The 72,089-nt window shown below is 37.7% G+C and overlaps 3 non-coding genes across 3 annotated transcripts; all 3 read left to right on the top strand.

The window, feature by feature from the left end:
* Window positions 1–19,033: 19,033 nt before the first annotated feature.
* On the top strand, window positions 19,034–19,141 carry LOC130958724 (small nucleolar RNA R71). The gene has a single exon (XR_009077831.1). It is a non-coding gene; the product is annotated as a small nucleolar RNA R71 (small nucleolar RNA).
* Window positions 19,142–36,653: 17,512 nt separating this feature from the next.
* On the top strand, window positions 36,654–36,761 carry LOC130959142 (small nucleolar RNA R71). The gene has a single exon (XR_009078237.1). It is a non-coding gene; the product is annotated as a small nucleolar RNA R71 (small nucleolar RNA).
* A 23,329-nt stretch (window positions 36,762–60,090) lies between these two features.
* Window positions 60,091–60,198, top strand: LOC130959003 (small nucleolar RNA R71). The gene has a single exon (XR_009078102.1). It is a non-coding gene; the product is annotated as a small nucleolar RNA R71 (small nucleolar RNA).
* Window positions 60,199–72,089: the final 11,891 nt, after the last annotated feature.

Here is a 72,089-nt window from a genome sequence, read left to right as displayed (position 1 = left end):
CACTTGGTGTGTGCTTGGGCTGAGCAATGAAGCATTTTTCGTGTAGAGACTCTTCTTGGAGTTAAACGCCAGCTTTTATGCCAGTTTGGGCGTTTAACTCCCATTTTGGTGCCAGTTCCGGCGTTTAACGCTGGGAATTCTGAGGGTGACTTTGAACGCCGGTTTGGGCCATCAAATCTTGGGCAAAGTATGGACTATCATATATTGCTGGAAAGCCCAGGATGTCTACTTTCCAACGCCGTTGAGAGCGCCCCAATTGGGTCTCTTTAGCTCCAGAAAATCCACTTCGAGTGCAGGGAGATCAGAATCCAACAGCATCTGCAGTCCTTTTCAGTCTCTGAATCAGATTTTTGCTCAGGTCCCTCAATTTCAGCAAGAAAATACCTGAAATCACATTAAAACACACAAACTCATAGTAAAGTCCAGAAAAGTGAATTTTAACTAAAAACTAATAAAAATATACTAAAAACTCAACTCAAACTACTAAAAACATACTAAAAACAATGCCAAAAAGCGTACAAATAATCCGCTCATCAGAGACCGGAAGTAAGTGTGTTTTGTAGTTCCTTTTGGCCTTGGATGATGGTCCGGAGTGTATCATCTTGGTTAGACGGGGCGGATGAATATGTGGGTTGAGGAGCTTGTGGTTGGTTGGGTGGTGGTCTTTGATGTGGTGGTTGGTATGTTTGGTAGTTCCTTTGTTGATTTTGTTGGTTGTATGGTTGATTTTGTTGGTTATAGGGTGTATTTTGTTGGTTGTAGGGTGGCCGGTTTTGTGAGTTGTTGTTCCATCTTTGACCTCCTCCTCCATTGTTGATGGTGTCCCTATTTCCTTGTTGATGATTGTCTCTCCAATTTTGATTTTGATTTCCACTCCCTTGATTGTAGCTTCCTCCTTGGTAAGGGTGCCCTTGGTTAGGATTACCGCCTTGGTAGTATCCTTGATTTGGGCGGTCAAAGAAATCATGGGTAGCCGCCAAAGTGTTATCTTCTTGAAAGCTTGGGCACTCGTCCGTGTAGTGGGAATAGCAAGAACAAATGCCACACACTTTCTGAGGGACCAATTGTTGATTGTATTGTTGAGGGGGTGGAGAGTGTTGTTGGTATGGTTGAGGTTGTTGTGGTTGTTGTTGGCTCAATTGGAGTTGCTTCAATATGGATGTCATTTCACTCAAGGATTTGGTTAGAGCGGTGGTTTCGCTACTAGTTGATACCTCATTCACGGTTCTTGGGCGGTTGACTCTTCGTCTCATATGTTGATTGGATTCGGCTAGGTCAATGATAAGTTGCCATGCCTCCTCCGCTGTTTTATATTTAGACAAAGAACCATTGCTAGAGGTGTCCAAGAGAGTTCTATCTTGTTCTCGCATCCCTTGACATATGTATCCAAGCAACACTTGAGTGTCAAGCATGTGATTAGGGCATGCATCTAGTAGCTTACGAAACCGTTCCCAATACTTGTATAGTGGTTCCGTTTCACCTTGTACAATACATGACATTCCTTCCTTAGCCTATCCATCTTCTCCGGGGGCAAGAATTTATCCAAGAATCCTCTTCTAAGCAAGTCCCAATCGGAGGTGACTTCACTAGATAGAGTGTAGAACCATTCTTTAGCCTTGTCCTCAAGAGAGAAAGGGAAAGCAAACAACCATATAGCAACTTCATCGGATCCTTCCCGTCTACTTGTTGAGCATATACGATGAAAGTCTTTGAGATGTCGAATAGGGTCTTGTGCGGGAAGCCCATGGAATTTGGGTAAGAGATTGATCAAAGCGGTCTTAAGTTCAAAGTTTGCGTTCAAGTTGGGGTGAGTTACATGAAGTGGTTGAAGGACATAATCCGGTGCACCCGCTTCCTTGATAGTAACTCTCGTCGGAGCATCCATGGCGTTGGTACCTAAAACAAAAGAAGAGTTGTTAGTGATATTGATGGGCGAATGATTATTGCCTTCTTTGAGTGACGGTTCAATGTTCACTTGTAGTAAGGTGGTTGAGGTGGTGAAAACCTTTTCACATTTTCCAAACTTTAACCGCTTCCGAGCTTGTCTAATATGAAGCAAAGTTCATTCTATTTCCGGATCAAAGGGGACTAAGCTCGGATTCGGTTGTGAACGCGTCATGCAATGAAGGAGAAGTAAAACTCATGGTAACGATGAGGGGTTAGTCACTTGAACAAAGAATTATAATGAAATGCAACTATGTACATATACACACATTTACTCTAAACAATAACATGGCACACTAAGCAAATTCCCCGGCAACGGCGCCATTTTGATTAACGAGATTTATCATGCCGATATAGAATTCAATAATGGATATAATCGTGAGTATAGTCTAATCGACATTCAAACTTCGCATCAAACAATCCTACAATCTATAACCGAGAGTACTAGTCTCCCGAGTCGTCCTCCCTTAGAATTGCTAGAGAATGCATCTTATTGATTAGGAAGCCTTATTATGATTCTTTGAAGGTTTAGCAAAATAGATGACAAACAATCAATCTTTAGAAAGCTTGGCCTAGGGTTGGCATTAGAAATTCTATCCTTATAGTTCCTTCAATAATGACAACAATTAGGTCTTGCTTCATTTAGTTAACCCCTAGGTATAGAGGAAAGTCAAATGAGAGTAACTAACTTGAGTCACAAGTCCTAGTTTTACCTTAGAGAAATCTAGCTTTAGTGCACTCCAAGTCAATTAGCAATTTCTAATTCCAAATCAACTATTGACATAAACTATTCAACTCTTTCTAATGGTCCAAACCCTATGCCTAGTAAGAAACTTTTACTCCATAACTAGTGTTGGTATTTTATCAAACAATTGATGAGCAAGGATGAAAGGCATAGTAAAAATGAGAAGAAAGTAGAATTGAAAGTGCTTCAACACAAGGAACTAACAACAATTAACAAAGAACAACAATGAAAATGAACTTCTCAAGAAATTGATAAAATCCAAAACTACAAAGTTGAACCTAGGATCTATGAGGATTGAGCAATTACAAGCACTAATTGAGATTGGAGAAGAAGATCTATAACATGAACAAAGTAAATTGAGAATTGCAATGGATCTCACCAAAGAGTGATTGAAAATTCAGAAAAATGGATGAAGATGAACCCTAATGAGAGCTTGGAATCTTCCTCTCTCTCTCCAAGAGTGTAACTAACAATAGCAAAATATCTAGAACAATCTAAAAAATGAGCAAAAGTCCCTTAACCCTTCAACCCCTGGTCTTCTTAAGCTCTTCCCGCCAAGGCACTTCCCCAAAATGAGATCTCCAACTGTCTCCACGCCCAGGTCACGTGACTCTTTAAAAAAAATCATATTCGAGCATCGGCGCGCATGCGCAAAGCACGCGTGCGCGCCACTGGGGCATCTTGCAATGTGAGCGGAGGCGCAACGTACGCGCGCGCGCCCATGGGGATTATGGCCTAGCCGCTACGCATGCCGGCTCGTGGCTTGGCTTCTGGCTTTGACTTCTAGCTGCGCAATCCACGCGGGCGCGCCAAGTATGCGCACGCGCCCTTGCTGAAGTTTCCAAAGCTCAATTTCTCATGCTCCTTTCCTTTGCGCCCATTCTCCTTCTTTCTTCCGGTTCATCCCTGCCTTATATTCTGAAACCACTTAACACACAGGTCACGGCATCGAATGGCACCAAGAGAAGATTAGAAATGTATCTAATTTAGTGCAAAATAAGCATGTTTTCATCCATGAGGCAAAAATTAGGAAAGGAACACAAAGTCTTGTATTTTCATATGAAAAGCGTGTGGAATCATTGATAAAACCCCTGAAATTAATACAAGATAAACCCTCAAAATGGGGTTTATCACCAGGTATCTCAAACATATATTCATTCAATCTCAATTCACATTATCAATTATAACTCATCAACAACAATCTCATTTTGACTTCATTTATCATATTCATTCATTCATTCATTCATTATCAGTTATTGATTATCAATTTTGTCACCATTCATAACATCATCATTTTCGCACACTTCATTTTATCCAAAAATTCATTCACAGAAGATTACAAGCCTAATTCTCTGTCTCTAGACTCAAAACGAAAGTATCCTAGAAATCTGAACCCATTTGAAATAGTTAAATTGAATAAAATAAAAAAGAAAGCCATTTTCTCTTGCAAATATTGGTTTCAAGTTTGAAAGCTCTTGCACTAAGACAACAACCTACCATGTTTTTAGAAAATTCATCAAAAATCATATTTTCACTTGATAAATCTGAAATTTTTCAGAAATAAAATATACTTATAGAGATTTAAACTAGTCAAAGTCCCATAGAAAAATCATTTTTTTGGAGAGAGTTATACTAATTACAAGTTTGCTTTCAAAAAATGATTTCGCTGTCAAAACAGATAAGAGCTCTACTTTTAAAACAAGCACAACTTCTTCAAAACAATTTATGAAAGTATGAAATTTCTACAAAAATAAGAAAATAGTCCTATATCAATTTCATTTTGGTCCCACTCAAAATTAAGGTCAGGATTGGAAGATATAAGCTTGAAAAGTAAAAAACTTCAAAACTTTATATCTCCTAATCCAACCGTTAAACTTTAACCAAATTTTGTAGGATTGATCTACACATCAAGATATTAAAGGAAAATTGATTTCATCCAATTGTGATGGTTAGATCGTTCTCAAAAAGCGTTCGAAGCTGCTGCCAGAAAATAGATTATGCAAAATTTTGCCAAACCTCAACTTTCAATATATTTCAACCCCAACCCCTTTAAAACTTACCAAATCTTACCATAGTGCCTCAAAACCAAACTCAACTACACCACATCATTCCTTAATACACTAATTTACCATCCCCATCAAGCCTTCAATCCAACAACCCATGTTTAACACAACATCTTTAATATATATCATCATGATCATATCCAACAATTCAAGTTCAACATATATAACAATATACATACTCATCAATACCGACATCATCATACACTTCAAATATCATCTTTCCACTATCATCAACTATATTCATGTCACAAAACCAATGAATTTATCATGCCTTAACAAATCAAACATACATTGTCAACTAAAACTACCAATCAAATCTAATATTCTCAATTCAACTTATCCTAGGTCATCTAGCCTAAGTTTTCACAAGACATTACATATTAAATACGAGAAACCTAAACCATACATTGGTCGATTTCTCTCCTAAGCTCAAAACCACCAAAATTCAAGCTTCAAGATTCCTAGTCAATTCCTATGATTTCAGCCACCAAGGGTTATTCCAAGAGCTCTAATTCACCAATTCAAACTCCAATTTAACATAAATTCAATCTAATTCATATAATTCACTAAATTAGCACTAAGGTACACAAAATTGGGCAACGCACAAGGGTTTAAAATTTTCTTACCTTATCCATTGATGATTAGAGTATAATCCAATAATTATCCAATAGCAGATTGCACCTAAACCATCAAAATCATCAACATCACTCAAAACTCAAACCAATTTCGTGGATAAGAGGGGAACAAAAAACTGGGAATGATATACAGAAGGACTTACCACTTATTTTAGATAAAATTAAAGAGGACTCCGAGACGAACACATAATCACAAACGACTCATCAATTAGAGTTCCGGATCAAAAGTTACGAGTGATTGAAAACGGATGTGAATAGTGTTCTTCCCAAACCCTTTTCCCCCTCTTCTCTTCCAACGTTGCATTTCCCTTTTTTTGTGTGATTAATGAGCTGAAGACTCATGAATGGGGCTGATATAGGTTGGGCCTTGGGCCAATATGGATTCGGTTCGGCCGGTTCGACTTATTTGGTCTAATTTTGAATCAAATTCTTTAAAATTAATGTCTAAATTCATATTTTAATTAGTTCTATCTCATTAAATTATAAAATTTTATTTTTTAATTTTTTTATTTAATAATTAATTTATTAACTAATTATTTATTAATTTTGTGAGTTTTACATAAAGCACCCAGGTTTAATTATAGTAGCACTATGATTCAATTATTAAAGATTTCAAGTCACTAAATATTCGAAGAGTACTATTATAAATTATTTTATATTTTTTATCTGTAGAATTATTTATTTATTATTTTATTAGTAACAAACTTAAAGAATAATTATATTTATAAATTTTCTTTTAATATAAATATTATTATTAAAATTTTGAGCTCTCCAAAATTTTGTTTCAAGTTCCGTCACTAAAATAGATTACATTGTATATTTTTTATTATTTAAAATAATTTATTGACATTTTTTATTTTTAAGTTAATTCATTAATTTTGAAGTTAAATCTCAATAAAAAATACATTTATTCAGATTCAAAATAAACAAAAAAAATAAAAAGTAGAATAGAAATTCAAATTTTATGTTTTAGTTTAAATTTTGAAAAATTTGCATCATTATAAATTTAAAACAAAAATGAGTTAATGATTTTTTAAAATTATTAAAAATTATCTTTTAATTCACTGATATCTAAATAATCATTATTGAGATTTTAATGTTAAAAAATAATATAAAATATAGTCATTAAAAGTTATATAAGAGTTTAAACTTGAATTGTTTAAATTTTAAAGTAATAAACATGATCAAAACCTTTGTTATATACTTAATTTTATAAATTAAATGATGATTTGATTAATATAATGCTTTAATTATTTTCAAAATCACATATTGTATAAATTTAAGTGACTTCTTTATATTATTTTGTTATCACTATTTGTTATTTTTAACTATGAAAAAATTTATGTTTTAGTTCTTATACTATCTTAAAGAGATATACTTTAACATTAAAAGTTCTAATAAATTGTTCTGTAGATGCTAATTAATTCAAGAATGATTTTCAATAAATTTTTAAGAAATTATTAATCATATTGTTCTAAATTCAATTCATAAATTTGAAAAAAATACAAATTTTTCAGAATTTCAACTAAAATACATATTTCTATTTTTATTGATTTTGATTTTTTATATTTTATTCAAAATTCAAATGGAGGATATTTCTGTATTAGCATTTGTATTTTAAAGTTAATGAACTAATATCATTAAGTGGTTAAAATAGTATAAACTGTGCAGTATAGCTAATTTGTTCATATCACATTTTCTTTTTCAATTTTGTTGATAGTGATACAATTTTTTCCTCAATTTTGCTGGTAAGACGGTGAAATTGCATTGATTCTTAATTTTGCAGACTCAACCTACAAAATTGAACTAGTTACAAAATTAAAATATAATGCACAAAAATATAATTCCTTCTATTATCACATAAATTGAAAAATATAAATCTTTTTATTAAAAAAAAAGTCCAGTGTATTCTGTGTGAATGATTGAATGGTATCAAAGTCAAACATATGGATTGCCGAAAAATGTATAAAGCCCAATACAATTTTATTTTCTTTTTGTTTTGTTTGTAAAGAAAGATCAATTTGAAAACAGTTACCGGATGCTTTTTTATCTAGAAAAAAGCAAATGAAATAGGTTATTCAGAAATCCAGTAATAAAAGTATAAAAATAATAAATCATCAAAATCATCCTTATTTTTTAATACGTTTACAAAAATGTCTTTTATTTTTTATAATAACAGAATATCATTAAAATATTATAAATCGTGATACAAATAATAAAAAATATATTTTTATATAAATGACAAATAATTTTTCATTGACAAATTATTTATATATTTTATTTAAAATTTTATATGAATATTTAGATAACTATTTAAAAAATAAATAAAAAACTAGATAAAAATTTCAATCTCTAAATAAATTGAATTTTTATATCTAACCATAAATAAAAAGTAGTTTTTTTTTTGTTTTCCACAGTATCCTCCAATTCGACAGTGGGTTTGTCGTTGGCCAATAGGTTGCTGCATGCAAAAGACGGAATTCAAACCCCTAACACTTACTTAAGCAGACGAATGAGCTAATCACTCGACCAACCTAAGTTGGTTACAAAAGATAGTTTTATCTCTTACTAATTGTTTTCTTATTTCTTTGGGCTATGGCCCCTAAGTCACCAAAAAAAAGAGTGTAATGTCTTACTAAATTTGCGGATCACTATCGAAATTTGAGAGAAGAGAAAATTAAAAGTAGTTTGAAGATCAAACACCCCCCCCCCCCCCAAAAAAATAAAAAGACTAATTTAGAGATTAGTTGATATTTTTTCTTATGTCAATTGATAAAAAAAAAATGTTAGTAGTCATCTGAATTCTGTTTTCTGCTGCATATGTTATAATGGAATTTAGATATGTGATGATAGGACTCTTATTATTATATATAATTTAAGACTTTTATATATATTTTTATTGAACAATGTTAGGGGCCAACAACTTTAGTATTTTGTAACCATCAATTGGCTATCAATAGTATTTTTAATAGTATGAGATTACATCTAATAATAAAAAATCACTCACTTTTCTTTTGATGGTTAAATACTGATAAAAAAATATAAAAATTACTGCCCCTAGACTTTTCCATCTTCATTTATCTAAATTACTCAATATATCAGTTCAACTCGATTAATCTTCTCTTTTCTTTTCTACATCTCAACTTTTACTTCTCATTCTTTACTGCATCAGCTACTTCCCCTAATTCATACCTCCTTAGGAAAGTTCACACTCTCCCACGTAAATCTATTTGTTTCAAATATGGAGGTACAACAAGACCCATTATCCCATCAAATATGTAGCGATATTGGACAGAGTGAAACAATGAAGCCACTTTTATTACTTTTAGAACAATCATATTTGCTATATAATAAAATTAACTACTAATATAAAATATATATTAAAATATAAAATATATATTAAAAATAAATTAAACAATAAATATATTTATATATAAATACATAATAATTTATTTTAATAGCTAGTTTTAATATATATACATATTGAGTTTGTAAAATTTATATTTAATTAAAATGATGATCAAACCTTATTAAAATATAAATTAAAAAATTATTAAAATATTATTAAATGTTTAAATTACTTCCAATGGGTTATTTAATGTTTTTGTTAGTGTGCAGAAAAATCAGTTTCCATAATGAATTAAAAAGCTATACAAACTTACTGGGATCAATGAATTAATTTAGTTTTGTGCAAATTAAATTAATCAAGAGGCTGAATATAGCCCATGAACTAATTTTGACAAATCAAAAGAAAAGAAGAAAATAGCCCATAGACTTCAAAGCATGCTTTGCTCCATGTCTTGGTTACTAGAATCCGAATCTCAACTCAATTAACTTCAATCCTTGGTATCCAAAAGTCTTACATGTTACTTTATGTCTTGGGTAATGGAAGTGAAAATTCAATTTGGTTTAATTCCAATTAATGCTTCCACCGAAAGCTTTCTTCCTTCTTTCTTCTCTCTCCTCTGCTTCGGTCACATCAATCTTTCAAGGAAGAAGATAGAAAAAAATTTGTAAAGCCTCAGAAGAAAAGCCTATGAAAAAAGGCTAAGAAAGATCTTTGCTACAGAAGGAAAGATTTGAAGAAAGACTTTAAGATTTTGTTACCAAAAAAGGAAGAGATCGGCTTCAGTTCATGAAGCAAATCTATTTTGGTAAAAAGTTCATTTTTGTTTTTGTGTATCAAATAAGAGCCTTTGAGTCTCAAGTAGATAGAAGCAAAAATGGAATACTTGAAGCTGTCCAGAGTCAGAAGCTCATCAACGATCAGAATCCATTATTGGGGCTAAAGTCAAGATCAATGGCCAAGATTGAAGAAGCTTGAAGAAAAAGGATGAGGGTGATGAGGTAAGCTTGCATACATCAGCCTCGGTTTTCTCAACCCCTTCTGATGAAGCCATTGCTACTCTTTGGTAGGAGAAGAAGTTGCTGGGCTAGGGTTTCAACTTTGGAAGCTTCCCCTTCTATATTAAGGGTGAACGACCAAAGGTTGAGATCAAGGAGAGTAAGTGAAAAGCACATAGTTCTCATAGCTACCCTGAAGCTTCTTGAGTTCTTCTCCTTCAATGATGTTCATTTAGTTTTCTTTTACTTAGTTTTGTGTATCTGAGTCTCATGGTAAAAAGCCAAACAAGGTGAGATTTATAAGAAAAAGTCAGTGAGAGGAAAAAGGTAGTGATCAAAATTAGAGAAAAATTCATAGATGTTTCAGAGTTTCTTTGTACATCTTTCTGTTGTGTTGTGTTTCATGATCCTGTGGGAATTCCCTTGCAAGTTTGGTTAGCACTTTGCTGTTGAAACTTGGTTTGAGTCCAAGTCAAATTCAGATTGGGGTTAGAATATGGATTTGTCCCAAATAGGATCAGGTAGATCCCAGGGAAAGAATTGGTGTTTGTAATCTATTAAAGATAGTGAAATTCTGTCACTATTGTGATGAAGACTAGATGTAGGCTGCATTATACTTAGCAGCTGAACCAGGATACATCTTAGTGTGATTCTTTCATCTCTGCTTCTTTTCTATTTCTGGTTCTCAGAAGATGAAATGAAAAATGTCTTTCAACTTGTTACGAGACAAAAGTGAAATATCTCTTGAAGTTTGTTGAAAAAGTAAAAGTAATACTCTGCGAAAAAGGAAGCTAAGATTCAACCCCCTCTTCTTTTAGCCACTGATTACTATCAATTAGTATCGGAGCTTGGTCTTAAAGAGATCTGTAACACCCTACCACACAGAGTCTTATGCTTAAGTCATAAAGCTGAGGTGGCAAGGTATTACGACCTCTAAAAGTGAATATATATATATATATGTAATAATAGTTGAAAGAAATTTTAACTAGAGGCCTGTGAAAAAGAGTTAAACAAAGCATTAAAAAGAAAATCGCATCACTCGCGTAAACAATAACTATGAGAGAAGAATTCCAAAGATACATATAGCAAAGCTTCCGACTCGGCTCGCTAAGCTAGAACCGGCCAAAGCATATATACATACACACAAATAAACCCAAAAGTTAACCAAAATAGAAAACTGACAACCTGTTTCTCTAAGTCAACCTCTAAGAGGGACAAACATAAAATACAAGGTGGAGATCTTATATACATACATAAATATAAACAAAGATACGACCCTGAGTCTCAAGAGTTCTTTGCTTCATCAGCGTCTCCAGAATACAGAGTGGTGCTTCTCAACCTGCATCTGAAAAACACAATATTGTATGGGATGAGAACCGCGGGTTCTCAGTATGGTTAAGGTGCCAACATATATAATAAATAACGTCCCGAAAAAGCTAGAGGCAATCCTAGAACGTCGACACTCAGATTATAATTCTTAAGAAACTAAAACAGATACCATCAACAGGAGTAGATATCTAAGGTTCTTAAGGTTCTAACTCAATCCTAAAATTATAACCTGGTGCACGAAATTGTGATCATCAATGGCGCCATCAACATGGTATGCTCAATTGCAATCTCAACTCTTTATCACAACTTGGCATAACAAACCAGCAAGTGCACTGGGTCGTCCAAGTAATAAACCTTACGCGAGTAAGGGTCGATCCCACGGAGATTGTTGGTATGAAGCAAGCTATGGTCATCTTGTAAATCTCAGTCAGGCGGATTCAAAATGGTTATGGAGGATTAATGATTAAAAGATATATAAAACATAAAATAAGGATAGAGATACTTATGTAATTCATTGGTGAGAATTTCAGATAAGCGTATGGAGATGCTTTGTCCCTTCCGTCTCTTTGCTTTCCTACTGTCTTCATCCAATCCTTCTTACTCCTTTCCATGGCAAGCTGTATGTTGGGCATCACAGTTGTCAATGGCTACAGTCCCGTCCTCTCAGTGAAAATGTTCAACTCGCTCTGTCATAGCACGGCTAATCATCTGTCGGTTCTCAATCAGGTTGGAATAGAATCCAGTGATTCTTTTGCGTCTGTCACTAACGCCCAGCCTTCAGGAGTTTGAAGCTCGTCACAGTCATTCAATCCTTGAATCCTACTCAGAATACCACAGACAAGGTTTAGACCTTCCGGATTCTCTTGAATGCCGCCATCAATTCTAGCTTATGCCACGAAGATTCTGACTAAGGAATCCAAGAGATAAACATTCAAGCCTTGTTTGCTTGTAGAACGGAAGTGGTTGTCAGGCACGCGTTCATAAGTGAGAATGATGATGAGCGTCACATAATCATCATATTCATCATGTTCTTAGGTACGAATGAATATCTTAGAACAAGAATAAGCTGAATTGAATAGAAGAACAATAGTAATTGCATTAATACTCGAGGTACAGCAGAGCTCCACACCTTAATCTATGGTGTGTAGAAACTCCACCATTGAAAATACATAAGTGATAATAGTGATCATTGGCTTCGGCCCCAGAGAGGGAACCAGAAGAACTAAGATCAGAATACAATAGCAAAAGGTCCTATTTGTAGAGAACTAGTAGCTTAGGGTTTACAAAGATGAGTAAATTACATAAAAATCCACTTCCGGGCCCACTTGGTGTGTGCTTGGGCTGAGCATTGAAGCTTTCATGTGTAGAGACTTTTCTTGGAGTTAAACGCCAGCTTTTGTGCCAGTTTGGGCGTTTAACTCCCATTCTTGTGCCAGTTCTGGCGTTAAACACCAAAATTCTTGAGCTGACTTGGAACGCCTGTTTGGGCCAACAAATCTCGGGCAAAGTATGGACTATTATACATTGCTGGAAATCCCAGGATGTCTACTTTCCAATGCAATTGAGAGCGCGCCAATTGGGCTTCTGTAACTCCAGAAAATCCACTTCGAGTGCAGAGAGGTCAGAATCCAACAGCATCTGCAGTCCTTTTCAGCCTCTGAATCAGATTTTTGCTCAGGTCCCTCAATTTCAGCCAGAAAATACCTGAAATCACAGAAAAACACACAAACTCATAGTAAAGTCCAGAAAAGTGAATTATAACTAAAAACTAATAAAAATATAATAAAAACTAACTAAAACATACTAAAAACATACTAAAAATAATACCAAAAAGCGTATAAATTATCTGCTCATCACAACACCAAACTTAAATTGTTGCTTGTCCCCAAGCAACTGAAAATAAAATAAGATAAAAAGAAGATAATATGCAATGAATTCCAAAAACATCTATGAAGATCAGTATTAATTAGATGAGCGGGGCTTTAAGCTTTTTGCCTCTGAACAGTTTTGGCATCTCACTCTATCCTTTGAAATTCAGAATGATTGGCTTCTATAGGAACTCAGAATCTAGATAGTGTTATTGATTCTCCTAGTTAAGTATGATGATTCTTGAACACAACTACTTTATGAGTCTTGGCCGTGGCCCAAAGCACTCTGTCTTCCAGTATTACCACCGGATAAATACATGCCATAGACACATAACTGGGTGAACCTTTTCAGATTGTGACTCAGCTTTGCTAGAGTCCCCAATTAGAGGTGTCCAGGGTTCTTAAGCACACTCTTTTTGCCCTGGATCACGACTTTATTATATTTTTTTCTTTTTCTTTTTTTTCCTTGTTTTTCATTTTTTTTGTATTCACTGCTTTTTCTTGCTTCACGAATCATTTTTATGATTTTTCAGATCCTCGGTAACATGTTTCCTTTTTCATCATTCTTTCAAGAGCCAACATTCATGAACAACAAATTCAAAAGACATATGCACTGTTCAAGCATACATTCAGAAGTCAAAGTATTGCCACCACATCAAAATAATTAATCTGTTATAAAATTCAAAATTCATGCAATTCTTCTCTTTTTCAATTAAGAACATTTTTCATTTAAGAAAGGTGATGGATTCATAGGACATTCATAACTTTAAGGCATAGACACTAAGACACTAATGATCATGTAATAAGACACAAACATAGATAAACATAAGCATAAAAATTCGAATAACAGGAAAATAAAGAACAAGGAGATTAAAGAATGGGTCCACCTTAGTGATGGCGGCTTGTTCTTCCTCTTGAAGATCTTATGGAGTGCTTGAACTCCTCAATGTCTCTTCCTTGCCTTTGTTGCTCCTCTCTCATGATTCTTTGATCTTCTCTAATTTCATGGAGGAGGATGGAATGTTCTTGGTGCTCCACCCTTAGTTGTCCCATGTTGGAACTCAATTCTCCTAGGGAGGTGTTGATTTGCTCCCAATAGTTTTGTGGAGGAAAGTGCATCCCTTGAGGTATCTCAGGGATTTCATGATGAGTGGGATCTCTTGTTTGCTCCATCCTTTTCTTAGTGATGGGCTTGTCCTCATCAATGAGGATGTCTCCCTCTATGTTAACTCCAACTGAATAACATAGGTGACAAATGAGATGAGGAAAGGCTAACCTTGCCAAGGTAGAGGACTTGTCCGCCACCTTATAAAGTTCTTGGGCTATAACCTCATGGACTTCTACTTCCTCTCCAATCATGATGCTATGAATCATGATGGCTCGGTCTATAGTAACTTCGGACCGGTTGCTAGTGGGAATGATTGAGCGTTGGATAAACTCCAACCATCCCCTAGCCACGGGCTTGAGGTCATGCCTTCTCAGTTGAACCGGCTTTCCTCTTGAATCTCTCTTCCATTGAGCGCCCTCTTCACAAATGTCTATGAGGACTTGGTCCAACCTTTGATCAAAGTTGACCCTTCTAGTGTAAGGGTGTTCATCTCCTTGCGTCATGGGCAAGTTGAATGCCAACCTTACATTTTCCGGACTAAAATCTAAGAATTTTCCCCGAACCATTGTAAGCCAATTCTTTGGGTTCGGGTTCACACTTTGATCATGGTTCTTAGTGATCGATGCATTGGCATAGAACTCTTGAACCATTAAGATTCTGACTTGTTGAATGGGGTTGGTAAGAACTTCCCAACCTCTTCTTTGAATCTCATGTCGGATCTCCGGATATTCACTCTTTTTGAGTTTGAAAGAAACCTCGGGGATCACCTTCTTCATGGCCACAAATTCATAGAAGTGGTCTTGATGCACCCTTGAGATAAATCTCTCCATCTCCCATGATCGGAGGTGGAAGCTTTTGCCTTCCCTTTCCTCTTTCTAGAGGTTTCTCCGGCCTTAGGTGCCATAAATGGTTATGGAAAAACAAAAAGCAATGCTTTTACCACATCAAACTTAGAAGGTTTGCTCGTCCTCGAGCAAAAGAAGAAAGAAGAGAGTAGAAGAAGAAGAAATAGAGGAGATGGATGGGGCTTTGTGTTTCGGCTAAGGGGGAAGAAGTAGTGTTTAGGTTGTGTGGAAATGAAGGGGTGAAGATGGGTTTATATAGGGGTGGAGAGAGGGGTAGGGTTCGGTCATGTATGGGTGGGTTTGGGAGGAAAAGTGGTTTGAATTTGAATGGTAAGGTAGGTGGGGTTTTATGAAGGATGGATGTGAGTGGTGAAGAGAATGTTAGGATTTGATAGGTGAGGGATTTTTTGGGGAAGAGGTGTTGAGGTGATTGGTGAATGGGTGAAGAAGAGAGAGAGTGGTGGGCTAGGTGGGGATCCTGTGGGGTCCACAGATCCTGAGGTGTCAAGGATAATTCATTCCTGCACCAAGTGGCGAGCAAAATTGCTCTTTCTGCCAATCCTGGCGTTAAACGCCGAGCTGGTGCCCATTTCTGGCGTTTAACGCCAGCTTGATGTCCATTTCTGGCGTTAAACGCCAGTCTGGTGCCCCTTTCTAGCATTAAACGCCCAGAATGGTGCCAGACTGGGCGTTTGACGCCCATTTGCTGCCTTTACTGGCGTTTAAACGCCAGCAAGCTTTTCCTCCAGGGTGTGCTGTTTTTCTTTCTGTTTTTCATTCTGTTTTTGTTTTTTCAATAAATTTTGTGACTTCCCATGATTATCAACCTATAGAAAACAGAAAATAACAAAGGGAAATAGATAAATATAACATTGGTTTACCTCCCAACAAGCGCTTCTTTAATGTCAGTAGCTTGGCAGTGGGCTCTCATGGAGCCTCACAGATACTCAGAGCAATGTTGGAACCTCCCAACACCAAACTTAGAGTTTGAATGTGGGGGTTCAACACCAAACTTAGAATTTGGTTGTGGCCTCCCAACACCAAACTTAGAGTTTGACTGTGGAGGCTCTGTTTGGCTCTGTTTTGAGAGAAGCTCTTCATGCTTCTGATGAGCGGATAATTTGTACCCTTTTTGGCATTGTTTTTAGTATGTTTTTAGTATCTTTTAGTTAGTTTTTAGTATATTTTTATTAGTTTTTAGTTAAAATTCACTTTTCTGGACTTTACTATGAGTTTGTGTGTTGTTCTGTGATTTCAGGTATTTTCTGACTGAAATTGAAGGTTTTGAGCAAAAATCTGATTCAGAGACTGAAAAGGACTGCAGATGCTGTTGGATTCTGACCTCCCTGCACTCGAAGTGGATTTTCTGGAGCTACAGAAGCCCAATTGGCGCGCTCTCAACGGCGTTGGAAATTAGACATCCTGGGCTTTCCAGCAATATATGATAGTCCATACTTTGCCCAAGATTTGATGGCCCAAATCGGCGTGGCAAATCAGCCTCAGAATTTCCAGCGTTTAACGCTGGAACTGGCATGAAACTTGGAGTTAAACGCCCAAACTGGCATGAAAGCTGGCGTTTAACTCCAGAAAAGGTCTCTACACGAAAATGCTTCACTGCTCAGCCCAAGCACACACTAAGTGGACCCAGAAGTGGATTTTTACGTCATTTACTCATTTCTGTACACCCTAGGTTACTAGTCTACTATTAATAGGATCTTTTGACATTGTATCGGAACCTCATGACATTTTTACACATTTCATTGTATACCTTCCACGGCATGAGTCTCTAAACCCCATGGTTGGGGGTGAGGAGCTCTGCTGTGTCTTGATGGATTAATGCAATTACTACTGTTTCTTATTCAATCATGCTTGCTTCCATTCTAAGATATCACTTGCTCTTAACCCGGATGAATGTGATGATCCGTGACACTCATCATCATTCTCAACTATGAACATGTGCCTGACAACCACCCCTGTTCTACTTTAGATTGAGTAGATATCTCTTGGATTCCTTAACCAGAATCTTCGTGGTATAAGCTAGAACTGATGGCGGCATTCAAGAGAATCCGGAAGGTCTAAACCTTGTCTGTGGTATTCTGAGTAGGATTCAATGACTGAATGACTGTGACGTGCTTCAAACTCCTAGCAGGCGGGGCGTTAGTGACAGACGCAAAAGAATCAATGGATTCTATTCCGGCCTGACCGAGAACCGACAGATGATTAGCCATGCTGTGACAGAGCATAGGAACGTTTTCACTGAGAGGATGGGAGGTAGCCACTGACAACAGTGAAACCCTACATACAGCTTGCCATGGAAGGAGCCTTGCGTGTTTGATGAAGAAGACAGTAGGAAAGCAGAGATTCAGAAGATGGAGCATCTCCGAAGCCTCAACCTATTCTCCATTACTGCAAAACAAGTACCTATTTCATGTTCTTTTGCTTTTCACAATCAATCCTGATAATTTCTGATATCCTGACTAAGATTTACAAGATAACCATAGCTTGCTTCAAGCCGACAATCTCCGTGGGATCGACCCTTGCTCACGCAAGGTATTACTTGGACGACGCAGTGCACTTGCTGGTTAGTTGTGCGGGATTGCAAAAGTGTGATTGCAATTTCATGCACCAGCTTCCTCTCCATGTTAATAGAGGGATGTCCTTGAGCCTTAAACACAAAGGATTTTTCATTCACTTGAATGATCAATTCTCCTCTGTCAACCTCAATCACAGCCTTTGCTGTGGCTAGGAAGGGTCTGCCAAGGATGATGGATTCATCCATGCACTTCCCAGTCTCTAGGACTATAAAATCAGCAGGGATGTAATAGTCTTCAACCTTTACCAGAACATCCTCTATAAGTCCATAAGCTTGTTTTCTTGAATTGTCTGCCATCTCTAGTGAGATTCTTGTAGCTTGTACCTCAAAGATCCCTAGCTTCTCCATTATAGAGAGAGGCATGAGGTTTATACTTGACCCTAAGTCACACAGAGCCTTTTTAAAGGTCATGGTACCTATGGTACAAGGTATTGAAAACTTCCCAGGGTCCTGTCTCTTTTGAGGTAATCTCTGCCCAGTCAAGTCATCCAGTTCTTTGGTGAGCAAAGGAGGTTCGTTCTCCCAAGTCTCATTACCAAATAACTTGTCATTTAGCTTCATGATTGCTCCAAGGTACTTGGCAACTTGCTCTTCAGTGACATCTTCATCCTCTTCAGAGGAAGAATACTCATCAGAGCTCATGAATGGCAGAAGTAAATCCATGGAATCTCTATGGTCTCAGTGTGAGCCTCAGATTCTCATGGTTCCTCATTAGGGAACTCATTGGAGGTCAGTGGACGTCCATTGAGGTCTTCCTCAGTGGCGATCACTGCCTCTTCCTCCTCTCCAAGTTCGGCCATGTTGATGGCCTTACACTCTCCTTTTGGATTCTCTTCTGTATTGCTTGGAAGTGTGCTAGGAGGGAGTTCAGTAACTTTCTTACTCAACTGACCCACTTGTGCCTCCAAGTTTCTAATGGAGGACCTTGTTTCAGTCATGAAATTTTGAGTGATTTTGATTAGATCAGAGACCATGGTTGCTAAGTCAGAGTGGCTCTGCTTAGAATTCTCTGTCTGTTGCTGAGAAGATGATGGAAAAGGCTTGCCATTGCTAAACCTGTTTCTTCCACCATTATTGTTGTTGAAACCTTGTTGAGGTCTCTGTTGATCCTTCCATGAGAGATTTGGGTGATTTCTCCATGAAGGATTATAGGTATTTCCATAGGGTTCTCCCATGTAATTCACCTCTTCCATTGAAGGGTTCTCAGGATCATAAGCTTCTTCTTCAAATGAAGCGTCCTTAGTAATGTCTGGTGCAGCTTGCATTCCAGACAGACTTTGAGAAATCATATTGACTTGCTGAGTCAATATTTTGTTCTGAGCCAATATGGCATTCAGAGTATCAATCTCAAGAACTCCTTTCTTCTGAATCGTCCCATTGTTCACAGGATTCCTTTCAGAAGTGTACATGAATTGGTTATTTGCAACCATTTCAATGAGTTCTTGAGCTTCTGCAGGCGTCTTCGTCAGATGAAGAGATCCTCCAGCAGAGCTGTCCAATGACATCTTGGACAGTTCAGACAGACCATCATAGAAGATTCCTATGATGCTCCATTCAGAAAGCATGTCAGAAGGACACTTTCTGATCAATTGTTTGTATCTTTCCCAAGCTTCATAGAGGGATTCACCTTCCTTCTGTCTGAAGGTTTGGACTTCCACTCTAAGCTTACTCAATTTTTGAGGTGGAAAGAACTTTGCCAAGAAGGCATTGACTAGCTTTTCCCAAGAGTTCAGGCTTTCTTTAGGTTGTTTGTCCAACCATATCCTAGCTCTGTCTCTTACAGCAAAAGGGAATAACATAAGTTTGTAGACCTCAGGGTCAACCCCATTGGTCTTGACAATGTCACAGATTTGTAAGAATTCAGCTAAAAACTGATGAGGATCTTCCAATGGAAGTCCATGGAACTTGCAATTCTGTTGCATTAGCGAAACTAATTGAGGCTTAAGGTCAAAGTTGTTTGCTCCAATGGCAGGGATAGAGATGCTTCTCCCATAGAAGTCGGGAGTAGGTGCAGTAAAGTCACCCAGCACCTTTTTTGCATTGTTGGCATTGTTGTTATTTTCGGCTGCCATGGGTTCTTCTTCTTTGAAGATTTCTGTTAGGTCCTCTACAGAGAGTTGTGCTTTTGCTTCTCTTAGCTTTCGCTTCAAGGTCCTTTCAGGTTCAGGGTCAGCCTCAACAAGAATGCTTTTGTCTTTGCTCCTGCTCATATGAAAGAGAAGAGAACAAGAAAATATGGAATCCTCTATGTCACAGTATAGAGATTCCTTGAGGTGTCAGAGGAAAAGAAAAATAGAAGGAAGAGGTAGAAGAATTCGAACTTATCAAGAGAGATAGAGTTCGAATTGTGCATTGAGGAGGAGTGTTAGTCCATAAATAGAAGGATGTGAGAAGAGGGGAAGAATTTTCGAAAATTAAAGTAAAAGATTTTAAAAGAATTTTTGAAAATTGATTGATGATTTTCGAAAACTAAGAGTAGGAAAGAAATAAAGGGATTTTGAAAAAGAATTTGAAATTAGAAATAAAAAAGATATGATTGAAAACTATTTTGAAAAAGATGTGATTAAAAAGACATGATTGAAAAGATATAGTTTTAAAAAGATATGATTGAGAAGATATGATTTGAAAAACAATTTAAAAAGACTTGATTTTGAAAATTAATGACTTGGCTAATAAGAAATTTAAAATATATGATTCAGACATTAAGCCTTTCTCAACAGAAAAGGCAACATACCTGAAATGTTGAATTAAATCATTAATTATTAGCAAGTATTTTTGAAAATGGAAAGAAATTGATTTTAAAAATATATGATTGAAAATATATGATTTGAAAAAGATTTGATTTTGAAAAATTTTGAAAACTTGAAAAACAATTTGAGTTAAAAACAAAATCTTATCTCTTGTGCCATCCTGGCGTTAAATGCCCAGAATGGTATACATTCTGGCGTTTAACGCCCAAAACTCACCCCTTTTGGGCGTTTAACGCCCAGCCAGGTACACTGGCTGGCGTTTAAACGCCAGTTTTCCTTCCTCACTGGGCGTTTTGAACGCCCAGCTTTTTCTGTATAATTTTTCTGCTGTATGTTCTGAATCTTTAATTCTCTGTATTATTGACTTGAAAAGACACAAATTAAAAATTTTTTGGATTTTTAATGATGAAGAATAATCAAAATGCCACTAAAATCAAATAAACAATGCATGCAAGACACCAAACTTAGAAGTTTGTATACTATTGACACTAACAAATTGAGAATGCATATGAGAAACAACAAAACACTCAAGACAAGAGAATTTAAAGATCAGAGCAATGAAATCATCAAGAACAACTTGAAGATCAATGAAGAACACAATGCATGCAATTTTTTGAAAATTAGATGAATGCAATTGACACCAAACTTAAAATTAGACACTAGACTCAAACAAGAAACATAAAACATTTTTTTGATTTTAAGATTTTATAAAATTTTTTTGTATTTTTGAAAAATTTTCGAAAAGTAAAAAGCTTAAACATAAAATAAAATTACATAATCTAAGCAACAAGATGAACCGTCAGTTGTCCAAACTCAAACAATCCCCGGCAACGACGCCAAAAACTTGGTGTGGTTGCCGGATCAAAACTTGGCACTGTTATTGCAGGGAACAAATACGAAATTGTAGTTAGGACATTTAATTCCCCGGTAACGGCGCCAAAAACTTGGTGCACGAAATTGTGATCATCAATGGCGCCATCAACATGGTACGCTCAATTGCAATCTCAACTCTTTATCACAACTTCGCACAACTAACCAGCAAGTGCACTGGGTCGTCCAAGTAATAAACCTTACGCGAGTAAGGGTCGATCCCACTGAGATTGTTGGTATGAAGCAAGCTATGGTCATCTTGTAAATCTCAGTCAGGCGGATTCAAATGGTTATGGAGGATTAATGATTAAAAGATGAATAAAACATAAAATAAGGATAGAGATACTTATGTAATTCATTGGTGAAAATTTTAGATAAGCGTATGGAGATGCTTTGTCCCTTCCGTCTCTCTGCTTTCCTACTGTCTTCATCCAATCCTTCTTACTCCTTTCCATGGCAAGCTGTATGTTGGGCATCACCGTTGTCAATGGCTACAGTCCCGTCCTCTCAGTGAAAATGTTCAACGCGCTCTGTCACAGCACGGCTAATCATCTGTCGGTTCTCAATCAGGTTGGAATAGAATCCAGTGATTCTTTTGCGTCTGTCACTAACGCCCAGCCTTCAGGAGTTTGAAGCTCATCACAGTCATTTAATCCTTGAATCCTACTCAGAATACCACAGACAAGGTTTAGACCTTCCAGATTCTCTTGAATGCCGCCATCAATTCTAGCTTATACCACGAAGATTCTGATTAAGAAATCCAAGAGATAAACATTCAAGCCTTGTTTGCTTGTAGAACGGAAGTGGTTGTCAGGCACGCGTTCATAAGTGAGAATGATGATGAGCATCACATAATCATCACATTCTTCATGTTCTTGGGTACGAATGAATATCTTAGAACAAGAATAAGCTGAATTGAATAGAAGAACAATAGTAATTGCATTAATACTCGAGGTACAGCAGAGCTCCACACCTTAATCTATGGTGTGTAAAAAATCCACCGTTGAAAATACATAAGTGATAATAGTGATCATTGGCTTCGGCCCTAGAGAGGGAACCAGAAGAACCAAGATCAGAATACAATAGCAAAAGGTCCTATTTGTAGAGAACTAGTAGCTTAGGGTTTACAAAGATGAGTAAATTACATAAAAATCCACTTTCGGGCCCACTTGGTGTGTGCTTGGGCTGAACATTGAAGCTTTTATGTGTAGAGACTTTTCTTGGAATTAAACGCCAGCTTTTGTGCCAGTTTGGGCGTTTAACTCCCATTCTTGTGCCAGTTCCGGTGTTAAACGCCAGAATTCTTGAGCTGACTTGGAAAGCCTATTTGGGCCATCAAATCTCGGGCAAAGTATGAACTATTATACATTGCTGGAAAGCCCAGGATGTCTACTTTCCAACGCAACTGAGAGCGCTCCAATTGGGCTTCTGTAACTCTAGAAAATTCACTTTGAGTGCAGGGAGGTCAGAATCCAACAGCATCTGCAGTCCTTTTCAGCCTCTGAATCAGATTTTTGCTCAGGTCCCTCAATTTCAGCCAGAAAATACCTGAAATCATAGAAAAACACACAAACTCATAGTAAATTCTAGAAAAGTGAATTTTAACTAAAAACTAATAAAAATATAATAAAAACTAACTAAAACATACTAAAACATACTAAAAACAATGCCAAAAAGCGTATAAATTATCCGCTCATCATAACCCACTCACTGTCTCATTCAACTCTAACCCTTACCACTGACCCAACAAGTCACGGCCTATGGCCCAAATAAAACTAGTTCGGCCTCCAGCCTAAATAAACTCAACCCGGCCTCTGGCCCATTTCAAATCAAATTAAAATTATCACCTGTCCACCGCCAAGGTACTTAAAACAGAAAGGCAATCACAAACACAAGCAAATACAAGGCAAACACATTTAAAGAAAAGTTACAACAAGTATCACAGTTATCAGTTAAACAAAATTTATCAGATAGGCAAACTAGAACAATTATGCAGACCCAAACAAAGCAAACAAATGCAACATGATGCATGCCTGTCCTACTGGCAGTGAGTTCACGTATCGGTTAAATCGCCAGAACCCGACACATCTGGTAGCTAACCCAGACATTTATCTCTAGATTACGCATCTCTAAGAGGATCATAAATGAAGGAGAGTGCCTTTACACATCGAAAGAGTGTGCCTTTTCACCTTCTCCTGGAGGGGATACGAAGGAGAGTGCCTTTCCACATCAAAAGAGCGTGCCTTTCCACATTTTAACCAAAGAAGAATATGGGGAAACAATACAAAGGAGAGTGCCTTTCCACTTTTCCCACACACTCATCACGATAAGAGAGGGAACTTCTGTCCTCAATCTGCCATCCGAATACATTTTTCAAGTTATCGAGCAAGCAGGATCACACCCAAATCTTGTCCTCTCGACCATTCCAGCCATACACATCTCAACCGTTCTGGCCACACACACACCTTGACCATGCCGACCACACATAGTCATCCTCAATCGCATCATTAACATCTCAGTTCAGTTACTCTAGACCTTCCTTTACTTCCAAGTAACATTGCTTTCCATAGCCTAATCTCATCACTTTCAACTTTTACTTTATCTCTAAGTTATCTCTATTTCCTAACTCTATTTTATTACTAAGCTTACTATCTAAATTTAGAACTAATAGTGTGAAAACAGAGATTTAGGAGGTCAAATTGGCTTAAAAACACAAAATAATGATTTGCTAAAAAACATGGGTATGCGTACGCATGCAAGAGGTATGCATACACATAGGTCTCTTTTTGGACCAGGATGCATATGTATGCACCTGTCTACGTATGCATACGCATTGGACAGAATAGAACGCATGAGTATGCCCCCTGTATGCGTACGCATGCAAGGATATTTTGCCAAAAATTTGGCTAAGTCTGAAATTTGCAGAATTTGAATTTTAAACCCTAAATTTTCGACGTGCATAACTTTTTCGTTTTAAATTATTTTTCATCCATTTTTTGAACGGCGTAAACTTCACAGACCTAACTTTCATAAAAAATAAGGTTGAAATCATTTGGGGGTCCGGAAGCCAAGTTATAGCTTGACAAAGTTTGGTCAAAAATAAGTTTTTCTCAACAAATCTAAAACCTCTATTTTTACCAAGTTTCTTTAAAAGAAACCAATAACTCACACCCCAAAACAAAGCTAATCATGTACAAAGTAGTTTTATACCTATTCCATCTCTTCCATCATATGCAAATACCCAATTCCTAGCATTTTTATCATATACAGTTTCACAAACTAATGCAACACGATTCACAAATCTTCTTACTATCTTCATCATCATTCAATATTTCATCAACTATCACAATTCACATTTCTCATTAGTTATTCTCATCAGTCCTCAATCATAATCACCAATCAATAACCCATTACAAGATAACACAACATTTCATTAAGATTACAGTCAACTAGCCTATGTTTTCACAAAACCTTACATATTAAATACGAGAAACCAGAACCCTACCTTGACCGATTTTTCGATAACCCGGAACACCTCAAGCGTTCCCTAACCATAGGGTCCACAACTCCAGCCCCCTTACCAATGATACCCAGCCTCCAAAGCTAATCCTCTAGCTTCCAATTTCTCAAATTAACTCCAACCGATAACCAATTTCAATATAACATCACAATTATCACTATAATCAATATAGAGTTCACTAAATCCACATCTCACAAAGGGAGAGGATTCTTACCTGACCCATAGCTCAAACAAGCTAAACTCGATAATACTCGCAGGTTAATTTGAACCTTAACACCGAAATTACACCAAAAGTTTAACATAATACCCATTGGATTTTCGAAAATTAGGGGAGAAGAAATTGAAACTGGAAAGTGAACCCCTTACCAAATTTTTGAATGGGTTTTGTAGAAAATTTTGAGACGAATGCGTGACCACTGATGGCTCGTCAATCGGAGCTCCGGATCAAAAGTTACAAGAGTTTGAAGTTGAATTGAAATTGGAACCTAGATTTTTCTCCTTCCAATCTATCTTTCAGTGTGTGTATGTGTATAATGAGGGAAGAAGGTGCTGTTGGTGGATTTTATATAATGGGCCTTGGGCGCGGTTTAGGTCTGGTCCAACCGGTTTGGCCTGTTCAGCCTAATTTTGGGCCAAATTTTTTAAAATTAGTGTCAAATTTCTTATTTTAATTTTCTCTATCGTATTAAACTATAAAATTCTATTCTATAATTTTCCTAATTAATAACTAATTTATTCACTAATTATTTACTAATCTCGCAGGTTTTACAAGATCAAGCTTTGCAACTTGGAGAAAAGATCTTGATGGAGAACAACAGTGGTTCTAATATGGTGGCTTATACTTTCATAGAAGGACAATCAAGTAATAGACCTCCATTCTTCAATGGAAAGAACTACAGTTACTTGAAAGAAAGAATAAAGATTTTTGTTCAGTCTGTAGACTACAGACTTTGGAAGATAATCATGGAAGGACCACAATTTCTAACCACAACAAGAGCTGATGCTGTGGTTATTCCCAAAGCAGAGGCAGATTGGAATGATGATAACAGGAAGAAAATAGAGCTCAACGCTAAAGCTGTCAACTTGCTTAACTATGCTGTCAGCTTCGAGGAATACCGATGAGTATCAAGATGCACAACAGCAAAGAAAATCTGGGACAAGCTTCAAGTTACTCATGAAGGCACATCCCAAGTCAAAAGATCCAGAATAGACATGGTAAACAGAGAATACGAAATGTTCTCAATAAAGGAAGAAGAAATAATTGATGAAATGTTTGAAAGATTCAACATTATCATCACTGGCTTGGATGCTTTGGGAATCAAACATTCAGAATCTGTACTTGTAAGGAAAATATTGAGATGTCTCACTAAAGAGTGGGAAACTAAAGCCATTGTAATAGTTGAGAGTAGTGGCATTGATGATATGACCTACAAAAGGAAAAGAGTTGCTCTCAAATCAGTCACTGAATCTTTTGATGAAGAATCCAGCGATGATTTATCTAGCGATGATTTTTTTTTGTTTGCTATGAAATTCAAGAGAATGATGAAGCAAAAGAAACGAAATACAGGAGGCAGTTCAAGAAAACCTAAGTGGAATTTAAGCAAGGTCATTTGCCACAACTGCAGAGAAGCTAGACATTACAAGTTTGACGGTCTAAAACTGAAAAAAAAGACAAGCCGAAAAGGGAAAAGAAGAAGGGACTCATGACATCTTGGAAAGACTTGGAGAACAACTCCGAAGATGAGGAAGAATCAGACAGCAAATCTCAAACATGTCTCATGGCCAATCAAGCTGATGAGGTACATCTCATTGAACCTACTTCTGAAGACCTTCTTATGATAAATCATCTCAATGAAAAAATCATATGCTTCTTAAATGAAAACTATGAACTTAAATCTCAAGTTGCCATTCTAAAAGCAGAAAATAGTTTTCTCAAAGATAAATTAAGAAAAGCCGAAAATGCTGTTGATCTTGTTGAAAAAAATATGCGGTTAAAGGCTAAAATTAAAGGTTGTGAATCCCATCATTCTATGGTTGCACATCTAATTTTTTTTAGGAAAATGAAAGGTTGTATAAAGAGTTAAAAAGCCTAAAAGAAGATCTAGCTAACTTTGCTCAAAGTTCTGAAAATTTGAATCAACTTTTCGCTAGTCAAAAACCTCTCTATGACAAAGCTGGTTTGAGTTTTCATAAAGATTCAAAAACTATTTTTGAAAAATCTTCTTTTGCTAATATGACTTCCACTTCGAATGACATGAGATTTCAAAATCCAACCAATCTGAAAAAACAGCAACCTAAAAAGTTTTGTAGATTATGCAATCGGGATGGTCACTTTCCCATTCAATGCTTCATAAGTGAAAGAATGATTAGTGATAAAATTTATAAAATTATTGGTAACTATAATGGCTTGGGACAAAGAAGATGGTTTGCATAAAAAGATCCAAAAAGATTTGGATATCTAAGGTCACTTAAGCATTTTTGTAGGTTTGCCTAGCATCCAAGAGAAAAGACAACATGTGGTATATGGATAATGGATGTTCTAGGCATATGACCGAAAAGTTAACATTCTTCATCAAACTTGATGAATATGATGGAGGCTTTGTTACTTTCGATGACAACGAAAAAGAAAAAATTGTGGCCATAGGTAAAGTGGGTAAGAACTTCTCTTCTTTCATAAATGATATTTTGCTTGTTGATGGATTAAAACATAATCTTCTAAGCATTAGCCAATTATGTGATCTTGAATATTTGGTTATATTTAGAAAATTGGATTACTTAGTTGTTTGTGAGAAATTCGGTGATATTTTTTTGAAGCAAAAAGATGCAACAATGTATATGGACTTACTTTAGAGGATTTAAAAGATAAAAAAGTAACATGTTTTACATCTATTGAATCTGAAAAATGGCTTTGGCATAAGAAATTGGGACATGCAAGCATGTACCAAATTTCTAAGATTAGAGGAATTCCAAATATCAAATTTGACAAAGATATTACTTGTGAAGCTTGTCAATTAGGCAAACAAGTAAAATCTTCTTTTAAACCCAAAGATAAAATTTCTACTAAAAAGCCATTAAAAATATTGCATATTGATCCTTTTGGTCCCATTAGAACTCAAAGTTTGGGAGGTAAACACTATGATTTGGTAGTGGTTGATGACTATTCAAGATATGGATGGGTTCTTTTCTTGACTCATAAAAATGATACTTTTTATACCTTTTCTTCTCTTTGTAAAAAGATTCAAAATGAAAAGGATTCAAAAATTGCTCACATAAGAAGTGACCATGGAAAAGAATTTGAAAATAAATATTTTGAAAACTTTTGTGATGATTTTGGAATAGCACATAATTTTTCATGCCTAGAACACCTCAACAAAATGGGGTTCTTGAAAGAAGGAACAGAAGCCTTCAAGAAATGACTAGAGAAATGCTTTGTGAAAATGATGTTCCAATATTTTTGTGGGCCGAAGCTATAAATACAGCTTGTTATATCCTATATAGAACAATCATTAGAAAAGGTTTGAAGAAAACCCCATATGAGCTTTGGAAAGGAACTCCCCCTAATGTCAAGTAGTTTTATATTTTTGGATGCAAATATTTTATACTTAATAACAAAGAAAATCATATGAAGGAAGGTTTGTAGGATACTCAACCACTAGCAAAACATTTAGAGTTTAACTTAAAGAACATAGAACTATTGAAGAGTCCATACATGTATCTTTTTGTGATGCTAACTCTATACCCAGCACTATTCTAGATGATGATGCAGGAAGTGAAGCAGGAGCAAGTCCTCAAGTGAATCAAGCAAACTTCAATTCTGTCCTAACTGTTAAAACTGTCAGTCAGAAACTTCTTCTCAGATCAGAGGAGACATTTTCATTTTGTCTCCTGACCAAGTCAGAGAATCCAAAACGGTGAACTCATCTGAAACTTGTCAAGGCAAAGCCTCTTCTCAAAAGCAACGTGAATGGAAGTTTTTAAAGGATTATTCTCATGAATTCATCATTGGTGATCCTTCACAAGGCATAACCACAAGATCCTCAAGCAAGAAGCAAGCGGAAGAAAGCAACGTTGTCTTGTCCCAATTAGAATCTCTCAATGTAAATCAAGCTCTAAAAGATCCCTCATGGGTAAAAGTCATGGAAGATGAGCTGTCCCAATTTGAGAAAAGAAAGGTTTGGACACTTGTACCATACACAAATGGTAAAAAGGTAACCAGTACTAAGTGGATTTTTAAAAATAAATTGGGTGAGGATGAAAGTGTTATTCGTAACAAGGCTAGACTAATGGCCCAAGGTTATGATCAGGAGGAAGGCATTGACTTTGATGAATCATTTGTCCCAGTAGCAAGAATGGAAGCAATTTGATTTCTTTTTGTCTATGCTGCCCATAAGGGTTTTAAAATGTTCCAAATGGATGTTAAATGTGCCTTTTTAAATGGATTTGTTGATAGAGAAGTATTTATAGCTCAACCCCCCGATTTTGAAAACAAAGATTTTTCAAATCATATTTTAAAACTCTTTAAGGCTCTTTATGGCTTTAAGCACGCTCCAAGAGCTTGGTATGAAAGGCTTAGTGCTTTCTTATTAGAAAACATATTACTTTATTTATAAAGGAATCTAATGATGATATATTTCTCGTTCAAGTTTATATGGATGACATAGTGTTTGGTTCGACAAATAAATCCTTGTGTAAAGAGTTTGGAAAACTAATGACTAGTGAGTTTGAAATGAGTTTGATGCGAGAATCAACTTTCTTTCTTGGTCTTCAAATAAAACAAAATCATAGTGGTATTTTTATTCATCAAAGAAAGTATGCCAAAGAATTGATTAAGAAATTTGGTTCAGAAAATTCCAAACTAATGGGAACTCCCATGCATCCAAACACTAAACTTGACAAGGATGAAAATGGTAAAGATATTAATGAAACAAGGTATAGAGGAATGATAGGATCTTTTATGTATCTTACTTCCTCTAGGCCGGACATTATTCAAAGTGTGGGTGTATGTTCTAGATTCCAATCTCACCCAAAAGAGTCACATCTTTCGGACGTTAAGAGAATCATTAGATACATTAAAGGCACATATGATCTTGGTTTATGGTATCCGAAATCTAATGAGTTTTGTGTAGTAGGGTATTATGATAAAGATTATGCAGGAGATAGAGTGGATAGAAGAAGCACTTCCGGAATGTGTTGCTTCTTTGAAAATTCACTAAACATGTGGTCAAGCAAGAAGCAAGCCACTGTTGCTCTATCCACGACTGAAGCTGAATATATATCTGCGGCCGCTTGTTGCTCACAATTAATTGGGTTAAAAACTTAAATAGAGGATTACAAACTGAAAATTGATAGTATACCCTTGTTTTATGACAACATGAGTGTAATAAGCATTTCAAAAAATCCTGTGTTGCACTTTAGAACTAAGCAAATTGAAGTAAGATATCATTTATTCGAGAACATGTTCAAAATGGTACTATTGATATTCAATTTGTAAAGTTGGGAGAACAACTGGCTGACATCTTTACTAAACTATTGTATGAAGATAGTTTTTGTTTGTTGAGAAATAAGCTAGGAATAAGGGATTTCAATTCTGTTGGATAAATAGTAATTTTATGCTTTCTGTGTGTTTTTGTCTTGTAGGCAGTAGGGAGACAAATCTGGGCAAATGATAAACATTTCATAAAAGAGGGAGATGGTGCACGAAATTGTGATCAATACTTTTCACAGCTCAAATAATCCCTAGTAATGGCTCCAAAAACTTGGTGCTCAATACCATGGCATAAACACAACTTCGCACAACTAACCAGCAAGTGCACTGGGTCGTCCAAGTAATAAACCTTACGCGAGTAAGGGTCGATCCCACGGAGATTGTTGGTATGAAGCAAGCTATGGTCACCTTGTAAATCTCAGTCAGGCAGACTCAAATGGGTATAGTGATAAACGAATAAAGCATAAAGATAAAGATAGAGGTACTTATGTATATCATTGATGAGAGCTTCAGATAAGCGTATGAAGATGCCTTCCCTTCCGTCTCTCTGCTTTCCTACTGTCTTCATCCAATCCTTCTTACTCCTTTCCATGGCAAGCTCATGTAGGGTTTCACCGTTGTCAGTGGCTACCTCCCATCCTCTCAGTGAAAATGTTCCCATGCTCTGTCACAGCATATGGCTAATCAGCTGTCGGTTCTCGGTCAGGCCGGAATAAAATCCATCGATCCTTTTGCGTCTGTCACTAACGCCCCGCCTGCTAGGAGTTTGAAGCACGTCACAGTCATTCAATCATTGAATCCTACTTAGAATACCACAGACAAGGTTAGACCTTCCGGATTCTCTTGAATGCCGCCATCAGTTCTCGCCTATACCACGAAGACTCTGATCTCACGGAATGGCTGGCTCGTTTGTCAGGCGAGCACTCGGTTGTCAGGCGATCAACCATGCATCGTGTATCAGGAATCCAAGAGATAAACACTAAAGCCTTGATTGCTTGTAGAACAAGAGTGGTTGTCAGTCACCTTGTTCATGAGTGAGAATGATGATGAGTGTCACGGATCATCACATTCATCAAGTTGAAGAACAAGTGATATCTTGGACAAAGAACAAGTGGAATTGAATAGAAGAACAATAGTAATTGCATTAATACTCGAGGTACAGCAGAGCTCCACACCTTAATCTATGGTGTGTAGAAACTCCACCGTTGAAAATACATAAGAACAAGGTCTAGGCATGGCCGAATGGCCAGCCTCCCAAAGAGGGTTCAATCATAAAAACATGATTAAAAGCTCCTAAGATTGAAAGATCAAAATACAATAGTAAAAGGTCCTACTTATAGGAAACTAGTAGCCTAAGGTGTACAAAGATGAGTAAATGACATAAAAATCCACTTCCGGGCCCACTTGGTGTGTGCTTGGGCTGAGCAATGAAGCATTTTCGTGTAGAGACTCTTTTTGGAGTTAAACGCCAGCTTTTATGCCAGTTTGGGCGTTTAACTCCCATTTTGGTGCCAGTTCCGGCGTTTAACGCTGGAATTCCTGAGGGTGACTTTGAACGCCGGGTTGGGCCATCAAATCTTGGGCAAAGTATAGACTATCATATATTGCTGGAAAGCCCAGGATGTCTACTTTCCAACGCCGTTGAGAGCGCGCCAATTGGGCTTCTGTAGCTCCAGAAAATCCACTTCGAGTGCAGGGAGGTCAGAATCCAACAGCATCTGCAGTCCTTTTCAGTCTCTGGATCAGATTTTTGCTCAGGTCCCTCAATTTCAGCCAGAAAATACCTGAAATCACAGAAAAACACATAAACTCATAGTAAAGTCCAGAAAAGTGAATTTTAACTAAAAACTAATAAAAATATACTAAAAACTAACTAGATCATACTAAAAACATACTAAAAACAATGCCAAAAAGCGTACAAATTATCCGCTCATCACAACACCAAACTTAAATTGTTGCTTGTCCCCAAGCAACTGAAGATCAAATAGGATAAAAAGAAGAGAATATGGAATGAACTCCAAAAACATCTATGAAGATCAGTATTAATTAGATGAGCGGGGCTTTTAGCTTTTTGCCTCTGAATAGTTTTGGCATCTCACTTTATCCTTTGGAACTCAGAATGATTGGCTTCTTTAGGAACTCAGAATCCAGATAGTGTTATTGATTCTCCTAGTTAAGTATGATGATTCTTGAACACAGCTACTTATTGAGTCTTGGCTGTGGCCCAAAGCACTCTGTCTTCCAGTATTACCACCGGATACATACATGCCACAGACACATAATTGGGTGAACCTTTTTAGATTGTGACTCAGCTTTGCTAGAGTCCCCAATTAGAGGTGTCCAGGGTTCTTAAGCACACTCTTATTGCCTTGGATCACAACTTTATTTCTTTTTCTTTCTTTTTTTTTTCTTTCTTCTCTTTTTTCGGTTTTTTTTTTTCGCCTCTTCTTTTTCTTTTTTTTATATATTCACTGCTTTTTCTTGCTTCAAGAATCATTTTTATGATTTTTCAGATCCTCAGTAACATGTCTCCTTTTTCATCATTCTTTCAAGAGCCAACATTCATGAACCACAAATTCAAAAGACATATGCACTGTTCAAGCATACATTCATAGAACAAAAGTGTTGCCACCACATCAAAATAATTAAACTGTTATAAAATTCAAAATTCATGCAATTCTTTTCTTTTTCAATTAAGAACAATTCTTAAGAAAGGTGATGGATTCATAGGACATTCATAACTTTAAGGCATAGACACTAAGACACTAATGATCATAAGACACAAACATGGACAAACATAAAGCACTAAAATTCGAAAAACAGAAAATTAAAGAACAAGGAGATTAAAGAACGGGTCCACCTTATTGATGGCGGCTTGTTCTTCCTCTTGAAGGTCTTATGGAGTGCTTGAGCTCCTCAATGTCTCTTCCTTGTCTTTGTTGCTCCTCTCTCATGATTCTTTGATCTTCTCTAATTTCATGGAGGAGAATGGAGTGTTCTTGGTGCTCCACCCTTAGTTGTCCCATGTTGGAACTCAATTCTCCTAGGGAGGTGTTTAGTTGCTCCCAATAGTCTTGGGGAGGAAAGTGCATCCCTTGAGGTATCTCAGGGATCTCATGATGAGAAGGATCTCTTGTTTGCTCCATCCTTTTCTTGGTGATGGGCTTGTCCTCATCAATGGGGATATCTCCTTCTATGTCAACTCCAACTGAATAACAGAGGTGACAAATGAGATGAGGAAAGGCTAGCCTTGCCAAGGTGGAAGACTTGTCCGCCACCTTGTAGAGTTCTTGAGCTATGACCTCATGAACTTCCACTTCTTCTCCAATCATGATGCTATGAATCATGATGGCCCGGTCTAGAGTAACTTCGGACCGGTTGCTAGTGGGAATGATTGAGCGTTGGATAAACTCCAACCATCCTCTAGCCACGGGTTTGAGGTCATGCCTTCTCAATTGAACCGGCTTCCCTCTTGAATCTTTCTTCCATTGTGCGCCCTCTTCACATATGATTGTGAGGACTTGGTCCAACCTTTGATCAAAGTTAACCCTTCTAGTGTAAGGATGTTCATCTCCTTGCATCATGGGCAAGTTGAATGCTAACCTTACATTTTCCAGACTAAAATCCAAGTATTTCCCCCGAACCATAGTAAGATAATTCTTTGGATCCGGGTTCACACTTTGATCATGGTTCTTGGTGATCCATGCATTGGCATAGAATTCTTGAACCATCAAGATTTCGACTTGTTGAATGGGGTTGGTAAGCACTTCCCAACCTCTTCTTCGGATCTCATGGCGAATCTCCGGATATTCTCCCTTTTTGAGTGAAAAGGGGACCTCGGGGATCACCTTCTTCAAGGCCACAACATCATAGAAGTGGTCTTGATGCACCCTTGAGATGAATCTATCCATCTCCCATGACTCGGAGGTAGAAGCTTTTGCCTTCCCTTTCCTCTTTCTAGAGGTTTCTCCGGCCTTGGATGCCATAAATGGTTATGGAAAAACAAAAAAGCAACGCTTTTACCACACCAAACTTAAAAGGTTTGCTCGTCCTCGAGCAAAAGAAGAAAGAAGAGAGTAGAATAAGAAGAAATGAGGAAAAAGGGAGTGGCTTATGTATTCGGCCAAGGAGTGGGAGAAGTGGTGTTTAGGTTGTGTGAAAATGAAGGGGTGAAGAAGGGTTTATATAGGAGAGGGGGGAGATGGGGTTCGGCCATTGTGGGTGGGTTTGGGAGGGAAAGTGGTTTGAATTTGAAGGGTGAGGTTGGTGGGGTTTTATGAAGGATGGATGTGAGTGGTGAAGAGAAAGATGGGATTTGATAGGTGAGGGGTTTTTGGGGAAGAGGTATTGAGGTGATTGGTGAATGGGTGAAGAAGAGAGAGAGTGTGGTGGGGTTGGTGGGGGTCCTGTGGGGTCCACAGATCCTGTGGTGTCAAGGAAAAGTCATCCCTGCACCAAATGGCACTCAAAATCACGTTTTGAGCCATTTCTGGCGTTAAACGCCGGGCTGGTGCCCATTCCTGGCGTTTAACGCCAGGTTCTTGCCCTTTTCTGGCGTTTAACGCCAGTCTGGTGCCCCTTTCTGGCGTTAAACGCCCAGAATGGTGCCAGACTGGGCGTTAAACGCCCAACTGCTAGCCTCACTGGCGTTTAAACGCCAGTGAATTCTTCCTCCAGGGTGTGCTGTTTTTCTTCCTGTTTTTCATTATGTTTTTGCTTTTTCAATGGATTTTGTGACTTCTTATGATCATCAACCTACAAAAAACATAAAATAACAAAAGAATGTATAAAATATAATCATTGGGTTGCCTCCCAACAAGCGCTTCTTTAATGTCAGTAGCTTGACAGAGGGCTCTCATGGAGCCTCACAGATACTCAGAGCAATGTTGGAACCTCCCAACACCAAACTTAGAGTTTGAATGTGGGGGTTCAACACCAAACTTAGAGTTTGGTTGTGGCCTCCCAACACCAAACTTAGAGTTTGACTGTGGGGGCTCTGTTTGTCTCTGATTGGAGAGAAGCTCTTCATGCTTCCTCTCCATGGTGACAGAGGGATATCCTTGAGCCTTAAACACAAAGGATTCTTCATTCACTTGAATGATCAGTTCACCTCCATCAACATCAATCACAGCCTTTGTTGTGGTTAGGAAGGGTCTGCCAAGGATGATGGATTCATCCATGCACTTCCCAGTCTCTAGGACTATGAAATCAGTAGGGATGTAATGGTCTTCAACCTTTACCAAAACATTCTCTACAAGTCCATGAGCTTGTTTTCTTGAGTTGTCTGCCATCTCTAGTGAGATTCTTGCAGCTTGTACCTTAAAGATCCCTAGCTTCTCCATTACAGAGAGAGGCATGAGGTTTATACTTGACCCTAAGTCACACAGAGCCTTCTTGAAGGTCATGGTGCCTATGGTATAAGGTACTGAAAACTTCCCAGGATCCTGTCTCTTTTGAGGTAATTTCTGCCTAGACAAGTCATCCAGTTCTTTGGTGAGCAAAGGAGGTTCAGTCTCCCAAGTCTCATTTCCAAATAACTTGTCATTTAGCTTCATGATTGCTCCAAGGTATTTAGCAACTTGCTCTTCAGTGACATACTCATCCTCTTCAGAGGAAGAATACTCATCAGAGCTCATGAAAGGCAGAAGTAAGTCCAATGGAATCTCTATGGTCTCATTTTGAGCCTCAGATTCCCATGGTTCCTCACTTGGGAACTCATTGGAGGTCAGTGCACGCCCACTGAGGCCTTCCTCAGTGGCGTCCACTTCCTCTCTTCCCTCTCTAGATTCAGCCATGGTTATGGCTTTGCACTCTCCTTTTGGATTTTCTTCTGTATTGCTTGGAAGAGTACTTGGAGGGAGTTCAGTAATTTTCTTGCTCAGCTGTCCCACTTGTGCCTCCAAATTCCTGATGGAGGACCTTGTTTCAGTCATAAAACTTTGAGTGGTTTTGATTAGATCAGAGACCATGGTTGCTAAGTCAGAGGGGTTCTGTTTAGCATTCTCTGTCTGTTGCTGAGAAGATGATGGAAAAGGCTTGCCATTGCTAAACCTGTTTCTTCCACCATTATTGTTATTGAAACCTTGTTGAGGTCTTTCTTGATTCTTCCATGAGAAATTTGGGTGATTTCTCCATGAAGAATTATAGGTGTTTCCATAGGGTTCTCCTAGGTAATTCACCTCTTCCATTGAGGGATTCTCAGGATCATAAGCTTCTTCCTCAGATGAAGCATCCTTAGTACTGCTTGGTGCATTTTGCATTCCAGACAGACTTTGAGAAATCAAATTGACTTGTTAAGTCAATATTTTGTTCTGAGCCAAAATGGCATTCAGAGCATCAATCTCAAGAACTCCTTTCTTCTGACTTGTCCCATTGTTCACAGGATTTCTTTCAGAAGTGTACATGAATTGGTTATTTGCAACCATTTCAATGAGCTCTTGAGCCTCTGTAGGCGTCTTCTTCAGATGAAGAGATCCTCCAGCAGAGCTATCCAAAGACATCTTGGATAGTTTAGAGAGACCATCATAGAAAATACCTATGATGCTCCATTCAGAAAGCGTGTCTGAGGGACACTTTCTGATTAATTGTTTGTATCTTTCCCAAGCTTCATAGAGGGATTCACCATCCTTCTGTCTGAAGGTTTGGACTTCCACTCTAAGCTTACTCAATTTTTGAGGTGGAAAGAACTTTGCCAAGAAGGCATTGACTAGCTTTTCCCAAGAGTCCAGGCTTTCTTTAGGTTGTGAGTCCAACCATATTCTAGCTCTGTCTCTTACAGCAAAAGGGAATAGCATCAGTCTGTAGACCTCAGGGTCAACCCCATTAGTCTTGACTGTGTCACAGATTTGCAAGAATTCAGCTAGAAACTGATGAGGATCTTCCAATGGAAGTCCATGGAACTTGCAATTCTGTTGCATTAGAGAAACTAATTGAGGCTTAAGCTCAAAGTTGTTTGCTCCAATGGCAGGGATAGAGATGCTTCTCCCATAGAAGTCGGGAGTAGGTGCAGTAAAGTCACCCAGCACCTTCCTTGCATTGTTGGCATTGTTGTTGTTTTCGGCTGCCATGGGTTCTTCTTCTTTGAAGAATTCGGTCAGGTCCTCAACAGAGAGTTGTGCCTTAGCTTCTCTTAGCTTTCGCTTCAAGGTCCTTTCAGGTTCAGGGTCAGCTTCAACAAGAATGCCTTTGTCTTTGTTCCTGCTCATATGAAAGAGAAGAGAACAAGGAAGTATGGAATCCTCTATGTCACAGTATAGAGATTCCTTGAGGTGTCAGAGGAAACGAAAAACAGAAGAAAGAAGAAGGAGAAAAATTCGAACTTTAATTAGAAGGAGTTCGAATTGTGCATTTAGAAGGAGTGATACTCCATAAATAGAAGGATGTGAGAAGGAGGGAAGAGAATTTTCGAAAATTAAGTTAAAAAGTTTGAAAACATTTTGAAAAACACTACTTGATTTTCGAAAATAAGAGTGGGAAAGAAATCAAGTGATTTTTGAAAAAGATTTTGAAATTAGAAATTAAAAAGATTTGATTGAAAACTAATTTGAAAAAGATGTGGTTAAGAAGATATGATTGGTTTTAAAAAAAATTTTGATTGAGAAGATATGATTTGGAAAACATTTTAAAAAGATTTGATTTGAAAACAATTTTAAAAGATACGATTTTAAAAAATTAATGACTTGCCTAACAAGAAAAGATATGATTCAAACATTAAACCTTTCTCAACAGAAAAGGTAACAAACTTGAGATGTTCAATCAAATCATTAATTGTTAGTAAGTATCTTTGAAAAAGGAAAGAAATTGATTTTGAAAACATTTGATTGAAAAGATATGATTTGAAAAAGATTTGATTTTGAAAACTTAAAAAAAATTGATTTGAAAATCAAAATTCTCCCCCTAGTGCCATCCTGGCGTTAAACGCCCAGAATGGTATCCATTCTGGTTTTTAACGCCCAAAATGCTACCTTTTTGGGCGTTAAACGCCCAACCAGGTACCCTGGCTGGCGTTTAAACGCCAGTCTGTCCTTCTTCACTGGGCGTTTTGAACGCCCAGCTTTTTCTGTGTAATTCCTCTGCTGCATGTTCTGAATCTTCAGTTCCCTGTACTATTGACTTGAAAATAGAACCAAGATCAAATAAACAAGGCATGCAAGACACCAAACTTAAGATTAGACACTAGACTCAAACAAGAAACATAAAGTATTTTTGGTTTTTATGATTTTTAAAAATTTTTTTGTTTTTTTTTTCGAAAATTATATGAAAATAGAAAATAAAGGTTTCAGAATTCTCAATTTGGATTCCAGGAATCATTGCAATGTTAGTCTAAGACTCCGGTCCAGGAATTAGACATGGCTTCACAGCCAGCCAAGCTTCCAAAGAAAGCTTCGGTCCAAAACACTAGACATGGCCAATGGCCAGCCAAGCCTTAGCAGATCATTGCTCCAATAGCAAGATTGATAGAGATCAATAAGCTATTGTGATGATAAGTTGAAACCTCGGTCCAATAAGATTAGACATGGCTTCTCAGCCAGCCAGATTTCAACAGATCACCATGAAACGCTAGAATTTATTCTTAAGAACTCTGAAAAAAAAAATACCTAATCTAAGCAACAAGATGAACCGTCAGTTGTCCATACACAAGAACAATCCCCGGCAACGGCGCCAAAAACTTGGTGCACGAAATTGTGATCAATACTTTTCACAGCTCAAATAATCCCTAGTAATGGCTCCAAAAACTTGGTGCTCAATACCATGGCATAAACACAACTTCGCACAACTAACCAGCAAGTGCACTGGGTCGTCCAAGTAATAAACCTTACGCGAGTAAGGGTCGATCCCACGGAGATTGTTGGTATGAAGCAAGCTATGGTCACCTTGTAAATCTCAGTCAGGCAGACTCAAATGGGTATAGTGATAAACGAATAAAGCATAAAGATAAAGATAGAGGTACTTATGTATATCATTGATGAGAGCTTCAGATAAGCGTATGAAGATGCCTTCCCTTCCGTCTCTCTGCTTTCCTACTGTCTTCATCCAATCCTTCTTACTCCTTTCCATGGCAAGCTCATGTAGGGTTTCACCGTTGTCAGTGGCTACCTCCCATCCTCTCAGTGAAAATGTTCCCATGCTCTGTCACAGCATATGGCTAATCAGCTGTCGGTTCTCGGTCAGGCCGGAATAAAATCCATCGATCCTTTTGCGTCTGTCACTAACGCCCCGCCTGCTAGGAGTTTGAAGCACGTCACAGTCATTCAATCATTGAATCCTACTTAGAATACCACAGACAAGGTTAGACCTTCCGGATTCTCTTGAATGCCACCATCAGTTCTCGCCTATACCACGAAGACTCTGATCTCACGGAATGGCTGGCTCGTTTGTCAGGCGAGCACTCGGTTGTCAGGCGATCAACCATGCATCGTGTATCAGGAATCCAAGAGATAAACACTAAAGCCTTGATTGCTTGTAGAACAAGAGTGGTTGTCAGTCACCTTGTTCATGAGTGAGAATGATGATGAGTGTCACGGATCATCACATTCATCAAGTTGAAGAACAAGTGATATCTTGGACAAAGAACAAGCGGAATTGAATAGAAGAACAATAGTAATTGCATTAATACTCGAGGTACAGCAGAGCTCCACACCATAATCTATGGTGTGTAGAAACTCCACCGTTGAAAATACATAAGAACAAGGTCTAGGCATGGCCGAATGGCCAGCCTCCTAAAGAGGGTTCAATCATAAAAACATGATTAAAAGCTCCTAAGATTGAAAGATCAAAATACAATAGTAAAAGGTCCTACTTATAGGAAACTAGTAGCCTAAGGTGTACAAAGATGAGTAAATGACATAAAAATCCATTTCCGGGCCCACTTGGTGTGTGCTTGGGCTGAGCAATGAAGCATTTTCGTGTAGAGACTATTTTTGGAGTTAAACGCCAGCTTTTATGCCAGTTTGGGCGTTTAACTCCCATTTTGGTGCCAGTTCCGGCGTTTAACGCTGGAATTCCTGAGGGTGACTTTGAACGCCGGTTTGGGACATCAAATCTTGGGCAAAGTATGGACTATCATATATTGCTGGAAAGCCCAGGATGTCTACTTTCCAACGCCGTTGAGAGCGCGCCAATTGGGCTTCTGTAGCTCCAGAAAATACACTTCGAGTGCAGGGAGGTCAGAATCCAACAGCATCTGCAGTCCTTTTCAGTCTCTGGATCAGATTTTTGCTCAGGTCCCTCAATTTCAGCCAGAAAATACCTGAAATCACAGAAAAACACACAAACTCATAGTAAAGTCCAGAAAAGTGAATTTTAACTAAAAACTAATAAAAATATACTAAAAACTAACTAGATCATACTAAAAACATAATAAAAACAATGCCAAAAAGCGTACAAATTATCCGCTCATCAGGAGACAAGAAATCGAATACTTTGGACCTAAGCTAGTTCAACCCCCTGGGTCTATTCTATGATATGGGCTCATTATTTTTTGATTTCATATATTTTCTTATTTTTTAATTTTAAACGGGACTTTAACATCATATATTTTAAAAGTCTTGTCAAAATCAACTTCTTCCCTCTTTTTATGGAAGAGTCTTTTCAGTTATTATGATTTAATTTTAAATTCCTTTATTAAAAACTGTTTCATTAAAAGCTATTGCTTTAAAAGAGATTTTATCCACTATGCATTTATGACGGTTTACACCTAATATCTCTCCACCTTCCTTTCTCTTTGCTACTCCCTTCATCTTCTCTATTTCTATTTCTTTTTATTCAAGATGAGAAAGAAATTTCCCACAAGAAGGAGTACCCGAACACTAATCCCTCCAAAAAATCCTCCATCCTCCAAATAGCCACAAACTCACACTCACATTCACATACATTCACATACATTCACACTCCTCCTCTTCATCCACATCACAGTCCTCTGAGTCTATGGCATGCAAGTTTATTCATCCAAAAGGTTAAAAACATCACAGTCCTCTGAGTCTATGGCATGCAAGGTTATTCATCCAAAAGGTTCAACACCACGTAAGGAAGCGGCCTCCTCCCAGAGGGAAGGAACGAAGGGTAAAGAGCCCATGCATGAAGAAGATGATTCACCTCCTCACCATCACTCACCTCCACGGCGTTCCACTCCACACCCTTTTGGACGTTCTGCCCCCTCTTAGCGTCCCTCTCGAGGAATCAGGCACATTATTCTTTAGAATACCCGAGAGCCTCCTAACCTTGACTCTCTGGATTTCAAAAACAAATATGGTAAAAATCATTCTCACTATGATCTCTTTCACTTCATATCTTATGCAGCCTATGAGTTTCACTCTCATGTTTTGGTAAACCGAAAGTTGTGTGCTTCCTTTGTTGTTGATCTTGAAGCCCTTGCTGATAAAGAAATTAATTTCAATCTTGTTTTCATGATTTAAAATGGACTCCCATTTTCAAAATTAGAAAACCAGTTTATCCAAACCTAGTGCGTGAGTTTTATGCCAATCTGATTTTACATGAAGGTGAACTTCACACATATGTCAAAAATACTAATTTCTCTTTAAGTCAAGAAACAATTAGTACTGCACTGGGTTATGAGAACGAAGGGGTTAGGGCTTTCATGACGGGAAAATGGGATAACCATGTTGGTATCTCTCATCAAGAAGCCCTGGCTCGAGTTTGTAAAAGTTTCTCTGCTTTGGATGGAACCAATCTCACATACAAGGCCCTTGGACCTATTAGGACTCTGTTACATCGAATCATTACCCACATTGTAATGCCGCAGAGTGGGTCTTATCAAAGGGTGATTTTCTGTGACATCCTAGTGCTGTATGCCATTCTGAATTCTGTTCCTATTTCTTTTGCCTATCTGATGATCCGGCACATGTGGGATTGTGTTCTAAGTGATAAAAAGATCAATTTGCCTTATGGCATATTTTTAACTTGTGTGTTTAAATATTTTCAAGTTGATCTCAGTAATGAGCCTGTGGAGAATAGGGTCTCTATAATCAAAGGTAGTGGTGTACCCGAATATGCTAAAGGGAAAAAGGCCAAAGGTTCAAAGGCCTCTGTGTTTTCTAAAAGTAAAGATGAAAGTCTTCCCTTTGCCTCTGAAACATCTGAATCATACAAGCATCACTTTTCTGGAATAGTAAAAATGTTCTTTTAGAATTTTCAACCATGTCCAAACTGATGGAGAAATCATACAAAGATGCTAGGAAGCATGCCTTGAAAATGAAAAATCTTGGAAAAAGACTCATGAAAGGATAAATTTGCTCATTAAGCATTTGGATAAGGACATGGATCATTCCAAAAAAGAAGAAGACATTCTGGATTCTAATGCTAATTCCTCTGATGCCTAAAATTTGCTCCCTGATGTTACTGCTACTGAACACACTTTATTTTGCTAACTTTGAACTTGTCTTAGTTGATCTCTTTTTTTTATTTGGATGACTGTACTCAATACTTAACTTTGATACTGCTTATGCTTGAATTATTATGAACTGCATTTGTTTTGGTCTCTTTTACTTGCAGGTGTCCCTCCTTGATGACAAAAAGGGGAGAAAAAGCAAAAAAGAAGGGCTGAATTAAAACTGTTTGTTTCAAAAATTTAGGTGCCCTGTTTTAACATGAGCACTCTATTTCATTTCATATTTGTGCCCTCTGTTATGTGGTTTCATATCTGTGTTCTAATTTGCGTCCGTTTTGAGCACGTGGTCTGTTTTGAGCACTTTGTGGTTGGTTGACTACTGCTTGTGTTGAGTTTGAAAAATTTGTATCAAATTTGATGATCAAACATTATTAAAATATTAATTAGAAAGTTATTAATTTGTTATTTGCTTCCAATTGATTTTTTGATGGATTTGGTTTAGTGTGCAGGAAATAAAAAGTATTGTCCTCATGGCCCATTTGAAATTAAGCCCACTTTGATCATAGTTATAATAATATGATATTAAATTAAGTGATTGAACATATTGGGCCAAGAAATATGTGAATAGCTGATGAGCGGATTATTTATACGCTTTTTGGCATTGTTTTTAGGTAGTTTTTAGTAAGTTCAAGCTACTTTTAAGGATGTTTTCATTAGTTTTTATGTTAAATTCACATTTCTGGACTTTACTATGAGTTTGTGTGTTTTTCTATGATTTCAAGTAATTTCTGGCTGAAATTGAGGGACTTGAGCAAAACTCTGAAAAAGGCTGACAAAAGGACTGCTGATGCTGTTGGAATCTGACCTCCCTGCACTCGAAATGGATTTTCTGGAGCTACAGAACTCCAAATGGCGCGCTCTCAATGGCGTTGGAAAGTAGACATCCAGAGCTTTCCAGTAATATATAATAGTTCATACTTTATTCGGAAATTGACGACGTAACTTGGCGTTGAACGCCAAGTACATGCTGCTATCTGGAGTTAAACGCCAGAAACACGTCATGATCCGGAGTTGAACGCCCAAAACACGTCATAACTTGGAGTTCAACTCCAAGAAAAGCCTCAGCTCGTGGATAGATCAAGCTCAGCCCAAGCATACACCAAGTGGGCCTCGGAAGTGGATTTATGCATCAATTACTTACTCATGTAAACCCTAGTAGCTAGTCTAGTATATATAGGACATTTAACTATTGTATTGGACATCTTTTGACAGTTTAATCTCTTGACTGTTTAGCCTTTGATTATTCGGTCTCTTGATCACTCAGGGGCTGGCCATTCGGCCATGCCTGAACCTTTCACTTATGTATTTTCAACGGTGGAGTTTCTGCACACCATAGATTAAGGGTGTGGAGCTCTGCTGTACCTCAAGTTTCAATACAATTATTATTACTTTCTATTCAATTCTCTTTTATTCTTATTCCAAGATATTCGTTGCACAACACCTTGATGAATGTGATGATCCGTGACACTCATCATCATTCTCACCTATGAACACGCGTGACTGACAACCACTTCCGTTCTACTTTAGGCCGGACGCATATCTCTTAGATTCCCCAATAGAATCTTCGTGGTATAAGTTAGATAGATGGTGGCATTCATGAGGATCCGGAAAGTCTAAACCTTGTCTATGGTATTCCGAGTAGGATTTTGGGATCGAATGACTGTGACGAGCTTCAAACTCCTGAAGGCTGGGCGTGTTGACAAACACAAAAGAATCAAGGGATTCTATTCCAACCTGATTGAGAACCGACAGATGATTAGCCGTGCTGTGACAGAGCATAGGACCGTTTTCACTGAGAGGATGGGATGTAGCCATTGACAACGGTGATGCCCTACATACAGCTTGCCATGGAAAGGAGTAAGGAGGACTAGAAGAGTGAGTAGTGAAGTAGAGTTTCAAGAGGAGCACAGCATCTCCATACGCCTATCTGAAATTCTCACTATTAATTTACATAAGTATTTCTATCTTATTTTATTTAGTAGTTTTATTATTAATTTTCGAAACCTATAACCATTTAATCCGCCTAACTGATATTTACAAGGTGACCATAGCTTGCTTCATACCAACAATCTCTGTGGGATCGACCCTTACTCGCGTAAGGTTTATTACTTGGACGACCCAGTACACTTGCTGGTTAGTTGAACGGAGTTGTGGAAAGAAAGTGCTGAATTAATAAATGCACATACCAAAGAGCCAATATTGTTGATCACAATTTCGTCCACCAAGTTTTTGGCGCCGTTGCTGGGGATTGTTCGAGTATGGACAACTGACGGTTCATCTTGTTGCTCAGATTAGGTAATTTTCTTTTCAAAAATATTTTTCAAAATTTTTCTTTTATTTTTCGTTTTTCCAAACCTTATTTTCGAAAAAAATTAATAAAAATACAAAAAATTAGAAAAACATAAAAAAATCAAAAATATTTTGTGTTTCTTGTTTGAGTCTTGAGTCAACTTTTAAGTTTGGTGTCAATTGCATGCTTTAAAAATTTTTTCTTGCATTTTTCGAAAAATTCATGCATTCATGGTGTTCTTCATGATCTTCAAGTTGTTCTTGACAAGTCCTCTTGTTTGATCTTGATGTCTTCTTATTTTGTGTTGTTTGTTGTTTTTCATATGCATTTTTTGTTTGTTAGAGTCCATGCATTAAAGATTTCTAAGTTTGGGTCTTGCATGTTTTCTTTGCATCAAAAATTTTTCAAAAATATGTTCTTGATGTTCATCATGATCTTCAAGGTGTTCTTGGTGTTCATCTAGACATTCATAGTGTTCTTGCATGCATCATGTGTTTGATCCAAAATTTTCATGTTTTGGGTCATGTTTGTGTTTTTCTCTCTCATAATTAAAAAAATTCAAAAATAAAAAATATCTTTTCCTTATTTCCCTCCAAATTTTCGAAATTTTGGGTTGACTTGGTCAAAAATTTTCAAAATTAGTTGTTTTTCACAAGTCAAGTCAAAATTTCAATTTTAAAAATCTTATCTTTTCAAAATCTTTTTCAAAAAAATCATATTTTTTCCATTTTTTTTATTTTCGAAAATTTTAAAAATTATTTTTCAAAATCTTTTTCTTATCTTTAGATCATATTTTCAAAAATATGCTAACAATTAATGTGATTGATTCAAAAATTTGAAGTTTGTTACTTTCTTGTTAAGAAAGGTTCAATCTTTAAATTCTAGAATCTTATCTTGTAGTTTCTTGTTAGTTAAGTCTTTTTAAAAATTAAATCTTTTTCAAAATATCTTTTTCTTAAAATTTTTATCTTATCTTTTATCATATCTTTTTCAAAAATTTTATCTTTTTTAAAATTTGATTTCAAAATATCTTATCTAAACTTCTTATCTCCTTATTTTTTTAAAATTTGATTTTAATATCTTTTTCAACTAACTATTTGACTTTGTGTTTGTTTCTTATCTTTTTCAAAACCACCTAGCTACTTTTCCCTCTCTAATTTTCGAAAATATCTCATCCCTTTTTCAAAAATTCTTTTTAATTGTTTTAAATTTTAATTTTAATCTTATTTTATATTTAATTTTCGAAATTTACTAACTCCTTTTCAAACTTATTTTCGAAAATTCCCCCTCTCTTTTCTTATTCTATTTAATTATTTAATTACTAACATTTCTCTTCACATCTCTTCATCCAAAAATCCGAATCCATTCTTCTTCATTCTTCTACCCCCTTCTTTTTCTACTAACATAAAGGAATATCTATACTGTGACATAGAGAATTCCTCTTTCTTTTCTTGTTTTCTTCTCTTTCATATGAGCAGGAACAGGGAAAAAGGCACTCTTGTTGAAATAGATCCAGAACCTGAAAGGACTTTGAAGAGGAAATTAAGAGAAGCTAAATTACATTATTCTAAAGGTAACCTTTCAGGAACATTAGAACAAGAGAAGGAGATGGCAGCCGAAAATAATAATAATGCAAGGAGAATGCTTGGTGACTTCACAAAGCCAACGTCCAAATTTGATGGAAGAAGCATCTCCATTCCTGCCATTGGAGCCAATAATTTTGAGCTTAAGCCTCAACTAGTTGCTTTAATGCAACAGAACTGCAAGTTTTATGGACTTCCATCTGAAGATCCTCGCCAGTTTTTAACTGAGTTCTTGCAGATTTGTGAGACTGTTAAGACACATGGAGTTGATCCTGAAGTCTACAGACTCATGCTTTTCCCTTTTGCTGTAAGAGACGGAGCTAGAATATGGTTGGATTCACAACCTAAGGATAGCCTGGACTCATGGGATAAGCTGGTCACTGCCTTCTTGGATAAATTCTTTCCTCCTCAAAAGCTGAGCAAGCTGAGAGTGGATGTTCAAACCTTCAAGCAAAAAGATGGTGAATCCCTCTATGAAGCTTGGGAAAGATATAAGCAGCTGACCAAAAGATGTCCATCTGACATGTTTTCAGAATGGACCAGATTAGATATATTCTATTATGGTCTCTCTGAATTTTCGAAAATGTCATTGGACCATTCTGCAGGTGGATCTATTCACCTGAAGAAAACGCCTGAAGAGGCTCAAGAACTCATTGACATGGTTGCAAACAACCAATTCATGTACACTTCTGAGAGGAATTCCGTGAATAATGGGATACCTCAGAAGAAAGGAGTTCTTGAAATTGATGCTCTGAATGCCATATTGGCTCAGAACAAAGTGTTGACTCAACAGGTCAACATGATCTCTCAAAATCTGAATGGATGGCAACATGCATCCAACAGTACTAGAGAGGCAGCTTCTGAAGAAGCTTATGATCCTGAGAATCCTGCCATGGCAGAGGTTAATTACATGGGTGAACCTTATGGAAACACCTATAACTCATCATTGAGAAACCATCCAAATTTCTCATGGAAGGATCAACAAAAGCCTCAACAAGGCTTTAACAATGGTGGACGCAATAGGCTGAGCAATAGCAAGCCATATCCATCATCTTCTCAGCAACAGACAGAGAATTCTGAACAAAACACTTCTAATTTAGCCAATCTAGTCTCTGATCTGTCAAAGGCCACTTTTAGTTTCATGAGTGAAACAAGATCCTCCATTAGAAATCTAGAGGCACAAGTGGGCCAGCTGAGTAAGAAAGTCATTGAAACTCCTCCCAGTATTCTCCCAAGCAATACAGAAGAGAATCCAAAAGGAGAGTGCAAGGCCATTGATATAATCAATGTAGCCGAATGCACAAGGGAGGAGGAAGACGAAAATCCTAGTGAGGAAGACCTCCTGGGACGTCCCTCAAGCAAGAAGGAGTTTCCTATTAAGGATCCAAAGGAATCTGAGGCTCATATAGAGACCATAGAGATTCCTTTAAATCTTCTTCTGCCATTCATGAGCTCTGAAGACTATTCTTCCTCTGAGGAGGATGAAGATGTGACTGGAGAGCAAGTTGCTCAATACTTAGGAGTTATCATGAAGCTGAATGCCAAGTTATTTGGTAATGAGACTTGGGAAAGTGAACCTCCCTTGCTCATTAGTGAACTGGACACCTGGATTCAGCAAATTTTACCTCAAAAGAAATAAGATCCTGGCAAGTTCTTAATACCTTGTACCATAGGCACCATGACCTTTGAAAAAGCTCTGTGTGATCTGGGGTCAGGGATAAATCTTATGCCACTATCTGTAATGGAGAAGCTGGGGATCATTGAAGTACAACCTGCCTTCTTCTCATTACAATTGGCAGACAAGTCATTGAGACAAGCTTATGGAATAGTAGAGGATGTGCTAGTAAATGTTGAAGGCCTTTACATCCCTGCTAATTTCATAATCTTAGACACTAGGAAGGAAGAGGATGATTGCATCATCCTTGGAAGACCTTTCCTAGCCACAGCAGGAGCCGTGATAGATGTCAACAGAGGTGAATTAGTCCTTCAATTGAATGGGGAATACCTTGTGTTTAAGGCACATGGCCATCCCTCTGTGACAGAAGAGAGTAAGCATGAAGAGCTTCTCTCAGTTCAGAGTCAAGAAGAGCCCCCACAGTCAAACTCTAAGTTTGGTGTTGGGAGGCCACAACCAAACTCTAAGTTTGGTGTTAAGACCCCATATCCAAACTCTAAGTTTGGTGTTGGGACTATACAACATTGACCTGATCACCTTGTGGCTCCATGAGAGCCACTGTCAAGCTATTGACATTAAAGAAGCGCTTGTTGGGAGGCAACCCAATTTTATTTATCTAATTTTTATTTTTTTCTATATTATTGTTATTTTGTGTTTTATTAGGTACTTGAAATTAAGCCCACTTTGATCATAGTTATAATAATATGATATTAAATTAAGTGATTGAACATATTGGGCCAAGAAATATGTAAATAGCTGATGAGCGGATTATTTATACGCTTTTTGGCATTGTTTTTAGGTAGTTTTTAGTAAGTTCAAGCTACTTTTAGGGATGTTTTCATTAGTTTTTATGTTAAATTCACATTTCTGGACTTTACTATGAGTTTGTGTGTTTTTCTGTGATTTCAGGTAATTTCTGGCTGAAATTGAGGGACTTGAGCAAAACTCTGAAAAAGGCTGACAAAAGGACTGCTGATGCTGTTGGAATCTGACCTCCCTGCACTTGAAATAGATTTTCTGGAGCTACAGAACTCCAAATGGCGCGCTCTCAACGCCGTTGGAAAGTAGACATCCAGAGCTTTCCAGAAATATATAATAGTCTATACTTTATTCGGAAATTGACGACGTAACTTGGCATTGAACGCCAAGTACATGCTGCTGTCTGGAGTTAAACGCCAGAAACACGTCATGATCCGGAGTTGAACGCCCAAAACACGTCATAACTTGGAGTTCAACTCCAAGAAAAGCCTCAGCTCGTGGATAGATCAAGCTCAACCCAAGCATACACCAAGTGGGCCCCGGAAGTGGATTTATGCATCAATTACTTACTCATGTAAACCCTAGTAGCTAGTCTAGTATATATAGGACATTTAACTATTGTATTGGACATCTTTTGACAGTTTAATCTCTTGACTGTTTAGCCTTTGATTATTCAGTCTCTTGATCACTCAGGGGGCTGGCCATTCGGCCATGCCTGAACCTTTCACTTATGTATTTTCAACGGTGGAGTTTCTGCACACCATAGATTAAGGGTGTGGAGCTCTGCTGTACCTCAAGTTTCAATACAATTATTATTACTTTCTATTCAATTCTCTTTTATTCTTATTCCAAGATATTCGTTGCACAACACCTTGATAAATGTGATGATCCGTGACACTCATCATCATTCTCACCTATGAACACGCGTGACTGACAACCACTTCCGTTCTACTTTAGGCCGGGCGCATATCTCTTAGATTCCCCAACAGAATCTTCGTGGTATAAGTTAGATAGATGGCGGCATTCATGAGGATCCGGAAAGTCTAAACCTTGTCTATGGTATTCCGAGTAGGATTCTGGGATTGAATGACTGTGACGAGCTTCAAACTCCTGAAGGCTGGGCGTGATGACAAACGCAAAAGAATCAAGGGATTCTATTCCAACCTGATTGAGAACCGACAGATGATTAGCCGTGCTGTGACAGAGCATAGGACCGTTTTCACTGAGAGGATGGGATGTAGCCATTGACAACGGTGATGCCCTACATACAGCTTGCCATGGAAAGGAGTAAGGAGGACTAGAAGAGTGAGTAGTGAAGTAGAGTTTCAAGAGGAGCACAGCATCTCCATACGCCTATCTGAAATTCTCACTATTAATTTACATAAGTATTTCTATCTTATTTTATTTAGTAGTTTTATTATTAATTTTCGAAACCTATAACCATTTAATCCGCCTAACTGATATTTACAAGGTGACCATAGCTTGCTTCATACCAACAATCTCTGTGGGATCGACCCTTACTCGCGTAAGGTTTATTACTTGGACGACCCAGTACACTTGCTGGTTAGTTGAACGGAGTTGTGGAAAGAAAGTGCTAAGTTAATAAATGCACATACCAAAGAGCCAATATTGTTGATCACAATTTCGTCCACCAATAGCCCAAAACAATACCTCCCTTTGATCCAACAATTCTTTGGTTCGAACTGAAAGAAGAAAGAAGGAATTGGAGCATGCACTCTTAGGTTATCCACTCCATTGGTTAATGGAATTCAAATTTTAATTCAATTGAATGCATGCATAGGTAACCAAAACTCAAAATTAAATTGGGTTTAATATTGCATTGAATGCTTTGTCTCTTTTCTCTCCTCTTTCTCTTTGTTTTCGGTCATATCATTTGTCAAAGAAGAAGATAGAAGCAAGAAGAAGTTATCAGAACCTATGAAAAAAAAGGCTATCTACTGAAGACCTCTCTTCAGTGATGAAGATATGAAGAAAACAAAAGAAAGATTTTTGCCATTTAAGGCAAAATTTGAAGAAGAGTTTCAAGATTTTCCATACTAATAAATGAAAGGATCCGCCTCTATCAGAGAGAAAAATCTCAATTGCAAGAGTTCATTTCCATTTTTGTTCATCAGAGAAGGAAGCTAGCTGCGGAGCTACATGTAGGAAGAAGCAAAAATAGAAGGAAAGAAGCACTCTTGGGTCAGAGATTCATCAGGCGTTAGAATTCATTCTTGGGGCCAAAGTCAAGATGAAAGGCTCAGATTGAAGAAGCTTGATGAAAAGGGTTGAGAGAGGTACATGCATGTTGGTTTTTGGTTTTCTTTCTCTCTTCTCTCTGTCCGAATCGAAGCTATTTTTGGGTTGGAGAAGAAGTTTCTTGGTTGAACCGGTTTCAACCTTGGAAGCTTCTCCTTCTTTAATAAGGGTTAATGGCTAAGGGTTGAGATCAAGGAGAGAAAGTGAAAAGCATAGAGTTCTCATAACTAACCAAGCTTCCTGAGTTCTTCTCCTTCTATGTTGTTCATTTTGTTTTCTTTTTCTTAGTATTGCTGTCTATGTCTCATGGTGAAAGGCAAAGATGGTGAGGTTTGTAAGAAAAAGCCAGTAAGAGGAAAAAGGCAGTGATCAATATTAGAGAAAAAGCCATAGATGTCTCAAAATTTCTTTGTACATCTATATATTGTGTTTCATGATCCTATAGGGATTCTCTTACAAGTTGGGTTAGCAATTTGTGGTTGAAAACTAGGTTTTGAGTCTTATTCAAATTCAGATTGGGTGTAGAATCTGGGTTTGTCCTTGATAGGATTGGTAGATCCTTGGGAAAGAATTGGTGTCTGTAATCTTGTAAAAGATAGTGAAATTCTATCATTATTGTGATGGAGACTGGAGGTAGGCTACATTGCACTTAACAGCTGAACCAGGATACTTCTTGGTGTGATTCTTAACTCGGCATGAGATAAAACAAAAGTGTCTCTCAACTCAATACGAGACAAAAAGCAGAAATATCTCCTTAAGTTCCTCTTAAGGTCAGAAATTAATATTCAGTGAAACGGGGCTAAGATTCAACCCCCCTTCTCTTAGCCACTAATTACCATCAATTGGTATCAGAGCTTGGTCTCAAAGAGATCAAGCTTTGCAGCTTGGAGAAAAGATCCTGATGGCGATTAACAGTGACTCAAATCTGGTGGCCTATACTCTGATGGAAGGGCAGTCAAGTAACAGACCCCATTCTTCAATGGGAAGAACTACAACTACTACAAAGAATGAATGAAGATCTTTGTTTAGTATGTAGATTACAGGTTTTGGAAGATAATCCTGCAAGGTCCACAATTTCCAACCACCGCTGGAGCTGATGGAGTGGTTGTTCCCAAGGCTGAGGCCGATTGGAATAAAGATGACAGAAAGAAAATAGAGCTCAATACTAAAGCTATCAACTTGCTCAACTGTGCTGTCAGCTTCGAGGAATACCGACGGGTATCAAGATGCACAACAACAAAGGAAATCTGGGACGAGTTTTAAGTTACTCATGAAGGCACAACTCAAGTCAAAAGATCTAGAATAGACATGCTGAACAGAGACTACAAAATGTTCTCAATGAAGGAAGGAGAAACAATTGATGAAATGTTTAAAAGATTCAACATTATCATCACTGGCTTGGATGCTATGGGAATCAGACATCCAAAATCTGTGCTTGTGAGGAGAATATTGAGATGTCTCACTAAAGAGTGGGAAACCAAGGCCATAATAATAGCTGAGAGTAGTGGTATTGATGAAATGACCTATGATGATCTAAGAGAAAACTTACTTACTTTTGAAAATACTTATTTAAAGAGAGATACAAAAAAGAAAGGAGTTGCTCTCAAATTAGTCACTGAATCTCTAGATGATGAATCAAATGATAATTTATCTGATGATGATTTTGTTTTGTTTGCTAAGAAATTCAGAAAAATGATGAAGCTGAAGGAACGGAATAAAGGAGGCAGTTCAAGGAAACCAAAGAGGGACCTAAGCAAGGTTATCTGCTACAACTGTAAAGAAACTGGACACTTCAAGTTTGATTGTCCTAAATTGAAGAAGGAGGACAAACAGAAAAGGGAAAAGAGGAAAGGACTCATGGCATCTTAGGAAGACTTGGAGAATGATTAGGATGAAGAAGAGGAAATTGAAACCAAGTCCCAAACTTGTCTCATGGCCGACATAGTGGATGAGGTAATATTTCCTGAACCCTCAACTGAAGACCTTCATCTTATGATAGATCATCTCAATGAAAAAATCATATGCTTCTTAAATGAAAACTATGATCTTGAATCTCAAATGACCATTCTAAAAGCAGAAAATAGTTTTCTTAAAGATAAATTAAGGGAAGCCGAAATTGCTTTGATCTTATTGAAGAAAACAAGCGGTTAAAAGCTGAACTTAAGAGCTGTGAATATCATCATTCTGCGATTACAAATCTAAAATATTTTGAGAAAAATGAGTGGCTGTATAAAGAAGTAAAAAGACTTAAAGAAGACTTAGCCAGCTTTGCTCAAAGTTCTGAAAATTTAAATCAACTATTGGCTAGTCAAAAACCTCTTTATGATAAAGCTGGTTTGGATTTTCACAAATCTGAAAAATTTCTTAAAAAATCTTCTTTTACCAACATGGCATCCTCTTCGGATGACATAAGGTTTCAAACCCAACAAGTTTTAGAAAAATAGCAACTAAAAATTTTTGTAGATTATGCAATCGGAATGGACATTTTCCTATTCAGTACTTCATAAGTGAAAGGATGATTGGAGATAAAGTTTACAAGATTGTTTGTGATTATAATGGCTTGGGACAAAGGAGATGGTTTAACATTAAAGAATCCAAAAAGATTTGGATACCTAAGGTCACTTAAGTGTTTTTGTAGGTTTGCCTAGCATCCAAAAGAAAGGACATGTGGTATATGGATAGTGGGTTGGTGCACGAAATTGTGATCACTACTTTTACATAACTCAAATAATCCCTAGTAATGGCTCCAAAGACTTGGTGCTCAATACCATGGCATAAACACAACTTCGCACAACTAACCAGCAAGTGCACTGGGTCGTCCAAGTAATAAACCTTACGCGAGTAAGGGTCGATCCCACGGAGATTGTTGCTATGAAGCAAGCTATGGTCACCTTGTAAATCTCAGTCAGGCAGACTCAAATGGGTATAGTGATAAACGAATAAAGCATAAAGATAAGGATAGAGATACTTATGTATATCATTGGTGAGAGCTTCAGATAAGCGTATGAAGATGCCTTCCCTTCCGTCTCTCTGCTTTCCTACAGTCTTCATCCAATCCTTCTTACTCCTTTCCATGGCAAGCTCATGTAGGGTTTCACCGTTGTCAGTGGCTACCTCCCATCCTCTCAGTGAAAATGTTCCCATGCTCTGTCACAGCATATGGCTAATCAGCTGTCGGTTCTCGGTCAGGCCGGAATAAAATCCATCGATCCTTTTGCGTCTGTCACTAACGCCCCGCCTGCTAGGAGTTTGAAGCACGTCACAGTCATTCAATCATTGAATCCTACTCAGAATACCACAGACAAGGTTAGACCTTCCGGATTCTCTTGAATGCCACCATCAGTTCTTGCCTATACCACGAAGACTCTGATCTCACGGAATGGCTGGCTCGTTTGTCAGGCGAGCACTCGGTTGTCAGGCGATCAACCATGCATCGTGTATCAGGAATCCAAGAGATATTCACTAAGCCTCGGATGCTTGTAGAACAAGAGTGGTTGTCAGTCACTTTGTTCATGAGTGAGAATGATGATGAGTGTCACGGATCATCACCTTCATCAAGTTGAAGAACAAGTGATATCTTGGAACAAGAACAAGCGGAGTTGAATAGAAGAACAATAGTAATTGCATTAATACTCGAGGTACAGCAGAGCTCCACACCTTAATCTATGGTGTGTAGAAACTCCACCGTTGAAAATACATAAGAACAAGGTCTAGGCATGGCCGTGAGGCCAGCCTCCCAATGATCAAAGGATCTAAAATAATCCCAAGATGTCAAATACAATAGTAAAAGGTCCTACTTATAGAAAACTAGTAGCCTAAGGTGTACAAAGATGAGTAAATGACATAAAAATCCACTTCCGGGCCCACTTGGTGTGTGCTTGGGCTGAGCAATGAAGCATTTTCGTGTAGAGACTCTCCTTGGAGTTAAACGCCAGCTTTGGTGCCAGTTTGGGCGTTTAACTCCCATTTTGGTGCCAGTTCCGGCGTTTAACGCTGGAATTTCTTGAGGTGACTTTGAACGCCGGTTTGGGCCATCAAATCTTGAGCAAAGTATGGACTATCATATATTGCTGGAAAGCCCAGGATGTCTACTTTCCAACGCCATTGAGAGCGCGCCAATTGGGCTTCTGTAGCTCCAGAAAATCCACTTTGAGTGCAGGGAGGTCAGAATCCAACAGCATCTGCAGTCCTTTTGAGTCTCTGGATCAGATTTTTGCTCAGATCCCTCAATTTCAGCCAGAAAATACCTGAAATCACAGAAAAACACACAAACTCATAGTAAAGTCCAGAAAAGTGAATTTTAACTAAAAACTAATAAAAATATACTAAAAACTAACTAGATCATGCTAAAAACATACTAAAAATAATGCCAAAAAGCGTACAAATTATCCGCTCATCACAACACCAAACTTAAATTGTTGCTTGTCCCCAAGCAACTGAAGATCAAATAGGATAAAAAGAAGAGAATATGCAATGAACTCCAAAAACATCTATGAAGATCAGTATTAATTAGATGAGCGGGGCTTTTAGCTTTTTGCCTCTGAATAGTTTTGGCATCTCACTTTATCCTTTGAAATTCAGAATGATTGGCTTCTTTAGGAACTCAGAATCCAGATAGTGTTATTGATTCTCCTAGTTAAGTATGATGATTCTTGAACACAATTACTTATTGAGTCTTGGCTGTGGCCCAAAGCACTCTGTCTTCCAGTATTACCACCGGATACATACATGCCACAGACACATAATTGGGTGAACCTTTTCAGATTGTGACTCAGCTTTGCTAAAGTCCCCAATTAGAGGTGTCCAGGGTTCTTAAGCACACTCTTATTGCCTTGGATCACAACTTTATTTCTTTCTTTTTCTTTCTTTTTCTTTCTTTTTCTCTTTTTTTTTTCGGTTTTTTTTTTCGCCTCTTCTCTTTTTTTTTTGTATTCACTGCTTTTTCTTGCTTCAAGAATCATTTTTATGATTTTTCAGATCCTCAGTAACATGTCTCCTTTTTCATCATTCTTTCAAGAGCCAACATTCATGAACCACAAATTCAAAAGACATATGCACTGTTCAAGCATACATTCAGAAGACAAAAGTGTTGCCACCACATCAAAGTAATTAACTGTTATAAAATTCAAATTCATGCAATTCTTATCTTTTTCAATTAAGAACATTGTTAATTTAAGAAAGGTGATGGATTCATAGGACATTCATAACTTTAAGGCATAGACACTAAGACACTAATGATCATAAGACACAAACATAGATAAACATAAAGCATAATTTTCGAAAAACAGAAAAATAAAGAACAAGGAGATTAAAGAACGGGTCCACCTTAGTGATGGCGGCTTGTTCTTCCTCTTGAAGGTCTTATGGAGTGCTTGAGCTCCTCAATGTCTCTTCCTTGTCTTTGTTGCTCCTCTCTCATGATTCTTTGATCTTCTCTAATTTCATGGAGGAGGATGGAATGTTCTTGGTGCTCCACCCTTAGTTGTCCCATGTTGGAACTCAATTCTCCTAGGGAGGTATTTACTTGCTCCCAATAGTCTTGTGGAGGAAAGTGCATCCCTTGAGGTATCTCAGGGATCTCATGATGAGAGGGGTCTCTTGTTTGCTCCATCCTTTTCTTGGTGATGGGCTTGTCCTCATCAATGGGGATATCTCCTTCTATGTCAACTCCTACTGAATAACAGAGTTGACAGATGAAATGAGGAAAGGCTAACCTTGCCAAGGTGGAAGACTTGTCCGCCACCTTGTAGAGTTCTTGGGCTATAACCTCATGAACTTCCACTTCTTCTCCAATCATGATGCTATGAATCATGATGGCCCGGTCTAGAGTAACTTCGAACCGGTTGCTAGTGGGAATGATTGAGCGTTGGATGAACTCCAACCATCCTCTAGCCACGGGTTTGAGGTCATGCCTTCTCAATTGAACCGGCTTGCCTCTTGAATCTCTCTTCCATTGTGCGCCCTCTTCACATATGACTGTGAGGACTTGGTCCAACCTTTGATCAAAGTTGACCCTTCTAGTGTAAGGATGTTCATCTCCTTGCATCATGGGCAAGTTGAATGCTAACCTTACATTTTCCGGACTAAAATCCAAGTATTTCCCCCGAACCATAGTAAGATAATTCTTTGGATCCGGGTTCACACTTTGATCATGATTCTTGGTGATCCATGCATTGGCATAGAACTCTTGAACCATCAAGATTCCGACTTGTTGAATGGGGTTGGTAAGCACTTCCCAACCTCTTCTTCGGATCTCATGGCGGATCTCCGGATATTCACCCTTTTTGAGTGAAAAGGGGACCTCGGGGATCACCTTCTTCAAGGCCACAACATCATAGAAGTGATCTTGATGCACCCTTGAGATGAATCTATCCATCTCCCATGACTCGGAGGTGGAGGCTTTTGCCTTCCCTTTCCTCTTTCTAGAGGTTTCTCCGGCCTTGGATGCCATAAATGGTTATGGAAAAATGAAAAAGCAACGCTTTTACCACACCAAACTTAAAAGGTTTGCTCGTCCTCGAGCAAAAGAAGAAAGAAGAGAGTAGAAGAAGAAGAAATGAGGGAGAAGGAGATGGCTTATGTATTCGGCCAAGGAGGGGGGGAAGTGGTGTTTAGGTTGTGTGAAAATGAAGGGGTGAAGAAGGGTATTTATAGGAGAGAGGGGAGATGGGGTTCGGCCATTATGGGTGGGTTTGGGAGGGAAAGTGGTTTGAATTTGAAGGGTGAGGTTGGTGGGGTTTTATGAAGGATGGATGTGAGTGGTGAAGAGAAAGATGGGATTTGATAGGTGAGGGGTTTTTGGGGAAGAGGTATTGAGGTGATTGGTGAATGGGGGAAGAAGAGAGAGAGTGGTGGTGGGGTAGGTGGGGATCCTGTGGGGTTCACAGATCCTGTGGTGTCAAGGAAAAGTCATCCCTGCACCAATTGGCATCAAAAATCACATTTTGAGCCATTTCTGGCGTTAAACGCCGGGCTGATGCCCATTCCTGGCGTTTAACGCCAGGTTCTTGCCCTTTTCTGGCGTTTAACGCCAGTCTGGTGCCTCTTTCTGGCGTTAAACGCCCAGAATGGTGCCAGACTGGGCGTTAAACGCCCAACTGCTAGCCTCACTGGCGTTTAAACGCCAGTGAATTCTTCCTCTAGGGTGTGCTGTTTTTCTTCCTGTTTTTCATTCTGTTTTTGCTTTTTCAATGGATTTTGTGACTTCTTATGATCATCAACCTACAAAAAACATAAAATAACAAAGAGAAATATATAAAATATAATCATTGGGTTGCCTCCCAACAAGCGCTTCTTTAATGTCAGTAGCTTGACAGAGGGCTCTTATGGAGCCTCACAGATACTCAGAGCAATGTTGGGACCTCCCAACACCAAACTTAGAGTTTGAATGTGGGGGTTCAATACCAAACTTAGAGTTTGGTTGTGGCCTCCCAACACCAAACTTAGAGTTTGACTGTGGGGGCTCTGTTTGACTCTGATTTGAGAGAAGCTCTTCATGCTTCCTCTCCATGGTGACAGAGGGATATCCTTGAGCCTTAAACACAAAGGATTCTTCATTCACTTGAATGATCAGTTCACCTCCATCAACATCAATCACAGCCTTTGCTGTGGCTAGGAAGGGTCTACCAAGGATGATGGATTCATCCATGCACTTCCCAGTCTCTAGGACTATGAAATCAGTAGGGATGCAATGGTCTTCAACTTTTACCAAAACATTCTCTACAAGTCCATGAGCTTGTTTTCTTGAGTTGTCTGCCATCTCTAGTGAGATTCTTGCAGCTTGTACCTCAAAGATCCCTAGCTTCTCCATTACAGAGAGAGGCATGAGGTTCACACTTGACCCTAAATCACACAGAGCCTTCTTGAAGGTCATGGTGCCTATGGTACAAGGTATGGAAAACTTCCCAGGATCTTGTCTCTTTTGAGGTAATTTCTGCCTAGACAAGTCATCCAGTTCTTTGGTGAGCAAAGGAGGTTCATCCTCCCAAGTCTCATTTCCAAATAACTTGTCATTCAGTTTCATGATTGCTCCAAGGTATTTAGCAACTTGCTCTTCAGTGACATTCTCATCCTCTTCAGAGGAAGAATACTCATCAGAGCTCATGAAAGGCAGAAGTAAGTCCAATGGAATCTCTATGGTCTCATTTTGAGCCTCAGATTCCCATGGTTCCTCATTAGGGAACCCATTGGAGGTCAGTGCACGCCCATTGAGGTCTTCCTCAGTGGCGTTCACTTCCTCTCTTCCCTCTCTAGATTCGGCCATGGTTATGGCTTTGCACTCTCCTTTTGGATTTTCTTCTGTATTGCTTGGGAGAGTACTAGGAGGGAGTTCAGTAATTTTCTTGCTCAGCTGTCCCACTTGTGCCTCCAAATTCCTGATGGAGGACATTGTTTCAGTCATGAAACTTTGAGTGGTCTTAATTAGATCAGAGACCATGGCTGCTAAGTCAGAGGGGTTCTGTTTAGAATTCTCTGTCTGTTGCTGAGAAGATGATGGAAAAGGCTTGCCATTGCTAAACCTGTTTCTTCCACCATTATTGTTGAAACCTTGTTGAGGTCTCTCTTGATTCTTCCATGAGAAATTTGGGTGATTTCTCCATGAAGAATTATAGGTGTTTCCATAGGGTTCTCCTAGGTAATTCACCTCTTCCATTGAAGGGTTCTCAGGATCATAAGCTTCTTCTTCAAATGAAGCATCTTTAGTACTGCTTAGTGCATTTTGCATTCCAGACAGACTTTGAGAAATCAAATTAACTTGTTGAGTTAATATCTTGTTCTGAGCCAAAATGGCATTCAGAGCATCAATCTCAAGAACTCCTTTCTTCTGACTTGTCCCATTGTTCACAGGATTTCTTTCAGAAGTGTACATGAATTGGTTATTTGCAACCATTTCAATTAGTTCCTGAGCCTCTGTAGGCGTCTTCTTCAGATGAAGAGATCCTCCAGCAGAGCTATCCAAAGACATCTTGGATAGTTCAGAGAGACCATCATAGAAAATACCTATGATGCTCCATTCAGAAAGCATGTCTGAGGGACATTTTCTGATTAATTGTTTGTATCTTTCCCAAGCTTCATAGAGGGATTCTCCATCCTTTTGTCTGAAGGTTTGGACTTCCACTCTAAGCTTACTCCATTTTTGAGGTGGAAAGAACTTTGCCAAGAAGGCATTGACTAGCTTTTCCCAAGAGTCCAGGCTATCTTTAGGTTGTGAGTCCAACCATATTCTAGCTCTGTCTCTTACAGCAAAAGGGAATAGCATCAGTCTGTAGACCTCAGGGTCAACCCCATTAGTCTTGACTGTGTCACAGATTTGCAAGAACTCAGCTAAAAACTGATGAGGATCTTCCATTGGAAGTCCATGGAACTTGCAATTCTGTTGCATTAGAGAAACTAATTGAGGCTTAAGCTCAAAGTTGTTTGCTCCAATGGCAGGGATAGAGATGCTTCTCCCATAGAAATTGGGAGTAGGTGCAGTAAAGTCACCCAGCACCTTCCTTGCATTGTTGGCATTGTTGTTGTTTTCGGCTGCCATGGGTTCTTCTTCTTTGAAGAATTCGGTTAGGTCCTCTACAGAGAGTTGTGCCTTAGCTCCTCTTAGCTTTCGCTTCAAGGTCCTTTCAGGTTTAGGGTCAGCTTCAACAAGAATGCCTTTGTCTCTGCTCCTGCTCATATGAAAGAGAAGAGAACAAGAAAATGTGGAATCCTCTATGTCACAGTATAGAGATTCCTTGAGGTGTCAGAGGAAAAGAAAAATAGAAGAAAGAAGAAGGAGAAAAATTCGAACTTTAATTAGATGGAGTTCGAATTGTGCATTAAGAAGGAGTGATACTCCATAAATAGAAGGATGTGAGAAGGAGGGAAGAGAATTTTCGAAAATTAAGTTAAAAAGATGTCAAAAACATTTTGAAAAGCACTAATTGATTTTCGAAAAAAAAAGTGGGAAAGAAGTAAAGTGATTTTTGAAAAAGATTTTGAAATTAGAAATTAAAAAGATTTGATTGAAAACTATTTTGAAAAAGATGTGGTTAAGAAGATATGATTGAAAAGATTTGATTTGAAAACAATTTTAAAAGATATGCTTTGAAAACAATTTTTTTAAAAAATTTGATTTTGAAAATTAATGACTTGCCTAACAAGAAAAGATATGATTCAAACATTAAACCTTCCTCAACAGAAAAGGCAACATACTTGAAATGTTCAATCAAATCATTAATTGTTAGTAAGTATCTTAGAAAAAGAAAGAAATTGATTTTGAAAACATTTGATTGAAAAGATATGATTTGAAAAAGATTTGATTTTGAAAAACTTTGAAAACTTGAAAAAAAAATTGATTTGCAAACAAAATCTTCCCCCTTGTGCCATCCTGGCGTTAAACGCCCAGAATGGTATCCATTCTGGCATTTAACGCCCAAAATGCACCCTTTTTGGGCGTTAAATGCCCAACCAGGTACCCTGGCTGGCGTTTAAACGCCAGTCTGTCTTCTTCACTGGGCATTTTTGAATGCCGAGCTTTTTCTGTGTGATTCCTCTGCAGTATGTTCTGAATCTTCAATTCTTTGTATTATTGACTTGAAAAGACACAAATTAAAAATATTTTTGGATTTTTTTAATAATCAAAATGCAACAAGAATCGAATAACAATGCATGCAAGACACCAAACTTAGCAGTTTGTATACTACTGACACTATATGAGACACATAAATACTCAAGTCAAAAGAATTCAAAGATCAGAGTAAGAAATCATCAAGAATTACTTGAAGATCCTTAAGACACATGAATGAATGTATGCAATTGACACCAAACTTAAGATGAGACACTAGACTCAAGCAAGAAACATCAAATATTTTTTGTTTTTATGATTTTGTGAATTTTTTTTTGTGATTTTCGAAAATTAAGTGGAAAAAGATATCAAAATTCTTAATGAGAATTCCAGGAATCAGTGCAATGCTAGTCTAAGACTCCGGTCCAGGAATTAGACATGGCTTCACAGCCAGCCAAGCTTTCAAAGAAAGCTTCGGTCCAAAATACTAGACATGGCCAAAGGCCAGCCAAGCCTTAGCAGATCACTGCTCCAAAAGCAAGATTGATAAAAAATCAACAAGCTTCTGTGATGATAAGTTGAAACCTCGGTCCAATGAGATTAGACATGGCTTTTCAGCCAGCCAGATTTCAACAAATCATCATGAAACTCTAGAATTCATCTTCAAGAATTTCGAAAAAAAGTAAATACCTAATCTAAGCAACAAGATGAACCGTCAGTTGTCCATACACAAACAATCCCCGGCAACGGCGCCAAAAACTTGGTGCACGAAATTGTGATCACTACTTTTACATAACTCAAATAATCCCTAGTAATGGCTCCAAAGACTTGGTGCTCAATACCATGGCATAAACACAACTTCGCACAACTAACCAGCAAGTGCACTGGGTCGTCCAAGTAATAAACCTTACGCGAGTAAGGGTCGATCCCACGGAGATTGTTGCTATGAAGCAAGCTATGGTCACCTTGTAAATCTCAGTCAGGCAGACTCAAATGGGTATAGTGATAAACGAATAAAGCATAAAGATAAGGATAGAGATACTTATGTATATCATTGGTGAGAGCTTCAGATAAGCGTATGAAGATGCCTTCCCTTCCGTCTCTCTGCTTTCCTACAGTCTTCATCCAATCCTTCTTACTCCTTTCCATGGCAAGCTCATGTAGGGTTTCACCGTTGTCAGTGGCTACCTCCCATCCTCTCAGTGAAAATGTTCCCATGCTCTGTCACAGCATATGGCTAATCAGCTGTCGGTTCTCGGTCAGGCCGGAATAAAATCCATCGATCCTTTTGCGTCTGTCACTAACGCCCCGCCTGCTAGGAGTTTGAAGCACGTCACAGTCATTCAATCATTGAATCCTACACAGAATACCACAGACAAGGTTAGACCTTCCGGATTTTCTTGAATGCCGCCATCAGTTCTTGCCTATACCACGAAGACTCTGATCTCACGGAATGGCTGGCTCGTTTGTCAGGCGAGCACTCGGTTGTCAGGCGATCAACCATGCATCGTGTATCAGGAATCCAAGAGATATTCACTAAGCCTCGGATGCTTGTAGAACAAGAGTGGTTGTCAGTCACTTTGTTCATGAGTGAGAATGATGATGAGTGTCACGGATCATCACCTTCATCAAGTTGAAGAACAAGTGATATCTTGGAACAAGAACAAGCGGAGTTGAATAGAAGAACAATAGTAATTGCATTAATACTCGAGGTACAGCAGAGCTCCACACCTTAATCTATGGTGTGTAGAAACTCCACCGTTGAAAATACATAAGAACAAGGTCTAGGCATGGCCGTGAGGCCAGCCTCCCAATGATCAAAGGATCTAAAATAATCCCAAGATGTCAAATACAATAGTAAAAGGTCCTACTTATAGAAAACTAGTAGCCTAAGGTGTACAAAGATGAGTAAATGACATAAAAATCCACTTCCGGGCCCACTTGGTGTGTGCTTGGGCTGAGCAATGAAGCATTTTCGTGTAGAGACTCTCCTTGGAGTTAAACGCCAGCTTTGGTGCCAGTTTGGGCGTTTAACTCCCATTTTGGTGCCAGTTCCGGCGTTTAACGCTAGAATTTCTTGAGGTGACTTTGAACGCCGGTTTGGGCCATCAAATCTTGGGCAAAGTATGAAGTATCATATATTGCTGGAAAGCCCAGGATGTCTACTTTCCAACGCCGTTGAGAGCGCGCCAATTGGGCTTCTGTAGCTCCAGAAAATCTACTTCGAGTGCAGGGAGGTCAGAATCCAACAGCATCTGCAGTCCTTTTGAGTCTCTGGATCAGATTTTTGCTCAGATCCCTCAATTTCAGCCAGAAAATATCTGAAATCACAGAAAAACACACAAACTCATAGTAAAGTCCAGAAAAGTGAATTTTAACTAAAAACTAATAAAAATATACTAAAAACTAACTAGATCATGCTAAAAACATACTAAAAATAATGCCAAAAAGCGTACAAATTATCCGCTCATCATGGGTGCTCTAGGCATATGACTGTAAAGTCAACATTCTTCATCAAGCTTGATGAGTATGATGGAGGCTTTGTTACTTTCGGTGACAATGGAAAAGAAAAAATAGTGGCCATAGGTAAAATGGGTAAGAATTTCCCTTGTTTCATTAATGATATTTTGCTTGTTAATGGATTAAAGCACAATCTACTAAGCATTAGCTAATTGTGTGATCTTGGATATTTGGTTATTTTTAGAAAATTGGATTGCTTGGTTATTTGTGAAAAATCTTGTGATATTTTTTTGAAGCAAAAAAATGCAATAATGTGTATGGATTAACTCTAGAGGATTTAAAGGATAAAAAAGTAACTTGTTTTACCTCTCTTGAATCTGAAAAATGGGTTTAGCATAAGAAGTTAGGACACGCAAGCATGTACCAAATTTCTAAACTTGTTAAAAAGAATTTAGTTAGAGGAATCCCAAATATTAAATTTTATAAAGATATTATTTGTGATGCTTGTCAACTAGGCAAACAAGTAAAATCATCTTTTAAACCTAAAGATGGAATTTCCACTAAAAGGCCATTGAAAATATTACATATTGATCTTTTTGGTCCTACTAGAACACAAAGTTTGGGAGAAAAATATTATGGTTTGGTAGTGGTGGATGACTACTCTAGATTTGGTTGGGTTCTTTTCTTAGCTCACAAAAATGATGCGTTCTATGCTTTCTCTTCTCTTTGCAAATTCAAAATGAAAAAGATCTGAAAATTGTTCACTTGAGAAGTGATCATGAAAAGAAATTTGAAAACCAAGATTTTGAAAATTTTTGTGATAAATTTGTAATATCACATAACTTTTCATGCCCAAGAATACCTCAACAAAATGAGGTTGTTGAAAGAAGGAATAGAAGCCTTCAAGAAATGACTAGGGCAATGCTTTCCGAAAATAATGTTCCAAAGTTTTTGTGGGCTGAAGCTATAAACACAACTTGTTATATTCTAAAAAGAACCATCATTAGAAAAGGTTTAAAGAAAACTCCATATGAGCTTTGGAAAGGAACCCCATCTAATTTTAAGTATTTCCATATTTTTGGATGCAAATGTTTTGTACTTAACAATAAAGAAAATCTTGAAAAAATTGATCCAAAATCTTATGAAGGAATGTTTGTTGGATACTCCACCACTAGCAAAGCATTTAGGGTTTACCTCAAAGAACATAGAACAATTAAGGAATCCATATATGTGTCTTTTTGTGATTCTAACTCTATTCCAAGTGCTGTGTTAGATGATGATGCAGGTAGTGAAACTGATGTGAACCATCAAGCCAACTAAGAAAATCCCAAATCTGTCCCAGTTGATTCTGTCTGTCCAGAAACTTCTCATCAGATTGGAGGAGACATTTTTGTTTTGTCTCCTGAACAAGTCAGAGAATCCAGAGCAGAATTGTCAGCTGAAACTAGTCAAGGCAAAACCATTCCTCAAAGGCCATGTGAATGGAAATTTTTGAAGGGTTACCCTCATGAATTCATCATTGGTGATCCTTCACAAGGCATAACCACTAGGCTCTCAAGCAAGAAGCAAATAGAACCAAGCAATATTGCCTTCTTGTCCCAATTGGAACCTCTCAATGTGAAGCAAACTCTTGAAGACCCCTCATGGGTTGAAGCCATGAAAGAAGAGCTATCTCAATTTGAAAAGAATGAAGTTTGGATGCTTGTACCGAATTCAAATTGTAAAAAGGTAACCGGTACAAAATGGTTATTCAAAAATAAATTGGGTGAGGATAGTGTTGTTGGTAACAAGGCTAGATTAGTCGTCCAAGGTTACGATCAAGAGGAAGGTATTGATTTTGATGAGTCATTTACTCCGGTAGCAAGAATGGAAGCAATTAGGTTGCTTCTTGCCTATGCTGCCCACAAGGGCTTTAAAATGTTTCAAATGGATGTCAAATGTGCTTTTCTTAATGGTTTTATAGATAGAGAAGTATTTGTGGCTTAACCCCCTAGTTTTGAAAGCAAGAGTTTCCAAATCATGTTTTTAAACTATCAAAGGCCCTCTATGGCTTTAGGCAAGCATCCAGAGCTTGGTATGAAAGGCTTAGTGCCTTCTTGTTGGAAAATAATTTTCAAAGGGGTACCACCGATACTACTTTGCTTATAAAAGAATCTTATAATGATATCTTCCTTGTTCAAGTTTATGTGGATGACATTGTTTTTGGATCGGCCAATGAATCCTTGTGTGAAGAGTTTGGAAAACTAATGACTAGTGACTTTGAAATGAGTTTGACGGAAGAATTAACGTTCTTTCTTGGTCTTCAGATCAAACAAAATCCTAGTGGTATTTTTATTCAACAAGAAAATATATGCCAAAGAGTTAATCAAGAAATTTGGTCTTGAAAATTCCAAACCAATGGGAACTCCTATGCATCCAACCACTAAACTTGACAAGGATGAAAATGGCAAAGATGTGGATAAAACAAGGTATAGAGGAATGATAGGATCGCTTATGTATCTTACATCCTCTAGGCCGGATATTGTTCAAAGTGTGGGTGTGTGTTCTAGATTTTAATCTCACCTAAAAGAATCCCATTTTTCGACCGTCAAAAGAATCATTAGATATATTAAGGGCACATGTGATCTAGGCTTGTGGTATGATAAATCTAATGGGTTTTGTGCAGTAGGGTTTTGTGATGCAGATTACGCAGGAGACCGAGTGGATAGAAGAAGCACGTCTAGAATGTGTTGCTTCCTTGGAAGCTCACTAAATATCTGGTCATGCAAAAAGCAAGCCACTGTTGCTTTATCCATGGCTGAAGCTGAATACATATCTGCGGCTACATGTTGCTCTCAACTTTGATGGCTTAAAACTTAATTGGAAGATTACAAATTAAAAATCAATAGTATATCTTTGTTTCGTGATAATATGAGTGCAATAAATATTTCAAAAAATCCTGTACTACACTCTAGAACCAAGCACATTGAGGTTCGATATCACTTTGTTAGGAAACATGTGCAAAACGATACTATTGATATCCAATTTGTAAAATCTGAAGATCAACTTGCTGACATTTTCACTAAACCTCTGTGCGAAGACAGATTTTGTTCATTAAGAAACAGTTTAGGGATGATGGATTTAAGTTCTGTTGGAAAAATGTGATTTTTATGCCTCTGTGTGTTTTTGTCTCGTAGGCAGAAGGGAGACAAATCTGGGTACATGATGAACAAGTCATTAAACAGGGGGAGACTGAACTCTAGTACCTTGAACTCAAGCCTGTTCAACCACCTTGGAGCCCACTCTATGACACTGACTCATTATTTTTGGTGTCATAATTTTATTTTTTTTTTTTAAAATTAAGAAGGTTTTCACATCATATCTTCAAAAAAGAAGTTTGTGTCAAATCAAGTCTTTTTCTTATATCTTCTCCCACTTTTCAAGGAAAGGTCTTTTCAGTTATTCTTTTTTATTTTTAAATTTCTTATTGAAAACCATTTTTCATTAATGCTGATGGCTTTAAATGAGATTTTCTCCCCTAAACATTTATGATGGTGTAACCTATTTCCACCTTCCACTCTCTTCGGCACTCTCTTCAACTTTTTCCTCTCCATTTCACTCTCTTCATCATGAGGAAGAAACTTCCTACCCGAAGAAGCGCTCGAACCCCCATACTAAAAAATCCTCCATCATCCAAAAGTCCACAATCTCATACTCACATATACATTCATTCCCATTCGTCATCTTCACTCTTTTCTCACTCCACTGATTCCATGGCAAAGAAGGTCATCCATCCAAGGGCTCCAACATGGCAGGAAGCAGGATCATCAAAGAAAAGTTCAAAGGGAAAGGAGCCTGTACCCGAAGAAGAAGAAGACTCACTCACCTCCTCTATCTCCACGTCCGTCTCCACCACCACGGCGTTCTACCCCTCATGCTTCGGGTCGCTCGGCCCCCATTCAACATCCAAAGAATCCAAACCTTCATGACCCCTGAGAACCATTAAACCTAGATTCATTGGATTTCAAAAATAAATATGTTTAAAGCTACTCTCACTTTGATTCTTACCGCTTTATATCTTGTACGACTTTTGAGTTTCACTCCCAAGTGTTGGTAAACCGTCATCTATGTGCCTCTTATGTGGTTAGTCTTGAAAATCTTGTTGAAAAAGGAATTGACTTTTCAACAAATTTTCATAACCTGAAATGGACTCCTATTTTGAAAATCCGAAAACCAGTTTACCCAAACTTGGTACGTGAATTTTATGCCAACTTGATTTTTCATGACGGTGAACTACACTCCTACGTTAAAAGGTTCATCTGACTTTAAATCGTGAAACCATAAGCACTGCTCTGGGATATAATAATGAAGGGGTCAGGGCATATATGTCTGGAAAATGAGATGCCCATGTTAGTATTTTCCTTCAATAGGCTCAGGTACGGGTTTGTGAGATTTTTTCTTCTCTAGATGGCACAAATCTGACCCATAAGGCTCTCAGTCCTGTGCAAGCCTTGTTGCACCGAATCATCACTCATGTTTTAATGCCGCAAAATGGTTCTTACTAAAGGATTACTGTTTGTGTTACTCTTGTGCTGTTTGCAATTCTAAATTCTGCTTCTGTTTCATTTGCATATCTTAAGATTAGACACATGTGGGACTGTGTCCGTAGTGACAAGAAATCCAATCTACCTTATGGTATGTTCCTGACATGAATTTTGGAGCATTTTAATGTTGACCTTAACAATGAGCCAGTAGAGAATCGGGTTTCTACTATCAAAGGTGGGGGAGTTCCTGAATCGGCAAAAGGCAAAAAGGCCAAGAGTTCAAAGGCATCAGTATTCTCTGAAAGTGAAGATGAAAGTCTTCCTCCTGATTCTTCTCGGTTCTCAGAAACCATAAAAGATGTCCTCACTGAGTTCTCCAATATGTCCAGCATGATGATTAAATCATACAAATAGGCTAGAAAGCAAGCCTTTGATAATGAAATAGCCTGGAAAAAGTGTCGTGAAATGGTAAATTTGCTTATTAAGAGTTTGAAGACTACTGACAAGGACACGGTTCATTATGAAGGAGAACAAGATGTTTTTGATTCTGATATCAATCTATCTGATGCCTAGAGATTTGATCTCTGCTGCTTATGCCCCTAGACACAATTTATTTTGTTACTTTTGGACTTAGTTTCATTTTAACTATTTCATTTTGGAATGACTGTACTTAATCACTTTAATACTTTGTTTATGTTTTAATATTATGGACTGCATTGTTTCTGACTGTTTTGTTTGCAGGATCCCTCGTTGATGACAAAAGGGGGGAGGAAAAGACTAAAAACAGGGCTGAATTGAATCTGAAATTGGGGCTGCTGGTTGCTCTGATTTATTATCTTGTGCTTTGTTTTTTGCTCTGCTTTGATGGCTGAGACTCTGTTTTGTTGATTGCTTTGATTTGATTGTTCTGATTTGCTTTATTTTTTATGGCTGGATACACTATTTTACTAGCTTAATGCTTTGCTTAGAATATGTATTTTGAGCAGATTGTTAGTGGGTTAAAATCAATCTGAGCCTTGATTAATGTTGATAAAACTGTTTGCTTAGGTACAAGAATTTTTTATAAAATATGGCTCTGTTTCTTAAGGTTCCATCTTTTGAAAATTGGTATCTTGTTTGGAACTTTTAAAATGCACACAGGTACTGGTTCCATAAAAATTGATGGATAATTTGGCACACATTAAAGGGGAGCAGTTTGAACGATTGAAAAAGGGGAATGATTCCGTCAAATCATCAAAGGGAGTTTTCTAATCCTAATCATCTCAATTCAGTTTTAATAATGTTTGTCATCAACGGGGAGATTATTGAGTTTGAAAAACTCGTATCAAATTGATGATCAAACATTATTAAAATATTAATTAGAAAACTATTAATTTGTTATTTGCTTCCAAATGATTGTTTGATGGATTTGGCTTTGTGCAGGAAATAAAAGGTATTGTCCTCATGGCCCATTTGAAATTAAGCCCAATTTGATCATAGTTATAATAATATGATATTAAATCAAGTGGGTAAACATATTGGGCCAAGAAATATGTGAATAGCCAAAATAATACCTCCCTTTGATCCAATAATTCTTTGGTCTGAATTGAAAGAAGAAAGAAGGAATTGGAGCATGCACTCTACGGTTACCCACTCCATTGGTTAATAGAATTCAAATTTTAATTCAATTGAATGCATGCATAGGTAACCGAAACTCAAAATTAAATTGGGTTTAATATTGCATTGAATGCTTTGTCTCTCCTCTCTCCTCTTTCTCTTTGTTTTTGGTCATATCATTTGTCAGAGAAGAAGATAGAAGCAAGAAGAAGTTGTCAGAAGCCTATAAGGAAAAAGGCTATCTACTGAAGACCTCTCTTCAGTGATAGAGATCTGAAGAAAACAAAAGTAAGATTTTTACCATTGAATGCAAAATTTGAAGAAGAGCTTCAAGATTTTTCATACCAAGAAAGAAAAGGATTCGCCTCTATCAGAGAGGAAGATCTCAGTTGCAAGAGTTCACTTCCATTTTTGTTCATCAGAGAAGGAAGCTAGCCGCCAAGCTACACATAGGAAGAAGCAAAAATGAAGGAAAGAAGCACTCTTGGGTCATAGATTTATCAAGGGTTAGAATTCATTTTTAGGACCAAAGGCAAGATGAAAGGCTTAGATTGAAGAAGCGTGATGAAAAGGGTTGAGAGAGGTACATGCATGTTGGTTTTTGGTTTTTCCTCTCTCTTCTCTCTGTCTGAACCGGAGCTATTTTTGGGTTGGAGAAGAAGTTACTTGGTTGAACCGGTTTCAACCTTGGAAGCTTCCCCTTCTATAATAAGGATGAATGGCCAAGGGTTGAGATCAAGGAGAGAAAGTGAAAAGCACAGAGTTCTCATAACTACCCAAGCTTCCTGAGTTCTTCTCCTTCAATGTTGTTCATTTTGTTTTATTTTTCTTAGTATTGTTTGTCTAGGTCTCATGGTAAAAGGCAAACATGGTGATGTTTGTAAGAAAAAGCCAGTGAGAGAAAAAAGGCAGTGATCAATATTAAAGAAAAAGCCATAGATGTCTAAGAGTTTCTTTGTACATCTGTATGTTGTGTTTCATGATCCTGTGGGAATTCGTTTGCAAGTTGGGTTAGCACTTTGCGGTTGAAAGCTAGGTTTTGAGTCCTAGTCAAATTCAGATTAGGTGTAGAATCTGGTTTGTCCCTGATAGGATTGGGTAGATCCTAGGAAAAGAATTGGTGTTTGTAATCTTGTAAAAGATAGTGAAATTCCATCATTATTGTGATGGAGACTGGATGTAGGCTGGGTTGCACTTAGCAGCTGAACCAGGATACTTCTTGGTGTGATTCTCTCTTCTCTGCTCTTTCTCTATTTCTGTTCATTAGGAGACAAAAACAAAAATATCTCTCAACTCATCACGAGACAAAACAAAAGTGTCTCTTAACTCAACACGAGACAAAAAGCAAAAATATCTCATGAAGTTCCTCTTAATGTCAGAAATTAATATTCAGCAAAAAAGAGCTAAGATTCAACCCTCTTTTCTCTTAGCCACTAATTACCATAAGCTTGAGCCTTGATTATTGATAAATTTATTTGCTCAAGCATATATGTGATGTTTAGATTATGGAATTAAGAAGTTTCAAAAGCATATTCTTGTGAAAACTGGCTCGGTTTTAAAAGGTTCCATTGTTTAAATTTTAATCTTTAGGAACCTGTTGGAGCTTGTATACAATGTTTGCTTCCTTGAAAATTTTGGTTTATCAGGCACACATCAAGTGGGAGCTAAACAAAAGAAAGGGGGAGATTTCGAAAAATCTTCAAAGGAAAGTTCTTTATCCTAATCCTTTCAATTTAGGTTAATAATATTTGTCATCAAGAGGGAGATTGTTGAGTTTGGAAAACTTATATTTACTTAAAATGATGATCAAACAATATTAAAAAATGAATTAGAAAATTATTAAAATGTTATTAAATGTTTAAATTACTTCCAATGGGTTGTTTAATATTTTTGTTAGGG

This window comes from Arachis stenosperma, chromosome 10, assembly GCF_014773155.1.
Source record: "Arachis stenosperma cultivar V10309 chromosome 10, arast.V10309.gnm1.PFL2, whole genome shotgun sequence".
Classification (NCBI taxonomy): Eukaryota; Viridiplantae; Streptophyta; class Magnoliopsida; order Fabales; family Fabaceae; genus Arachis; species Arachis stenosperma.
This window is presented reverse-complemented; position numbering and strand designations above follow the sequence as displayed.